The sequence below is a fragment of the Gossypium raimondii genome, chromosome 4 (genome assembly GCF_025698545.1).
Source record: "Gossypium raimondii isolate GPD5lz chromosome 4, ASM2569854v1, whole genome shotgun sequence".
Lineage (NCBI taxonomy): Eukaryota > Viridiplantae > Streptophyta > Magnoliopsida > Malvales > Malvaceae > Gossypium > Gossypium raimondii.
Window position 1 is genome coordinate 34,690,461 of NC_068568.1, and position 72,089 is coordinate 34,762,549.

At 32.7% G+C, this 72,089-nt stretch overlaps 4 protein-coding genes and 1 long non-coding RNA gene across 5 annotated transcripts; 3 read left to right on the forward strand and 2 right to left on the reverse strand.

Annotated features, from left to right (window-relative positions):
- Nucleotides 1-3,796: 3,796 nt before the first annotated feature.
- On the reverse strand, nt 3,797-4,880 carry LOC105780926 (uncharacterized). The gene is made up of 3 exons (XM_052629241.1): nt 4,809-4,880; nt 4,276-4,720; nt 3,797-4,044 (listed from the first exon to the last, which is right to left on the reverse strand). The coding sequence occupies exons 1-3, from the start codon at nt 4,878-4,880 to the stop codon at nt 3,797-3,799; spliced, it is 765 nt and encodes a 254-aa protein (XP_052485201.1).
- Nucleotides 4,881-5,565: 685 nt separating this feature from the next.
- Nucleotides 5,566-6,686, forward strand: LOC128040641 (uncharacterized). Its single transcript, XR_008195447.1, has 2 exons — nt 5,566-5,909; nt 6,047-6,686. It is a non-coding gene; the product is annotated as an uncharacterized LOC128040641 (long non-coding RNA).
- Nucleotides 6,687-23,208: 16,522 nt separating this feature from the next.
- LOC105780036 (succinate dehydrogenase [ubiquinone] iron-sulfur subunit 2, mitochondrial) lies at nt 23,209-25,540 on the forward strand. The gene is made up of 2 exons (XM_012604117.2): nt 23,209-23,956; nt 25,215-25,540. Exons 1-2 carry the CDS (start codon nt 23,274-23,276, stop codon nt 25,384-25,386), a joined length of 855 nt encoding a protein of 284 aa, XP_012459571.1. The 5' UTR covers nt 23,209-23,273; the 3' UTR covers nt 25,387-25,540.
- A 911-nt stretch (nt 25,541-26,451) lies between these two features.
- Nucleotides 26,452-28,240, reverse strand: LOC105780035 (uncharacterized). The gene is made up of 4 exons (XM_012604116.2): nt 27,755-28,240; nt 27,257-27,431; nt 26,787-27,064; nt 26,452-26,696 (listed from the first exon to the last, which is right to left on the reverse strand). The coding sequence occupies exons 1-4, from the start codon at nt 28,187-28,189 to the stop codon at nt 26,580-26,582; spliced, it is 1,005 nt and encodes a 334-aa protein (XP_012459570.1). The 5' UTR covers nt 28,190-28,240; the 3' UTR covers nt 26,452-26,579.
- Nucleotides 28,241-29,139: 899 nt separating this feature from the next.
- LOC105778792 (uncharacterized) lies at nt 29,140-29,988 on the forward strand. The gene has a single exon (XM_012602551.2). It carries the CDS (start codon nt 29,236-29,238, stop codon nt 29,830-29,832), a length of 597 nt encoding a protein of 198 aa, XP_012458005.1. The 5' UTR covers nt 29,140-29,235; the 3' UTR covers nt 29,833-29,988.
- Nucleotides 29,989-72,089: the final 42,101 nt, after the last annotated feature.

Below are 72,089 nucleotides of genomic sequence, written 5' to 3' on the forward strand. Positions count from 1 at the left end.
TGCCAACTAAGTTAGAGAAGATTCATTATGTATTCCATGTGTCTATGTTACGTCGTTACCATTCCGATCCGTCACATGTGATCTCACCGACAGAGGTTGAGATTCAGCCAGACATGACTTATGTTGAAGAACAGGTAAAAATTTAGATAGAGAGATCAAACAACTAAGGAACAAGAGTATTGCACTTGTGAAAGTGTTATGGAATAGGCATGCGGTTGATGAGGCTACACGGGAGTTCGAAGAGGCTATGTGAAAACAGTGCCCAAATCTCTTCACAAGTAATATTTTCGGGGATGAAAATCCCTAAAAGGAGGAGAAATGTAACATCCCGATTTTGGGCCTAGTCAGAACACTGGTTTCAGGACCACAAATCCGATGGGAAAAATTTATTTTTACTATATTTTTATGGCCTACAATTTCACGGAATGATTTCGTGAAAATTTCGTTCAAAAATTTCGACGTTTGGGCACTCAATTTAGTTAAAAGAACTAAATTGTAAAAAGTGCAAAAGTTGAGTTCTACATGTTAGAGTGTCCAATTGTTATGAGTTTTTAAATTGGAGGTCTTTATATGGTAATTAGACCATTGGTTAAGTCATGGACAAAAATGGACATGAGATAAGTGAAATAGGAAATTTTTAAGTTAGGGGCATTTTGGTAATTTGGTAATTAAAATGAATTAACAGGGAAAAGATGGCAAATAGTGCTCATCTTCTTCATTTGGCAGAAATTAGCAAGGGGGAAGCCATAGTTAGGGTTTTCAAGCTTTCAAGCTCCATAGTAAGTGATTCCAGGCCCCGTTTTTAATGTTCTTTACGTTTTTAAAGTCTCGGTAACCTGATTTAGCTTATTCTAGCAATAATTTAACCTAGGGTTTATATTTGGAAAAATACTCATAGGTGAAATGTGTTTATTTTGATGTTTTATGGTAAAATATGAAGTCTTAAATTATGTTAAACGATTTTTGCTAAGCGATTTTAAGTGAAAACGAGTAAAACGACATAATCGGTAAAAATACCTAATGTTTATAAGTGTTAGAGTGGGAATTCGATGTTGCCATAGAAGGGAAAAATGTTCATCATGTTATAAAACATAAGAATATGGGATGAAGTTTAATTTCTGAGCTTTGGGGCAAAAGTGTAAATATGTAAAAGTTTAGGGGGAAATCATAATTTTGCCAAAGTTAGAGTCGAGGGCTGTTTTGATAAATGTGAGTATTAAATAAACTAAATTTTCCATTATAGATCAAGAAAAAAGAAATCCGGGGTTAGACCGAGGAAAGAAAAAGGTTGAAGATTAAGTTGATAGATTTGACCATATTTTGTACCAAGGTAAGTTTACGGTAAATAAATCCAATATTTTAATAATTATTATTAATGCTGCTATTTTCCAGCAATTATGTATTTATTTTATGAAATTATTTAATGTTGACTCAAGTATGAGAAGATAGAGAATTAGTGTTAGAAAGTCTCGTTGAAACATAAGGAATGTATTGGATACAAATGTCATGACATTTGGGTAAAGAGATCCCATGTAAGACCATGTCTAGGACATGACATTGGCATCATTGAGATTATGAGAGGTCCCATGTAAGAACATGTCTAGGACATGGCGTTGGCACCGAGATGAGAGGTCCCCCGTAAGACCATGTATGGGACATGGCATGGGCACTGATATGAGAACTCCCATGTAAGACCATATCTGGGATATGGCATTGGCAGTACAAGAAACATCTCGTCTAAGACCATGTCTGGGAAATGGATTTGGCATGTTCTTATCAGAAAAGAGACCCACGTATCCTTATTATTCCAATGTGGCTCAACGGGCTAGTAAACAAATTATGTTCCATGAAAGTTCAGGTAAAAGCATAAATAGCAAATTCAGGTGAGTTATAAGAGTTAAGAACATATTATGTTATCAATTGAGAACTAACATTTAAACAAGAGAAGAGTAAGCTATAATCATGAGTTATCTAAGTAAACAAGTAAGTGAATGAGTAAGAGAGTAAGTAAAGAGGAAATTAAAGATCATGACATTTGAGTATAATTATTTGTGTCAAATGTTATTATTTATTTGCTTGTAAACTTACAAATCTTTATGCTTACTTCTTTTATTTTCCTTCTTTTATAGTATTGCAAAGCTAATTCGGGGATCTTAAAAACGTCGGAGAGCGCTTACACTATCAACAACAGCAACAACTCGGTATTTTATGATGATCAATGTTTGAGCTATGGCATGTATAGAGACTTAGTCATTTTGAATGTATGTCCTTATGATATTGCTAAAGGATGATGTGTAAATATGTGATAATGTTTAGCTATTAAAATGGCTAAGTAAGAATATGTTTGGTATTATGAATGCCTAGGTGATAGTTTATACCTAGAAATTATGAAAGAGTAAAAATTTGCCATGAAACAGTTTTGGGACAGCAGCAATGACGTGCCATTGAAAAATCACCAAGGATAGTATAAAATGAATTAGAGAGTGAATGATATATAGAACTAAAGCTTATCGAGTCTATTTTCATAGAAATATAACGGCATGGGTAAAGGAATTTTATATTCTAAGATATTTGAATTTTGGTTAGACAGGTTCAGAATGGTTTTTTGAGTCCCCTATTCTGAATTTAGAAAATCATTAAAAATTGTAAAAAGATAATTATGAGTTATAATTTATATGTCTAGATTCTTTAGTGAGTCTATTTCTGTAGAAACAAGTGAGAACACCATATGAAAATCATACAATGAGAAAATTGATTTTTAGTGAATAAAGGTCAAAACCGTTAGGCAGTGAAACATGGGAGAATTTAATGAATAAACTATACTAATTGGCTAAACCAAAAATTCTTAAAATTTTATGGTAAGATAATATATGTGTTTAGTTTGAGGAAAAATTTACGGATCTAAATTTTGAGTTTTGTAACTCAAGTTATAATTAAATTAGTGACTGTTCTGCAGGTGCACAGCATTATGGTGAACAGTGAAATAAATTTTAAAAGCAAATTTTTATGCCCTGAACTAATAAGTTAAGTCAAGTAAAGCCCCATGCTCAACACCGGAAATGGTCTAGGGTAAGGGGTGTTACAAAATAACTTCTTGTGCAATGACAATATTGTCTGTGATGCTCCATCCTGCTAGAAAGCCAGTCTGCTCAGGAGTTATAAGTTTGGGGAAAACCACTTCAAATCGATTAGTAATGACCTTCATAACCAACTTGTAGAGAACATAACACAAACTAATTGGTCAAAAATGAGCGAAACCTTCTAGATTTTAGATTTTAAGGATAAGAACAATAAGCGAGTTGTTCAATTCTGAATCAATGCTTTCACCAGCAAAAATACCCTTAACCCATTTGCAAACGGAGGCGCCTACGTGATCCCACTGACTTTTATGGAAAAAAGGCATGATATCCATCACTTCCTGGAGCCTTCAAAGGTGCCATGTAAAACAGAGCAACTTTGATTTCCTCATCAGAAACTGGATTATTAAGGAGATTAAAATCTCCGTCAGTGATACGCGGGAAAGCATTAAGGGGTAAACCTTTCATCGGACCGGGGTGCTCACCATACAAAGTAGTATAAAAATTAATCGCTTTAATTTTCAATTCCTCATCATCCATAATTCACTCTCCCAAATCATTATTTAATGTGGTGATTTGATTTTGCTTCCTTCTCTTCAAAGTGCGCATGTGAAAAATTTTGGTGTTGCGGTCCCTCAAAACTAACCAGTCACAACGAGCCTTTTGTCACCAAAGTATCTCCTCATAATGCAACACATTTTCCAAATCCCCTCTAATCTCTATCTCAATTTGATTAAGATATGCCAAGTTTCTTCTATCTGCTCAATCTCAATGCTATGAAGGTTTTTAGTCAAAAGCTTCTTACGGGTAGCAATATGACCATACACATCTTTATTCCATCTTTTAACTTGATTAGTAAACTTGGAGTGTACTGTTGACATGTTAGCAGAAACCCTCAAATTCTCTTTAACGAAATCCGAAAACACTAGATGTTCAACCCAACCCGCTAAGAATCTGAACGGATGCCCTTTTGAGGAATGGAAATATGGCATCAAATACATTTTTAATGGCTATGATCAGATTTGAGTCGTGGCAAGTGACTCACCATGGAATTTGGAAAAAAAAGTACACCACGCATTGTTGCAAATAGCCCTATCCAGACGCTCTATAATCCCCTCTCTTTACCAAGTGAATTGCGAACCTCTAAAACTTATATCTTGCAATAGGGTTGAGTCTATAAGCTCGCCAAAAAACAGACATCTTTTCCCTAGAGTCCAACCCCCTCTCCTTTCAGTGGGAGAAAAAATAGTGTTAAAGTCACCAATCGCCATCCATGGAGACCCATCAACTGGAATAGTTCTATGTAAAGCCTCCCATAAAAGTCTCCTTTTACTATAATTAGGGCTACCATACACAAAGGTGACCAGAAAAGGTTGCCTGAAAGAGGTACTAGTAACTTTAACTAACACAAATTTAGAATGATTTTTGAGAACATTCACACAAACAGATTCCTTCCAACAAATCCATATACCACCAGAAAACCTCGTTGCCTCCACACGATGTGAACGATGAAAACCAAGTTTTGCAATAACCGAATCAGCTTTTCCTCCATTGACCCTCGTTTCAATAAGGCTAAGCAAATCTGGTTTATGTTCCCGATTGTATTCACGGAAAACCCGAATAAACTTCAAGCTAGCACAACCCTAACAATTCCAAGAAAAAATAGTAAAATTCATAAATATAAAAAAATTAAAGGTACGAGGACTAACCTTTCAAAGGGCAACAGAAAACTTTACCTCCCTCATCATTAGCAGCGACCTTATCAGTAAAGGTTTCCACTTGTTCACCAATAAGTTTTGCCATAGAATTCATAGCATCTAGAAGTGGGACACGTGAACTTCCAGCAATTTTAAAACGTCCCCCGCGTCCATGAATTGTTTTATTTAGTGTTCTTCCGTTACGCCCACTCCCTTTTTTATTATCCAATCCGTATCCTTTTGGCAAAACATTTAAAATATTAGAGGCCCCTGATCTATTATTTGACCCTGTTGATTTCAACTTGTGATCTGAATTTTCTTTAAAATTTACGGCCGAATGCCGTTTGGGATCCAAAAAATTAGGATTTAAATCCACCACCAATTCAAGAGGACCTGCGAATGTGGGATTGAAGTGTAAAGAGGAGTGTTTATTCTGTAGATCAGATGCGGGACCGAACTGAACAGTGTGCTCCAAGCTCCCTAAATTCCCATATTCGATTTAGCTGTAGAAATTAATTGGGCTCCGTCTAAGTTAGACCCAATATTATCCCCTAAAAGCAGTCTGTCCCGCGTCAGGCCTTCCCCCGTTATTTTCTGTTCATCACCCAAATAAGCCAGACCACTAGTCTGTTCAGCAGGCCCAATAAAACTGCCTTGACCCAATACCTCCTTACCCTTATATCCTTCAACCAGCAACCCAGAACTTGACCCAGGCCTATTCTCTTTTAATTTCTTAATAAATTCTCCTTGTTTAAAAGTAATCTCCTTCAACCCCGAATTTTCAGTCCCCAAATCTACTGGTTGTTTGTCTAGAGAGTTTAACGCCGCGAATCTGGAGCCAGCCAGATTTCCTTCCGCAACTTTCGCCTTCTGATTTCGTTTTCCAGCCTGATTGCGCCTTGATTTGCGCTGGACTACCATCCACGGACCAAAGGCGTCTGCCGCCGCCGCCGCCGGATCTGCTTCCTTGTCCATCGCCTTAGGTGAGTCCTCCTTACCACCGTGTATGTTCCGATCTGTCAAAGAAGAAAAACAAGAGCTTTTTAGATGGCCATAGTTGCCACAAGAAAAACATACCGTGGGAAGAGCTTCGAATTCCACCCGTTGCATCCTGCCGTTGATCGAGACTTGCGAGGTAAGTGGCTTTTCCATATCTATCGACACAGCCATTCTTGCGAATTGTCCCCTTGCTCCACTACCTGTCTTGATATCTAGTTTAACCACTTGTCCGACCAAGTTTACTATCTCCTCTAATATCCGTTTTTTATACAGAAATCCCGGCAGTCCTGGAAAGCGGATCCAAGCCATAACCACGCTAGGAAAAGGTCTCAACGGGTCAAAATCAATCGTCCATGGCTGAACGGTTAGGTAGTGTCCAAACACTATCCAAGGGCCTTGAGTCAGAGCCACTGGAATCGGACAAGGTAATAACCATTCTCGATGTCCATCAGGCGAAAAGGTTGAGAGGGTTTCCAAAGGCTTGAAATGCGATTGAGTAACACTCCGTAGCCTATGTTACGTCCCAACAACTTGACGACAACAGTAGTCTCCATATCTCTAACCAAAATATTCCTTAATCGTTCCGAGAAATCAATGGCGGGGATTCCATTAATGGAGGATTGAAGAATGTCACCATCTTCAATTACAAGGTCCACATCAGAGGTGCCATCACATGATTCAGAACCATTCCTTCCCAAAAGCTTCTCTTTCCAAGAAACTCCTCTCACTGAAATTGTGTCTACCATCATGTTATCCGTTGAATCCCCTCCCACCACTTTAAACCTGACCTTTTTGGTGTTACGCTCCTCATCAGTGCTAATTCCGTCACCAATCCGGTCATCGGACAAAACTTCAGAAACGCTCATTTTTTTTAGCAAATCAAAATCTACAAACACAAGTTTTTTGCCTTTTATACTTTAATTTATTGTTTAATCACCTAATTAACTTAACTAAACTTTAATTAATTAGACCATAATCATAATTAACCAAAGTTAATGGAAATTAACATCATTCTACACTATTTGATGAAGTAAATTGGTTTAATTACCATTTTGAACCTTTAGCTAATTAAAAATCTATAGCGATAAGACTTTTACAATTTAGTACTCGTACCTAAATTAAACAATTAATAAACAAAATTGATGGGTAAAAATTTAATAAAATCATATACCAACCCCTTAATATTCATTTTTAATATTTACAAGTTTGATTTATGAAAATGGGATTCTAAAATCGCCTTTTCTGGCATCATTGAAAATCAAGCTTTTACACACAAAACTATTTTCTGAGGCCATAGGTGAAACCTTTTCTAGGCTAACAAGAACAAACTTGGCTCCGAGTATTGCACTTACAAGTAGAGAAAGAGAGAAAAACGAGCTTTTAACTCAAATGAGAGAGGATGATTTTGATTGAATTGATGAATAACTCCAAATGATTCTAGGCTTTTATAGGCTTTACAATAGCTAAAAATAGTAAGCTCAAAGCTAAAACTAGTAAAACTAAATACAAGAAAAATCCTTAACCATATTTGGTAACCCCTAATTTTTAAGAATAATTTATTTATCAAATATTAAAATATCTAAACACTTATAACCTCTAGTTTAGGATAGCATACTCTTTCAAAAGAATCAAGAGCATTCTTATGATATTCAACAAAAAAAAAGAAGAAGAAGAAGAAGAAGAGAGAGAATATTGTTTGTAATCTTGTGAATTACTGATTTAGGCAATAAAAAGTGTTTGCACCAATAATTTTTTATATTGAACAACACTAATTGAATAAGTTGGAGTCTCTTGGCATAGGATAAGAGCTTGGAGGACCAATGATTAACGTTGTCTGTTATCTTTTTTTTATCAGTTGCACACTATCTTTTCGACTAGTCTTCTTGTTACTACGTACTAAAGGTGCTCCCAAATATCTTACCAGCAGGTCTCTAATCTTAAACTTGGTAAGCCTTTGAATCTCATAAAGATTAGCCTTGCTAAAGGCAGAAGAGACTCACTTTTACTACAATTTAGTTGTTTACTTGACATAAACATGTTCAAGACATCTTGCACTCCCTAGATACAACTCAATTTCCATTTTATGAAGATTATCAAGCCAACGACAAAACTTACATGCGTAAGGCTTTGTTATTATTCCTTGTGTGCCTGGCCATGCATGCATGCAATGCACGACATCTTAGCGTACTCAATGACGACAATAATGTTCCCAATAAGAAATATATATTTTTTATGCATAATAATTTATTTGGCTCTCCAACTTTACAAAAAAAAGTCATTTTAGCTCTTTATTTAATTTTTCACCTTTTTTAGCATTAAACTTACGTTCTTTTTTATCAAATCACCCAAAATAGATGAAAAAATTAATGTTTTTTTAACTTTGTTGACGCGTAAGCATTTAATTTATTTTTAAAATTTTAAAATTCAAAAATATAAAAAATATTTTTAAAATTAAAATTTTAATATAAAAATTATATTTTAATATTTTTAAAATTGAAAAAATTATTAAATGTTAACATGTCATCCACATTTATGTCACATTAGCAAAGCTAACAAACATTAACTTCTCCACCCATTTTAAAGTGATTTGACAAAAAACACAAGTTTAAAAGTCGAAAGAAATAAAAAATTAAATGAAGGGTTACATGATTTTCTTTTGTAAAGTTGAAAAGCCAAAAAAATCATTATGACTTTTTTCTAACAAGTTAAACCTTTCTTCTCTAATACCCCATATATATTCTTAATGTGTTTTCACTTGTTTGTAAATGTTGCTATAATTTGATATATATATATATATATATATATATATATATATATATATATATATATTCAGATCATTGAGCATGGAGGAACCAATAGAAGCAAAGATTTCATGGTTTCCCATGACAGTGAAAAAGGAGATGAAGCAATTATTTGGGCTTTTTTACCCGAATATTATGAAAAAAATTACTTAAATAGTATGTCAGATGGATTATGTATCAAAATGGTACATTGATGCAAGTGGAGGGTGGTGCATAGGCGACACCACCCTAAAAATCTGACATAGTTGATTAAAAAAATCAATAAAAAATCAGATATGCCATCTAAATAGGCGGCACCAAAGAAATACGGGTATACGACGAAAACCCGACCCGCTGACGAATAAGAGTTTATGTGTTCTAATTTTTTTAGATTTTATAATAGGGAATAAGAGTTTATGTGTTTTAAATTTTATTTTATATTTTTTATAAATATTATAATTTAAATTTCTTTTGAATCCTTCTAGAAAAATAATTATATTTTTTTTGACAATAATTTAGTTGGCATGTTATTATATATATTATCTTTTAAACCAATACATTTTACTTATTATCATTTTAAATAATAATAACAATATTCGTATTTATTATTTTGAGATAATTTATGTTATGTTTTTGTTTTTTTTCTTTTGATTGACATGTTATTTTTATTATTTTAATATAAATTTTTTAGTTTTTATGTAGGTAAAAATTAGACCATTGAAATGGAATTTGTGAATGAGACCATTGAGTTGGAATTTGAGTTGGAATTTATAAAATATATTTATTTTGTTAATGTAGTATAGCAAAAAAATATGATACTGGACAAAAGCTGTTGGGTATTTTTGTAATTAAAAGCAATATATAAAATTTAGGTATTTTGATAAATATTTAAAATGCATCAAATTTAGAAATTAATTATCAAATTTTGTTTTGAAATTGCGGTATCGAAATGGGTTCATTGATTAAGAATGATGATCACATATCAAACACAGTTAATAATATGGTAGTATATTGTTATTTGTTATTCACGGGTTCCCTTAAAAAAAGTTCCACGTCATTTACGAAAATAAATTATCCATGTCATTTACGAAACTAAATTATGTTATAATAACCATTTTCTGTAATTTAACAGTGTCAGAGCCTGCACCGCGCATTAAGGGGTCGGGTGAATGGTTTAGGATATCCCCCAGATGAATGACTAATGTCATACTTAGAGTTAGCCGAATTCGGGTCAACAACATTGATCCGGATGTTTGATTTGCTATATGATTTAATATTTGCATTGGTCGAGCGTTGGCGCCTAAAGACCCACACTTTTCATTTGCCATGTGGGGAGTGCACTATCATTCTAGAGGATGTTGCACTGCAACTTGGGCTTCCAATCAATGGGAGTGTCGTAACGAGCGCAAGTACGATATCTGATTCGACTGCCCTTTGTTATAGCCTACTAGGAGTCTCGCCCAATGATGCTAGTCCAAATTTACGGGTTTGAGATTTTCATGGCTGAAAGCCAATTTTGAACATTTATCAATTAATGCCACTGAGCATAAGGTGATATGTGCAACTTGAGTGTACATTATGCATATTATAGGGGGTGTATTGATGCCGGATGCGAACAACAACAGGGTTCATTTGATGTATTTACCCTTATTAACTGACTTGCAGAATGTTTGCTCGTATAGTTGGGGTTCTGCAGTTCTGGCTGTGTTGTATCGTTAGCTTTTTCGGACGACAAAGCCTGATGCTGTAGACATAGGTCGATGACTCATATTGCTGCAATCTTGGGCCCTTTACCAGATGTCATTCTTAGTATCGATTAGTCACCAAGCATACGTATTTCCACTGGTTAACAGGTGAGAAAATTTTACTTTTTATAGAAATTAATTGACTTTTTTTCTAATGATACTATTCTAATGATACTATTCTAACATGTAATTTGTTTTCGTAGATGGAGTACCAATCTAGGTATCGAGAGGTCATATATCGTTCTGATATATCGTCTCATGATTGAATAACATGCCGGAGAAGAGGTAAGCTATTCCAATATTCGCGACATGTAATTACTTTGTATATCTTACTCGAACAGTGTTAAATTTTAACCATGTTATTAATCGTGTAGTTTATCTGGATGTCGTATCGGAGACCGAAAATTACGACTGGTATACCCTCGTCTACCCACATTCATTCACACCTGTAGTGCATTAACACACTCATTATCAATTTCTAGACAGTCAAGTGGCATCATGGTGATCGAGTATTCCGGCAGTTTGGTTGCATCTAGTATATCCCGGATCTGCCAATACAGTTAGGAAAAATCCATGGGATTAACAAGAGAGGAAAACATGAAAATAATTGGGTGGTTGTACACCAGAAGTATATTGCAGTGTTGGATAATCGGATGGCGCAGAAACCTTAGATGGATATTTCTTTCGATTTGCAACCATCGTTAGAGTACATATAATGGTACTCCAGTACAGGGAAACCATATTTACTTGGTGGGCAATCGATTGTAGTCCCCCTATACATGCGTCGACTTAGGGCATACGAGCCCGACCCTAAACCCGAGCTCGAGCCCAACCTTGAACCCGAGCCAAAGCTAGAGCCCGAGCGATCGAATACACATTCTGGGGATAGTTCTTATCATTCGAAGTTGCGAGTCAATAACTATTTCCCAGGTTTGTCAGGACAGGATATCATTCCAAGTTTGATATCTTCAGTCCAGTACCACCATAGTACATCACTCCTTCAAGCCCGTATCTACCGCATTACTCCACTCCTCCTCGCTCGTATCCACCGCAATACTCCACTCCTCCCGGCTCAAGTTCATTGATGGTGTTCAGGGCATATGATTTTTTTTTCATGTTTCACACAGCCCCACCTGTGGTTGAAGAGAATGTTAATCGCCGCGATCACCCGCAACATGAACGTCAACCCTCGTAAAAATATACCCCTAGAACCACACCTTCAAACCATCAATTTTAGGGGTTTCTTGTAATTTAAATATTACAAAGTTTGTACTTTTCTAATTCGAAAAAGTTTATAAATGAAAAAAAAAGATAATATTTGTATTTATTTAATTAGATTAATTGCAATATTAAAACTTGGAACAAACTTTGTGGTCATAAATTAGATACATTACAACATTAAAACTTAGAAAAACTTTGTGACCATAAATTAGATACATTACAACATTAAAACTTGGAACAAACTTTGTGATCATAAATTAGATACATTACAACATTAAAACTTGGAACAAACTTTGTGCTCATAAATTAGATATATTACAACATTAAAACTTGAAACAAACTTTGTAATATAAATTAGATACATTACAACATTAAAACTTGGAACAAACTTTGTGATCATAAATTAGATACATTGCAACATTAAAACGAGGAACAAACTTTGTAATTTAAATTAGGTACATTGGATTACATAAGCTCAGTTCCTACCCGATCGTGACGATTATCCAATATGATAGTTTCGTTGCGGGCATTTACTCCGATTATGGCCAGCTAATCTGCATAATCCATAACACTTACCGTCAAATTTCTCCCTAATGTCCATTTCATTATGAATTTTGGATGATTGAGGATAACCTTTCGGATTCCTACACAACCCTTTGTCTGAGACAAGCTCAAAAGTCGTTGGAGACACCTTCCACGTAGACAGGTCAGGCAGGACAAGGAACTCATTCTTCCAGACACGCAACATATGCTCGAGGGTGTATACATCATCGATAAATTATTCAACATTCAGTGAGACTTTAGCACAAGCTGCCATGACATGCGCACATGGATAATGAAGTGTCTGGAACCTCCTGCAATCGTATCGTCTGCTTCGAATATCAACACCATAGGACCTAGGTGATATACCGGGTCAACGACCGATGGTCTCCGTAACTCGAAACGTTTCAAGACGTCGTAAATATACTTCTACATCCATTGACCTCGCCATCCAATGGTTTGCAACCATTGCATCCCTGACATCTTCGACAAACACGTGTCCCGCTTCCATCTAGTTGACTTGTTGCTGACCCATGCTTGGTATCAAGGTAGCCAACCTTTAGAATGTAGCCGAGAAGACAGATGAAATTGAAAGATGTCACGTTTTCAACAATACGGAGTTAATCCCCTCCGCCAAGTTAGTGGTTATATGACCATAGCGAAAGCCCTCGTCGAAACTTTGAGCCCATTACCACAGCTCCATGGTACCCAACCACTATCGAAAAGATGTGTTCATTTGACCCTCCATGTCACTCTCAAGTCGAGTCATTCTTTACCCAAAAATGTGTGGCTCTAGCTCGTGCGTTGTGTATGTATTAAGAAAATATAAGTTACAATCTCACCCTAAAACATTAAAACATATATTGAAAAGATAAGTTTATCATTTACCCATTTTCACAACTTGTCTCCACCAGTCTGCATTCTTATAATCTCGGTAGATGTTTGCCGCAATGTGTTAGATGTAGTAAACGGATCTTCATGGCACACCAGAACGCTTAATGGCGACAATTAATCATTTCCCTCTATCAGAGATGATGCAAATATTATCGTTGTCAATAACATACCTCCGCAGATTCGTAAGGAAAAATTCTCATGATTCTATGTTCTCCTTATCTACGATGGCAAACACTATTGGGAGCACGTTCTTGTTTCCATCTTAAGTAACCATAAGAAGTAGGATCTGTGTATATTTTCTGTATAGCTAGGTCCCATCTACTTGCACAAACGGCTTGCAGTGGGGAAATGCGCGCACACATGGATCAAATGTCCAGAACATCCGATGAAAAATTCTTTTTCCTGGTTGTAATTGGTCATCCAGATCGTAATAAGGTGGTGTCTGTAACTTAATGACAGTCCCCGGTATGTACTCCTACATAGCGGCTATCCGTCTCTGTAGCTCATTGTACGACGCATCAAAATCCCCGTACAATTGCTCCATTGCCATCTATTTAGCTATCCACGCCTTTCAGTATGATACTCGATACTGAAATCATGCCTGCATTTTAACAATCAGTACCGAAACTTAAATGGTCAACATGTCCTTCACCATTAGCATAATACACGTACAGATAGTTTTGGAATCAAGTTTTCGATGATCTTTTGTCATACGTGTTGACGTGCATGTGTAAGGTCCAACAAATTTTCGTATCTCCCACATCTGTGACTTCTGAATAAATGCGGCTCGTACCTGCCAATTGCAGCTTTCCGTTGACTTTCAACACTTCCCAATATATAATGTTGGTTTAGACACAACGACTTTGTAGTCCATTGATATATTCATTCTATACCGTTTAATATCAAACACGCAATCTTCCTTACTTTCGAATCTCTGGCCCATGAACAACTCCTCAGGATCGGAATCTATGGCCAGCCAGTGAGTAGATAGTATTTCAGGGTACTCCGGAACTCAACTGCGTGCGCCGCGTCGGGGTCTATGAGTGACATGTGTGCTCCAAGATTATTGTGTATCACAATACGTTGAATTTGGTTCCAGACTGAAGACACGTTAATGTTTCCATCGTCATTCACATTTTTGTTGTCAATATCATTCGGAACCTCATCTACATCGGGATCACCATCACTATCAACCTCGTGATCCCAAGGATCACTACTACTGTATCCATCATCACCAACCACATCAATATCGGGTGCAACATTAAGCTCGTTATCAATCCCGCATACAATCGATTAACTATCAATGTACGATATTGGAGCCACCATACACGGTTCTTGAGCTCCATGTTTTTTACCTAACGGATTGAAATATTGAGTTGGCTCCACACTAGCTAACTCAGCAAATAACTAAATTGGTGAATTTTGGTCACTTCGATTCCCATAATAAAGAGCGGTCATTGTCTCCACGTCTTCATCGTCTATAAGTTCTATTTCGGTGAATTTGATGGGATTTATCGAAACTGAAAACTTGTAGAAAAGTTTCGAAATCCTTCTCCCAAACGTCTAACAATTTTTGCACTAATCATTTCCTTCATATCATCGAACGAGACATTTCTATTAAATCTCATTGCTATTTGTTGGCGGTATTCAAATATACATCCAATAGTTATTGTCAAGATTATTCCATTGAAATAAACACATATGAAAAACCGATTATCCATCTTCAATACTCAATCTGTTAAAAAAGAAATAAAAAATTTCGAACAGGAAAAAAATACTTACATAAAAAATTTAATGAATAAAAGGAGACCAAAATTATATCAATATGCAATTTTTTTTCATTCATAAGCTCAGACTTTTTCAGTTCTCATTTTGTACATGAACAACATTTATCTTTACATTTAACAACTTAAATTCATTTCTACGTTTTCTTCCATCTCCGATCCTGTATCTTCCTCTGGGAAATTCTCTATATTAAATTCTGAAATCTCTTCAAATTCATCTTCTACAATCCAATTTGAAAATTCCTCAGGATCTTCTTCCCCTTCAATCTTTATAACAGGTATTGAATTTAAAAATTCTCTTGGTAATTTCCTAACAACTAATTTATCCATCCATGGTATGTTGAACACATTTTGCTTCCTAGTCAAATTTCGCAAACCTACACTTTGTCTCGCTATTTTCCTTGGACCATAAGAGATTATAAACTTCACGAAGTATATAACTAGGTTCAAATAGGTTTGTGGTACCAATGTCTTCCAAAGTTGGTCTAAAATGATTTGATGCTCCCGTTCTATTAATGTCCCTTTAAGGGTTAAGTACTGCACTTTATTATTTCTAATCAGTTCATGACCCTTCCATAACACTTCTTGCATCTTTTGATTTACAGTAATAAGATGTTGAATGATGTCTTCTTCTGGTTTCATTCTGTAATCTTGCAATTCTCTCACCATCTTATCAACTTTCTCCCTTTGTGCTGAAGTTATTATCTCATCAGAAAATATCAGATTTATTGTCATTTCTACCAATATATATGACAAAATATTTGTATTTTGATTTTCAATATTTATCTATATTTTTCTGTTGTTATCACTAGCTAACAATTACTTTATAATAGTTACTAACAAAATAACTTTCAAATATATTAAAAATATTAAAACATAACATTCATTACCTAACAAATCACAATAAACCTTAAACAAATAGTTAACCTAAACACAAAACTTACTAACAAAATAACTTAAAAATTAATATAAATTTACATTTATAATCTAACAAATCACAATAAACAAAATAACTTTAAAACAAAACATAAAAATAACACTAAAAAACTATATAATACTAACAAAATAATTTATTCTCATCATAATATATTCTATTTAAAAGTAAAAATAAAAATACCTTTCCTTTCTTTCGTTTTTCTCCCTCTCTTCTACCTTATGTTCTACTATTTTTTTAACTAAGTTTTATTATTGAGCCGGGTGGTTAAGTGGAAAATTTAATACGCACGCCTATCAGATAGGGGTCACTGGTGTCGCCTATCAGATAGGCACCACACCCCTGCACTGTATCCGTATATAAATACCGGTTTCATACTAGTCTGGTACAAATGTGGTGCCGCCTATCAGGTAGATTGCTGGAAAATATGGACATCACATATATAATAAGAGTAATTACATGTTATTATTTACTATCATGATAGGTTAGCCCAAATTAAAAGCGATCTAATTTGGTTAAGGTTTATTGAAATTTAATTATTAAATAAAGTATGGGTCAAATATGTGTAGATACTCTAGTAATTGAGTTCTAATTAATTTCTAATTAATGATAGGCTAATTAGGAATTAGGGCTAATATGCCAAAGTTATATATATTAGGGTTATAGTCTCCAAATTACACACAAGGCAATTTTTCTAATATCCCATTTTTAGAAAAGAGAGAGTCAACTTCTTAAGATTTCTTGTGTGCTAATTTGGAATATCAAACCCCAAAATTTATAGATTTCAAGAAATTAATGAATTCAGGTACGTTTCCGCATCTGGTTTTGTTCTTGATTTATTCTTGATGATTTGACATGATAGATCCTGGTTTACAGTTTGCAATTTTATTTCAGATTTATTTTACAAATCTAACAAGTGGCATCCGAGCTTTGTCATGTTGAATAATTGAGAATGAATTGATTCTTTATTATTTTTGGATTGATTCATTTTTCTTTTCTAATTTTATGGATTTGATATTTTAATTATATATTATGTTGAATCTTTGAGATTCTTAAAAATTTTGGGTTTTGATTCTTTAAATAAAATTTTAGGATTTTATAAATATAATCTAGTTTAATATTTGCATATGCTATTCGAAAGATGAAGGTTTATTTATTTATTTATAATCAATTGATAAAAATTGATTTGGGAGATTTCTTTCTCTTCTTTTCGCACAATTATTTTATAAATTTTTGTTAAAGTCATTATTAGATTAGAGTTACAGACTTACAAATTTTTCAATTAAAGAATTCCAATTGGGTTGTATAATTGGTTTTGAAAGTTAATTCACTTGATAATCGAATAAATGAATTTGTTAAGATATATATATTTTTCTCATTATTTGTTTTAAATTTTTGTTTGTGATTGAATGTATATGGAATTATCTTCTTTTGTCTTTATTCATGATGAATTATATTCATCATTGAATTCAATTCATATATCTGAATGATTACTTTTGGTTTCGCTATAATTATTTTATATAAGTTTTTGTCCTTATAGAACCTAACTAAAATTAAAATATTTTGGATTTTTTAATATGGTGACTATGAATTTTCATAAGTGGTTGTGCATATGAAGGCTTTTATACAATTTGGGATTCTTTTTATATTTGGTGGTTATGAATTTTTTGTAAGTGTTTGTGCGTATAAAGAAGTTTTATGATAATGTCTTTAGTCTTGAATATAAATTTGAGTTTACATGAAATATGTAAGGCAAGCCAGTATTATTTTTCTATTATTATAATTGTGTGTATATATATTATATGCATATCAATGATTTTGAGGATTAATCCATGTTTATAGTTGACGTGAATAGGTGTTTATAACCATTATTCAATAAGATATTTTTATAGTTTAATTGGTGAAATTAAGTTTTGATGGATATCATTGAAGTTTTTTTATGGTTATATATTCAATTTTATGGGTGCTTTGGTGCAAGATGAATTAATCTTTCACGTTTAATGTTTTGCATCATAGTTGCTATTGAATTTTACCAATTGTGCCACCTATTTTGATTTCTTTTCTTAGTACATAATTGCTTATTTTAAAGATATTAATATTAGTCAATGAATTTCAATTATCTATGCTACCAAGATATAAACATATATATTTTTAGTTTTAAGTTTGGTCGTATAATATTAGGTTTTGGCATCTTATGGTTCCAAATATTTGGTTAAATTATGATGATATGGTTTATTGTATGAATTGTGGGATATACCAATTATTATGATTTTGCTTTTGAGATTTATTGGCTTGAAAATATTTTTCAAGTATTCATGCGAATCTTTGTTTAATCATAAATATAACTTTGGATTTACATGGTATATTCAAGGTACGTTTTTCTATTTGATTATGAATACATGTATATTCGTGAATTGCTTTAGTGTTTTTCTATGCCAAAATTATGAATACATGCGCTTGTTAGTTATTTGACCTTGAACCACTACATTATTTATGTTTGGTTTTGATATATATGATTTTTTTTTTTAAACTGAGTCAAAGATTAAGGTTTTCGTTTTTTTATTGCGCTATTTAGACAACCTTATTTTGGGTTATTTCGAAAACTGTAGTGCAATAAAAAATTTTAGTTTTGACCTTTGACTATTGGGTAAATTTTAAATTTGAATATTAGTATAACTATATATATTTTAAAATTACTTAATTGAAGCAATAAGTCACCAAAGTGATTTTTTTGTATAAATTATTTTGTTTTAAAATATAAAAGTTTGTGTGCATGTAACTTAAGTTATGTTAATATTAATCGCCCAAATGAAGGTTAATAATATTACATGTGCAACTATGGTAATAAACATAAGACGATTATTTGGTTTTATATGTGAGTAATAAATCGGCCCAAAGGAAGTTTATTGTTCGACATGTTCTTATTGTCAATGTTTGATTACTACACCAAGATATCACTTACAAGTTAATAATTTGTCCAAAGATGAAATCTTAATGGAGTGTCGATATCTTGATATGAGGTTGTCCTTTATTCAAATTATTTTGGTTTAAATTTAAAGTCTTATGTAAGGTTATTTTGATTTATTCAACTGTTATTATATTTGTCAACATCAACGTATGTTGTTTTGGGATAAATATATATACATATATATACTATTATCTTTTAATTTGATTGAAAGATGAAATTAAGGAAATATTTTGAAACAAATAAATTCAAATTTTGGCTTTGGGTTTTATTAAGGATGTCTAATATTTTAAATAGATTAGTTGAAGCAAAATGCCGCCAAAGTGATCTCTTTTATGTAGATTAGTTTATATAAAATATCAAGATGATTATATGTTTTTGTGATTTATGCATTTATTAATTGACCCAAAGGTAAGTTAATATTTGGCAGAATTTCAATGACATCTGTGGTGATAAATGTGTGACAATTATAAGGTACTTTATGTGAGCAATATGTTAGTCCAAAGATTAATTCAATGTTTGACATAACTTATTGTCAATGTTTGATTGCTACAATAAGAGTACAGCTTACTATTAATATTACTGTCCAAAGACTTGATATTAATGTTGGGTTTGGTATCTTGAGATGGGATTAGCCATTATCCTGAATTTATTGTTTACTTATGAATATTGATGTGAGCTTATTTTTATTTATTTCTGTTCTATATTCAGCTAATTTATCTTCTACTGCCACAATATTTGCTAATATAAATTCTATACCCATGCTTAATGGGACTAATTTCAATGAAGGGAAAAGACACTTACTTATAGTGTTTGGCTGTATGAACATAGACATTGCACTAAGGGAAGAACAACCCACACCTCTCACTGCGAAAAACACCCCTTATGTTAAAAGGGATTTTGAAAGGTGGAATCGTTCAAATTGCATGAATCTAGTGATCATGAAGCACAACATTTCAAAAGCCTTTAGGGGCACAGAATCTGAAAAGATTACTCAGGCCAAGGTTTCCTTGGCGAAATTGAGAAACGTTTTGCTAAAAACGATAAGGTTGAAATGACATTACTTTTGACTTCTTTGATGTCTATAAAGTATAAGTTTCAAGGAAATTATGAGCTATCTAAGGGTTATGAGTTTTATGATCCTACAATTAGGAATATTTTTTAGACGAAAATTGCAACATTCTTTTAGGATGTTGAGTTTGGAGGAAGAAATAAGGTTAGAGACATTGCTTTTAAGGAGGAATTGAATTTTAACTCAGTTCCTACTTTTACTTTTGATGATGTTTATGTTCCCATACCTATCATTGATTAAGAAGTGAATCTAGAACCTCAATAAGACAATGTTGAACAACTCCCTATTCAAAATTAGATAATTGTTCCAAAAGAACAATCTCAACAACCTCAAGAACGAATGTCATTAAAAAGGTCCACTAGAGAAAGGGTTATAATAGCTTTAGTGGAATATTTTGACCTTAAGAATGAATATTAAGTTAATGATTTCTCAATGGTAACATTGATCATACATTTATATGGTGCAACTAGAAAACTTTGTGTCTGATGATGTAAAGTTAATGATTTGCAAATTAAAGAACTTTATCTATGGGTTTAAGCATGCTTCTCGTTAATAGTATTACAAATTTTACCAAATGATTATCTCATTCCGTTTAGAGATGAATTTTGTCGATAATTGTATATACCATAAGTTTAGTGGGAGTAAGGTTTTATATTTGGTTTTATATTTAATGACATACTGCTTGTCAATAATAAGTATAGTCTAAATCAATGCCCTAAGAATGATTTTGAGATTACAAAAATGCGTAATATTTTTTACATTTTAGCAGTGGGAAGTCTAATGTATGTTCAAGTTTGTATACATTGCAATATTGTCTACATTAACAACCCTGGTTTGGACCATTGGATAACATCTAAGAGGGTTATAAGGTATTTTCAGAGAACAAAAGGTTACATGCTCACATATCGGAGGTCTAATCAGTTAGAGATCATCAGGTATACAGACTCCGATTTAGATGGAATATGGATACAAGATTTTTTCACTAAGGTGCAAATTGTGAAAACAAATTGCAATATTTTATTCCAACAGCAACATGAGCACATCAAAGTCAAAACACATAGACTTTAGTTCCTGGTTGTTAAAGTAAAAGTTCAGAGTGGTTAGGTGCCTATAAAGTATATTAGGACAAACTTCATGATTGCGGATCCTCTTACTAAAGGACCACACTTAAGGTTTTATAAGAGCACACTGCTCATATGGGTGTAATGTCATTTAAGGATTTTTGATTTTAGTAGGAGTTTGTACTTTTAAATGCTTTTATGTTATAGACATATTTTTAGTTATTTCAGTTTATGGATATTAAGTTTATTTTTTGCAGAAATAAGGTTTATTTGGTTTATTCACACTTTGATTTTGGTAAGGTTTGATCTCACTAAGGTTTAAGAAGGACCAGTTGGAAATAGACATGTTTAGATCATATTGCATGTAATTTCCATGCTATACATCCATACTTGATCTATGTCATTTGGTTGTGTTAATATATGTGATCAGGGATGGATTTAGTTACGATATATGTAACGAAAGTCGCTTTGGTTCTATGTTAACATAATTAATAGACGAGATTGTTGGGAATACCTTTTGAATATGATAGTAAAATTTTGAGCTCATAAGATAGTATAATGACATGTAATTATAGAGTAATTAGTATATATATGTGGTCCAAGTGGGAGATTGTTGGAAAATATGGACATCACATATATAAAAAGAGCAATTACATGTTATTATTTACTATCATGATAGGTTAGCCCAAATTAAAAGTGATCTAAATTGGTTAAGGTTTATTGGGCTTTAATTATTAAATAAAGTATAGGTCAAATATGTGTAGATACTCTAGTAATTGAGTTCTAATTAATTTCTAATTAATGATGGGTTAATTAGGAATTAGGGCTAATATGCCAAAGTTATATATATTAGGTTATGGTCCCCAAATTACACACGAGACAAATTTTCTAATATCTCATCTTTAGAAAAGAGAGAGTCAACTTCTCAAGATTTATTGTGTGCTAATTTGGAATATCAAAACCCAAGATCTGTAGATTTCAAGAAATTGATGAATTCAGGTACGTTTTCGCATCTAGTTTTGTTCTTGATTTATTCTTGATGATTTGATATGATAGATTTTAATTTACAGTTCTAAGTTTTATTTCAAATTTATTTTACAAATCTAACAGGCACCACTATTAAAATAATAATTTTTTTAGTCAACTATGTCAGATTTTTTAGGGTGATGCCGCCTATGCAGCACCCTCTATTTGCATCAATATACCATTTTAGTACATAATCCAACTGACATGCTATTTAAGTATTTTATTTATTTTTCATAATATTTAAGTAAAAAAGCCAATTATTTGCAAACCCATAAAAATTTTCCACCCCTAAGTTCTTGTACACAAGGAATGGAAAACGAAGCTATCATTTGCTTAAAACGAAAGAAGAAGTATATGATTGACTATGAAATGTGTTTTATTCTCATAAGTGAAGATCGAATCATCAACTATATAATTAAAAAATAAAGTAAGCAACTATCACACCATACTTCATGATTGATTGACAAAATATTTTTAAAAATAAAAAATAAAAAAGTCAAAATATTAGTCAAACAAAATTAACCTGCCACATCCATATAGGTGATCATACTGCAACAACCTCGTAGTTTTATAAACTTTTTAAAGCTAGAGAGCAATTGAAGCATAATTTTATGATTATTTATATAGTTTACTAAAATGTTTATATTAAATTTTATGTTGTCCTAACCTTTCCTCTTGGAATATATATTTCATAGGGCTATGACTTAAGTTTGGAAAACTGTACGATCTTAAACGATTTCTTTATTTCAAATTTACTTAAGTCAATTTAGCAACTCTCAAGAAAATTCTCTAGGACACAGAAAAATATAGCAGAATCAACTCAAAATGAAAGAGCAACGAGAGAAATGAAAAACCACAAGAAACAAATGTATATAAGATATTCGAGTAAATATTTTCAATATATTTTTTAATTCAAGAATGAGTGAAGTAAAATGGAATTATTACAAATGAGAAAAATACCTATATTTATAGTTGAGTTCTCAAGATCCAACGATGTAAATTTAATTACTTCAACAACCAATATTAATACCCATCTACAAGATGAGAGTCCTACAAATTTTAAACTCTATATATTTTTATCATTTCATATTTATATTAATTACTCTCGTATATCTAATAGACTTTTGATTCACACCACATTACATATACTCCTAAAAAAGAAAAAATTTTAAGCATTTGATTCAACCACATAAATCCATACACTTCTCAATAAACGTCCTCAAATCATGGTCGTCCACGTATCCCATTCTTACTAGAGGGCATGCTGAGGCTCAGCACACGCCCTAGGAAAGGTAGCTCCGATAGAAAAAAGTTATTCCCCATAATACCCCTCTTATCACCAAACCCTCAACTTTTATTTCTAGCCCATTTCCGTCATCTTGTTCAATATAAATCCCCTAAATATTGAAATATTTTTGTTACTTTCTTTTCAACTGTGTTTTCGTGTCTGGTTTTTGTCATATTCTTCTCCTAAAACCATGGCGACCAGTTTGATTCGACGGGCGATGAATATGGCATCACGAGTGTCATCACCAACGGTGGCTCCGGCGTCGAGGATGGTGGTGGTTAGGCCGTACGCTAGCGAAACAGAAGCTCAAAAGGTGGAACCAAAAGCCGCCGCCTCCCCCAACATGAAGACCTTCCAAATCTACCGATGGAATCCAGATAATCCTACCAAACCCCAGCTCCAAGACTACAGAATCGACTTAAAAGAATGCGGGCCTATGGTCCTTGACGCCCTCATCAAGATCAAGAACGAGATCGACCCGTCGCTCACCTTCCGCCGCTCCTGCCGTGAAGGAATCTGCGGCTCTTGTGCAATGAACATCAACGGCTGTAACGGCTTAGCTTGTCTGACCAAGATCGAATCAGGATCGTCGGAGACCACCATAACGCCTTTGCCGCATATGTTCGTGATAAAAGATCTGGTGGTGGATATGACCAACTTTTATAATCAGTATAAGAGTATTGAACCGTGGTTGAAGAGGAAAAACCCGCCGCCGACGGCGGGAAAAGAGATTCCGCAGAGTAAAAAGGATAGAGCTAAGCTAGATGGGATGTATGAGTGTATTTTGTGTGCTTGTTGTAGCACTAGCTGTCCCAGCTATTGGTGGAATCCCGAGTCTTATCTAGGTCCTGCTGCTTTGCTCCATGCAAACAGGTACTAACTATTTAATTTTGGGTTTATCTGTTAATTTGATGTTTCTGAAGGATTTGTGGACTGGGATTGCAATTGATTTGATTGTTTCATAGGAAAAGAGTTAACTTTATCTTGAGTGACTAACAGAGAACACTGAAAGTGAATGCTTTAAGGCTTTTTATTTCTTAAATTGATGCTGTTGGTGATTTTCTTTTTGGCTTATTTCACCATCTATTTGGTTGATAACTGAAAAGAAGGAACTTTTATTTTCTATTTTTGATAGTGAATCTTACAATTCACGTTATTCCCTTCAAAATTGGGGTTCTCTGATTGATTCACTGAAGTTAGTGTTTAGTCTTTTATTGATTATTAAGTAGTTTAAGTTTTAGGACTCTTTTGGGCTCGTGGTTTACTAAGGAGTTTCTTGGTTTATAGTCCGTCTTGTAAAAGGGAATGCTACTTTACCTGACTTGGAAATGCCCGTTGTATAGAGGTGTGTGTTTGAAAGGAGAATGCTCAAACTTTTCTAATTTTTTTTTTCGTATTTGGAAGATCATACTTTCCATGGTAATGGTTAGACATAAGAGTTCAAGGAAAATGAAGAGTTTAGTAGGAAGCAGAAATGAATGAAGATGTTTTTGTTCCTGGGGGGCATAATATGTAGGGTTGATGTGTTAATTCAACATCGGAAGTGATTCTTGATTATAATATTGTTACCTACGTTTTAAGTTCTTGCTAATTGTACTATTTGTTTGAGATTAGGGTCCTTAGTGTCCTTGTTACTTAAGAAAACTCTGATGATTCTTTTCATTTCTAGTAGTCGAATGCCCCATGAATTTTGGTTGCGAAATTGCGAAAGGGATATTTCTCATTAGTAGCTGAATTACAGTATTAGAATGATTCACTTATTAAACTTTTTTTAATCATTACAATAATGAGGGAGGGGGAAGGGATGACATGGTTTGAACCCTTGTTATCTAGGTACCTGACAAGAGCTTTAACCTTTGTTCCAGACAAGTTTTGGCCACTTATTAATTCTTGGTAAACTATCAATTCAACTGATGCTCCCATATTTGATGTCATGTCCATCATGTTCATTCCACTGATTTACATCAAACTTGTAATGGGACATGTCAATCAAAATAAACTAGAGTAGTTTTGTTGCTTGTTGATCTTTTGTTCTTTCCTTGACTAGTTTTGGTAGTTATTACATTCTGATTACTGTCTTTTTTTCTCCTGAGAGTGTGTAAAGTTTGTTAACCATGCATCTTATATGCAGATGGATAAGCGACAGCCGTGATGAATACACAAAGGAGAGATTGGAGGCCATAAATGATGAGTTTAAGCTGTATCGTTGCCATACAATATTGAACTGTGCTCGTGCTTGTCCAAAGGGGCTGAACCCGGGAAAGCAGATCGCACACATCAAGCATCTTGAGCTTACTGCTTGAAGTCTTAATCTCCACAAATAAGATGTTAAAACCAGTCAATCTGGATTTTTTTTTTCTTGTGAGGATTCCTTGAACAATTTGCTTTGATTTAATAATTGTATTCTCCCTCACAATTGTACTTAATCTTGTTGTTCAAGTGCTGATTTTGGTTCAATTGATCCTTATTTTTGTTTGTTGCATTCAATCTAATATAATAACATTCAGATTGGTAGGTTTTATCATGCTGTTTTTGCTAGAGATTTCGGAGTTTTGAGTATCCATCTAATTTTCAACCAACTATAGTAGAAAGCAAAACAAATTATCTGAAGTTACTACCTACACAAACATTGCATTCAATCATTGTGTCTCTTATTATATATGTTCCGAAAGAATAAGAACTTCGCTTGGTTTGGATGATTATAATTTATCATCATAGTTTCGGGATGAATCATTATTATACTCGCAGAAAGTGTATGAAAGTGAACTTTCCATTTTCAAATTCTAACGTAACGAGTTAGGTCCACCATCTATGAGACTTGAGCAGATTATATGTGCCAAAGAGAGAACTTCACCTCCCAAGTATGTTCTACAATGGTGAAGTGGTTAATGATAACATGGATTTTTGCCCTCATCTTTTCTAATGTCGTTCAAGCCAGCAATCGCCTTTCAGTTGGCTTTGAGCCACCAAAGTATGTAACCATTACAGGTGATGTGATAAAACTTGGATCATCCACTTTATTTAGATCATATTTCATGCTAATTTTCTTTCTCAAAAACATGGACTTGACAACGATTTTTCATGCACATCGATGCATAAGACATGAATCCAGCTCTAATATTTCAGTTATCTTGTTCAAACAGGTTGCAACAATGATTGTGATACAGCTTGCTGTAATTGTGACATTGAGAGACAGCCACCGATGTGCACCTATTGCTGCAAAGAAGAGATGTCTGCTACTGCAAAGCAAGATCACAATAATGGATTAAAGTTTTCAAGGCCTTAGGCACACAATCACCTTTCCTTGTATAACACAAATGGGAGTCTTCTATCATTAGAAATACCACAAGTCGATGAAAGGCAGGCACTTAAATTCATTCGTATTCAATTATTAATTTATTTCAATAAAATCATCAATCTTACAACACTTGGTATCACATTAGGAGATACGAATTTATAGTTAAAAAAAAGAAGCTTTCGTAGCCTCGAGGTTTCCTCAATGAAAAAAGTTCTTCCTAGAAAGACCAAGGAACACGGTTGCTGATGAGATTTGTACCTTGAGGTCAGCAATGTCAACGTCATGCCCACCTTCTACTAAACCCCATTTATCCACCTACAAATATATAAGAGAAGTCTCAAGTTACATGATATATACATGCATATGCATGTGTTAGCATAATAGATTTTACTGAAATGAAAAGACCTGCAAATCTTCCTCAAGTCTAATCAACTCGATTGCTTCCTCAATCTGCAATTTACCACGAAAAATTCCTAGAGCAATAACCAATGAATGTGCCGCAGCTGCAAGGGCATCAATTGCTGCCAATTCACAGTCATCTGTCTTCTTCAGAAGGTTTTCAACAGCCTTTGAGAGACCTTCCCCTTGCTTCCCACCAAAGAAGCTAGAGTACACAATAGGCTGAAAGCCAAATTCAGAATTTAACCAAGAAAGTAAAGGATCAACTTTCTCAACTTGCCTTGCTGCAAAAAAAAAAAAAAAAAGAAGAAGAAGCCACAATGCCAGATATTATTGCATTTTGGTGTTCACACTGAATCAATAATATAATCATGAGATGAAACGAAAAGGAATTTGGTTTTCCATCAAGCACATGCCTGATGATTCAGTATCAAAGTACGATATGATACAGTCAAAGTATGATATAACCTACACACCATGAACACCAGCCGTCAAAGTGTTATCCTCTGGTGCACGACAGAACACTAAGTCTTGATCAAATTTCTTCATCAGATGTTCAATGATCTTCGTGCGTGTGAGAGGAACTCTTTCCAGCGCCGTGCAAGCAAGTTTCATCAATGGCATTGTAAAGGGTCTGATTCCATCTGTTTGCTAAAAACAATTAACATCTTCTTAGTTATTAAAAAACTCACGGAACCTCCTTTGTACAATACTTCACAATTGGACCTAAGATGATCAACTAAAACATATAGACTACATCTTTTGGATTCACCCTATCCACATTCTGAAGTTACCATTCATCAAACGACACCCAATTCAGACAAGATTAAGTCATACCACATAACAAAAATCCAAAGACACCCAAAGCAAAGACTAAGCTAGCAACAAACTCAATCTCAAAAGGAAAGCCCCAAGTTTTATAAAACAAAATAAAGAATAACAGTTAATTAGAAAAGAAGAGAAAAATGATCTACCTGATATTCCCATTCAGCAGCAATGGCCTTAGCAAGAGCCAAAGTGGGCAACTTGAGAGGCCTTTTAGAAGGGGTTTTAAGAGTCCTATAATCAAGCATAACAGTCCATCCAACTCCATCATCAGACTCTCTCGTAGTAACTTTCTCATAAAATCTCTTCCCAACTATCGATCCAGTCATGAACGACATCGGCATCGTCACCGACGTCGTCTTTTCGGTGCTCGCATTTGAAGTCGGTGGCTTTATGTATATAGTATTATCGTCTTTCTCTTTGTTGTTATTGGCGTTGTCGAATGTGAAGGAAGAAGAAGATGGACCGTCGGAGGGGTTGCCATGGGCGGTGGCGAGAGAACTGAAATTTAGAGAACGGAGGGCCGAGAGGAAGTTGGGATGTTTAATGGGTTTTAATGCTTTGTTTAAAAGAGAAGCGGCCATCGATTCTTCCGGACTTTTTTCCTGAGAAAATACAGGGGGGGTTCTAGAGCTTTGCTATAGGGTTTTATTCCATTGAAGCAGGGGGGCGAAAAGCCAGAGAAAAACGTTGAATGGGCTTTGAACTGAGGCCTCATTAATTCGTTTATGGGTTCTGAATGGTGGTGGGTAAGTCTGAAAGAGGCCTAAAACTCCCTAGTTTAACTGGGCTAAATTCTAGATATTGGATTGTTTGGGATATTCAATTTCTAAACTTTAATTTGATTAATTTTAGTTTTGTATTTTTTAAATTTGTCAATTTATGTTTTATAGTTTTTGAATTTTAAAATTTTAGACTTGACCAAACGATAACAGTTAAATTTGTTTAGTTAAATACCTTTATCAATATTATATTATACGTATTGTTGTAGATTTAGTATGTATTCTCCTCTGGATCATTCTTAGTCATTATATTTTCTAAATTTCATATTTTCAATCTTAATGCAAATGAAAATCATTAAATCTAATAACTCATTTTTTAGTAATATATAGAAATAGCAAGCTAACATGGTATCTTGTATTACACAATTGATAATAAACTTGTCGCATCAATTTTAGAAATAGTAGAACTTTACTTAATGAATTTAATAGCTACCATTTGGTTAGGACTCAAAATTTAAAATTATAAGAGCACAGACTGAAAATGACTAAATTAAAGTATAGAGACTAAATTCACAACTTTCACATAATATAGGGATTAATAGAAGAATTAAACCAAAAAGGGAATGTTGACTTCTTTTTAATATATATAGAAAAAAAGTCAAAGAAAGCAAATAATTCCAACACCTTGTTTGCCAAGTTTATCAATTTGTTTAATTTATTATATTCAGCTGTCACTGCAATCAATTATTGTTATAAGCTTGTTACACACGTAGCTTCGACCAAATTTTGAAGTCCTTGCTTCCCAAGCTTTGTCCCTTCAAAACCCAAAACATATAAAAAGAGTCACAAACCATGCTTATCCTCATCCATTATCATTCCTTTTAGCCCACAACACTTTCTGACCAAAAATGAAGAGGGAAGGTCGTCAACATGGTATGGTTAGGACGTACAGGGTCCTCCCATCTCCATGGAATCCGAGACCTGAACCCCGGTTCGTTCAACAGGTCAATTCACCTACAACGGCCGGGTTGTTCACCAAAGTTCCGGCGAAGCCTACTAACCATTCCAAGTTTACCGGACGATGCGGTAGGCCTCGGTGCCTAGGGTGTCACATGCACCCGGCTTGTAAGTCCAAGGATAAGGCCAAGGGTACTCATAAGTTTAGGTCAAATGATATGGCCACAAACTATAGGTTGGTCACCTGGAAAGTGGTTGATAGGAGGCCTGGTTTGAATTTTTCAGGGTTTTCAGCAGCAAGGATGTTGGACCATTTATCTAGTGACTATGAAGTTTATGATGATGAAGATGATGATGATGATGATCAATGTCATGTAGTTAATGATGGTTTGAAAGCGAGTTCTCAATCTCAAGAAGAGGTAGAAAATCATGAAGGTAAGATTGAAGATGATGATGAGAAACATGAAGGTGTTGATGTTGATGATATGAAGTTTGTTTTGGATCGTGAATTGGAAGAAGAAGGCTGGTGTTTGGTTGGGGAAATTTGATGATCCATTTCCCATATGTCATTATTATTTTTAAATAATTATGCTTTGTATTTTAATATTTTATCCAGTGTTGTGGGTTGGACCAAAATTTATTAATCAAGGGCTTCCTTTTCACAACCATTTGAAAGATTAATAAAGGATCAAAAGTTTGGTTTATTTTTTATTCATACATGCAAGTTATAATTTGTCAACCTCAGCTAGTCTCTACCAAAAGTACAGAATAATTCTTCTATATAAATGCTAATGGTTTTGATCTGTACTTGTCTGAAAGGTTCAAAACAAATAAAAGGATATAAGAAATAAGATTCCTAGCTCTTTTTTTTTCCCCTTCTTTTGATAAGGGATAGGGGCAAGGGCTATTTAGAAATAGGAATTCTCTCACTTATGATTCAATATATAAATTCCTTATGAATAAATAAGAATGACAGCAGTTTTTTTTCACACGTACTAGACATGGTCAAACTTTTTATTCCTAGAGTTCTCTGCCTTCTCTCTAGGGGGAAAAAAAGTAAGCCTCCTTTCAGTGGAGGCCATGGCCTTGTATTCAGCCTCAGCAGAAGAGCGGCTGACAGTAGGCTGTTTTTTGGATTTCCAGCAAATAAGGTAATCACCAAGATATGTAAAAGCCAGTAATGCACAGCACATGAGCGCAATCTGCTTATACCTAATATAAATTTTTATTAATCAAATCATAAAATTAAAATTAAATGCGAAAACGTACTTAATTTTATTGATTTCTTGAAATTTTTGATCTTATGATTTTAATCTTTCAAATTATACCTATGTGTAATTTGAGAAGCATAATGTTAAAATATAACTTTTGCATAACCCTAATTTCTAATTAGCCCATCATCAATTAGAAATTAGTTACTAAAATATCTACACATATTTGGGTTAATCTTTTATAATAGTAAATAATGACATATAAATACTATTATTATATATGTGATGTCTATATTTTCCAACAATCTCCCACTTGGACCACATATATATTAATTACTCTATAATTATATGTCATTATATAACCTTTTGAACTCAAAACTTTAATATCATATACAAAAGTTATTCCAAACAATTCGTCCATTAATTATGTTAACATAGGACCAATGCGACTTTCGTTACATATATCGTAACTAAATCCATCATTGATCACGTATATTAACATAACCAAATGACATAAATCAAGTATGGATGTGTAGCATGAAAATTACATGCAATGTGAATCAAACATGCTTATTTCTAATTGGTCCTCCTTAACCTTAGTGAGAGCAAACCTTACCAAAATCAGAGTGTGAATAAACCAAATAAACTTTATTTCTGCAGAAAATAACCTTAAGTTGAAATAACCAAAAATTTATCTATAACAAAAAAGTATTTAAAATTACAAACTCCCATTATAACTGATTATTCCGAAATAACATTACACCTATATGAGCAGTGTGCTCTTATAAAACCTTGGGTGTAGTCTTTTAGTAAGCGGGTCCACAATCATGGAATTTGCTTCAATATGCTTTATAGACACCTAACCACTCTGAACTTTTACTTTAATAACTGGGAACTTAAAGTCTATGTGCTTTGACTTTGATGTGCTCCTGTTGTTATTGGAATAAAGGACTAACAAGTATTGTCACAATTTGCACCCTAGTGACAAAATTTTACATCAATATTCCATCAAAATCGGAGTCTATATACCTGATGATCTCTAACTTATCAGACCTCAAATATGTAAGCATGTAATATTTTTTTCTAAAGATACCTCATAACCCTCTTAGCTATTATCCAATGGTCCATAGCAGGTTGCTTAAATGTTTGTGTAACATCTCACTCGGTGAAATCCTAGTGTTCAAATACTATTTATTGGAGTACGGTGTTTAGAGCAAGATCTGAGTGGGTAAGGTATTAATTGTGACTAAGCATGTAAGTCTGTGAGTACGCCTTTGGGCAAAATCTGTCTTGGGCGAGCTTGGTGGTTTGGCGGACTCCCTTGTAGAGTATACGCCACCCCAGTTGTTAGACAATTATGTTAAGTCTTTAGTTAAAGAACTATTTATTATTTTATTATATTATTACTCCGATTGAACAATTTAGTTAGACAAATGAGAATTGGTTAGAATAGAACTAAGTTATTGTAGTCGATAAGACTCATATTTATGATGAGAGAGAAAGTGCTTAGTCATAGAAATTGAGGGAGTTTAGTGGGATAATCAGACTTATCCACTAAACCCAGCTTCTGTGTATAGTTGTGTAAAGTTAGTATAGGCTTCTTGAATAAGTTTTACATTTTCTCTTGCACACATATTTTCTTCTCAAACTTTTTCTGCCCTTTTCTCTCGAAAAACCTTAAACCAGAAGCCTGCTTGAAGATTTAGGTTCGTTGTATTCAACCAACTATTTTGTTGTTTTAGCACCTGATAAATATCAATGAACCTTAGGTTATTTCATGGCTATTTACGCGACTTTTAAGCTACACGCTTTAGCGTCAGTTTTGAGTGTAAGGAAGGAAACTTCCTAAATCTGGGTTTTGTGATGATGTTACTTACAAGTTTGTTTAGTTTAGTTTAGTTTTCTAGTATACAGTCTGATAAGTTTAATTATTTATATTATAGCTTAAGACTCTCCTGAAGGTTCTTATGATAAAGGCAAGAGTCTTGCTGTTTGAACTTTTTGCACTTTCTGGTGAGTTCTTTCTTACTCCATGTGTGTGTAATGCCCTTGTTTATGTTTGATTTGAGGTAAGTACACATATTCTATGAAGATAAAATATTTGTGCAAGAGTGATGGATGCTTGTTGTTATTAGTCTGGTTTGGCTTGTCTGTGTTGAAGATGTAAGAACCTTTTTTCGTGTTTAAGCCACTACTCCTTGCTTTCTGAAATAAACAATGTGATCTGAAATATGAAAATGAACTCATGGCATCGTCTTCAATGAAATGAGAAATGAACTGGCAGATTGCAATACATGAAAATGGTTATGTAGCCTATGGTAGGGCAAGTGTTATTACAAATTAGATTGACAAATCGTGACAAAGAAAAATGAATGAACGAATGATATGGCTCTGAATTTGGACTAGGGTTTGTGTCTAACATGAAGAAGGCGGTTTGTATGATTGCATGGACGTAGAGTGCACGCCAAAGGAATAATGTCTAGTATATAGTCTGTCTGTGTTTGGTATTCGCCAACTGGAGAACTTTGTGACCGTGTTGAGTTGGAAATATTTACTTGCATTATATGTGACAATTGTAATGTTTTCCTCTGGAACTCACTAAGTTCTTTGAATTTACTTTGTTACCTTTCCTTATTAGGCCTGCTGATGAAGTAAAGGAATCTCTGAGGACTACGGCAGAGGACTATTGTCACCGCGAGACTTCTTATATTTTGTAGGATGCATGACATGGGGTGGTGTTAATACATTAACTATAACATCCTCAAAACCCCCTTGGTAGAAAATAATATAAGATAGATTCTGAGTGAAAAAAGACGTAAAGATAATAAAGGATAAGGGATGTTAGAGAAAAATGAAATAAGAAATTCAATTAAGAAAATTATAATTTGAAATCTTATTATTAGAAATAATGAAAAAACGATGATGTATTAGTTTAATAATACAACTAAAGTGATGTGTTAAGTTTATTAAACTGTTAAAGTTTACTATGACCATCAAATAAAGGTGAGAGAGAGTATTTAACTTCAAATAGAAATTAGTAAGTTAGAATATCCTATACTTGTATTGAAGGTCATGGAGTGGTATAGTAAGTTATACATTAGTGATGTAATGCAAATTAAGTGAAGTGTATATTGTGGTTAAATAATGAAATTTCAAGATTTATGTAAAAATTAGAAGGATATATAAAAGTTATAGATAATTGATAGATTGAAAATATATACAAGAACACATGAATTTGTGAAGAAATGAAAGAAAAAAATTATATTAATTAGAAGGATAAGTAAAATATATGTTCACGAGACCGAAGAATTTAGAAGCAAGTGCATCGTTGGGATGAAGAAATTTTAGAGATATGATCACAAGGATGAAGGATATCAAGGCAATAAAAGGAAGTAAAGAAATAATAAAATTTATAATTACTCAAATTATGAAAATTGTGGGAAAAAAATTTATTTAGGGAAGAATGTTTGTAATGCCCTAAGATCATCATCTTAAATTTTATAAAGTGATATATTTAGAAAGTGTATAATTGAATTATTGAGTACATGAAATAAAGTATATCAATGTCGAGAGGAAGGTATTGGATAATGGAGAAGGTCCAATAATAAATAATGAAATAAAATAAAATATAGAGTATTATATTGTGAGATATAAATTTGAGGTACTGGCTAAATTGTGAAAAGGTGAAAAGTGATGAGGTTACAGTGTGAATATTCAAAAGTTGAGAGGTCAAAGCGTAAATCTAAAAAGTTGAAAGACTAAAAGTGAAATTAACTAAAAATCTAAAAAGTTGAAAGACTAAAAGTGAAAAGGACATAAATGGAAATATAAAATTTGACCAAGGGCAAAATGATCATTTAGCAAAATAATAATAAATAAATTATTTTAAAAAAATTACCAAAATGCCATTGGATATATGGATGAATTATGACCATTAGATTTGCTTAGCCTTGAAGTATAAAATATTGGTCATTGGATTGTAATCATGATGTTGGTGATATTTTAAATAATATATTAATAATAAATAAGTTAGATATTTTATAACATTTTAATAATAAAATGATATTATAAAAGGGAGGAAAGATGAAGAATTTTCTTCATCCTCCTCTCCCCAACATGAATGGCAAATGAATGAGAAAAAATATTTCCTTCTTTTACAATTTGGTCATTGGTTATTCAATTTCAATATTTCACTCCAAAATCATGAGAATTTCCATGAGCATCAAAAAGGAAAATGGAAGTATATATCTTAGAGAGTATGTTCATCAACTTAGAAGCAAGAAACAAGTAGATGGAAGTAAAGAAAAATAAATGAAAAGAGAAGGGCAGTAATGAAGTTAAGAAAGAAATGGAAGAGAAGCAAAAGAGAAGAAATTTTTGTCAACAGAGATAAGTTTTCAAACTAACCTTAATTGTATTTCAGTGAGTTGAGTTAAATATATTGTGAATGAAAAGTATAATATGTGTGTATTTTAATTTATACATTAGAGATAGAAAATATTGATGAAGTATGACATGATTTATAATTATGACAAGTATTAAGGTAAAGAAATGAATATGCTATCAACATATAAATATAAGTGATTCATTTGGATAGTAACTAAAAGTATAATAAATATACGTGGTTAGATGACGAGTTAGTGCAAATGAACCATGGGAAAGAAAATGTTTCTACTAAAATAGTTTTTGGACAAGTAGAAGTAACTAAACTTTGAAAATTCACCAAAAATTGTAGAATTAAAATTAGAGTTGAATAAAATATATAATTAAATACTATTGAGGCTAGTTTTTCATAGAGGAAATGGTGTAAGCAATGGAATTTTAGATTATGATATATGATAATTTTTGTGAGACAAAGTTAGAATGATTTTGGGTTCCCCTGTTCTAACTTTGAAAAATCATTATAAATTGTAAAAATAATGTTTAGAATATTAAATTCATATTAATAAAAGCTTAACGAGTCTATCTTCAAAGGAAATAAACTTCAAATTAGTACAAGACTTATGCTGAAAGTTAATAAATTTTTAATGAAGAAGAGTCAGAGCTGCCAAGCAGCAGAACAGTGGTGGGTTTAAAGAATAAACTGTATTAATTTACCTAAGTATAAATTCTGACATTTTTATAGTACAAATTTCATTGAGTTTAGTTTTAGAAACAAAAAGCAGATATTAATTTTGAATTCTGTGGATCAAGATATAAATAATTTAGTGATTGCTACTCTAGTGGGCGATCTTGCTAAAAATATGTAATTAGTGAAAACATAATTAATGTTGCATATAAGCATGCTATACTAGAAGTTGTAAATACTCATATAAATATATTTATACACTTATAGGATGTGGAATGGAGAGGAGGAGGAGGAAAAATAATAAAAGAGCGTAATATTAAAAAATTGTTATAAATAATTGAATTGCTAATATACAAGAGAACTGTAAATGAATTGATGGAAAATTAAGTGAATAATTGTTTTATGATGATTTAATGGACTTATTTGTAAAAAAAAAAAAGATGGACAAAATAGGGTGCATGTCGCGACGTTGAACATACTACGTCGCGGAGCTCGAGTTAGTGAGTGATGTCGTAACGGGGAACCCCAACGTCGCAACAATGACTTGAGGTTTTGAAAACTTTGTAATTTAGTCCCGATTCAATTATAAACTATTATGAGTGCCATCAGAAGTTCGAATTGAATTAAAATAGATTTTTAAATTATGTTCTAAACTCTATTTATTGTAGGTTTGGATGGACGGCGCGTTTACCTGCGGTTAGTGTAAAAACAGCAGTGGCGGTGAGATTAGATACTGTAACGATACTGTAGCGTGAGACAAAAAGTAAGCTAAACGCACCGCACCGCACCTAATCGCCCATCCAAACCCACCCTTAGTCTTAGTAGTGAGATATAAAATGATTGAATGAATCGAATTTAACAAAAGTTGCTTCGGCAATGAATGTAACATTCCGGTGCTCGGTCCCAAGCGGGCTGGGTATTGGGGTGTTACATTAACATTTGAAGAATTTATTTTGTATCTAAACTCATGATCATGAACCTATGGCTCTAATGAAAATTCAATGAAATGTTTATGGTTTTCAAAGGGTACTATCTTATTTATTCTTGAATGATAAATAATTTATATTTTATACTAATTTAAACTGTAGTTTAAATTGGTTTATGCCAGATACGATTTTAAAGATAACGATTTTAAGGTAGTGACGTGTCATTTCTAGATCCTCCTTAAGGGTCGGGTTTGGAGTGTTATACCTGCCTAACATCCCAACAATGTACACAATATCTGGATGCGTACATACTTGAGCATACATTAGACTCCTAACAGTTGATGCATATGAAATCTTTTGCATTTTCTGAATTTCAAGGTTACTCTTAAAGCATTGAGTAAGATTAAATTTGTCTCCTATAGCAACAAGGGTGTCACTTGGTCTACAACCTTGCATGCCAAACCTTTTGAGTACTTTATCGATATATCTCTTTTGTGACAATCCAAGAATACTCCAAAATCTGTCTCAATGTATATGAATTCCTAAAATAAAAAAGACGTCCCTAAGATCTTTCATCTCAAAATGCTTAAATAAAAACCTATTGGTTTCGTGCAATAAGCTTATATCATTTGTGGCAAGCAAAATGTCATCGACATATAGAACCAGGAATATATACTTACTCTTACTGAATTTGTGATACACACAATCATCAACAATATTCATCTCAAAATAGAACGAGACAATTACTTGATTAAACTTGTGATATTATTGACGGGAAGCTTGTTTGAGTCCATGATGGATTTTGTTAATTTACAAATCATATTTTCTAGGTCCCTCGACTTAAAGTTTTCTAGTTGTGCCATATAAATTGTTTCTTTAATGTCGCCATTGAAAAAAGAGAACTTAACATCCATCTAATGTAACTCAAAATCAAGATGAGCAACAAGCGTCATGATTGTCTTGAAAGAGTTTTTCGATGAAACTAGAGAGAAAATCTCTGTAAAATCAATGTCTTTTATCTGAGTATATCCTTTAGCTACAAGATGCGCCTTACCTCTCCATATTACCATTTGTATCCCTTTTGGTTTTTCAATATCCATTTACAACCAATTGGTTTTGCACCTTTAGGTAATGACACAAGTTTCCAAATTTTATTATCTTATATAGACTTATACTATTCTTACATGACATCAATCCACTTTTGAGAATTAGAACTTTTCATGGTCTGATGAAAGTTGATTGGATAATTTTTCATCATTCCATTGTCATCCTCATGTTCGTGGAGAAATACAACATAATCATCTGAAATAACATTTCTCCTCTCTCTCGTGGACCTCCTTAATGACACTTGCTCTTAAGGTTGTTGAGTTTGTTCTTCTGGAACAATTACCTCATCTTAAATAGGGATTTGTTCAACATTGTCTTGTTAAGATTCTGGATTCACTTCTTGATAAATGGTAGGTATGAAAACTTGAACATCGTCAAAAGTAATAGCAGAAACTGAGTTAGAACTCAATTCCTCCTCAAAAGCAACGTCTCTAACCTTATTTCTCCCTCCAAACTCAATATCCTAAAAAATGTTGTAGTTCATGTCTTAAATGTAACAGCCCGGTTTAGACCCTAGCCGAAACAGTGGTTTCGAGACCACAAATTCGAGTCAGAATAATACTTTAATATTATTTTCTATGTTACAGCATGATAGGTGATATGTGTGAAAATTTTATCATTTATGTGCTTAATTCGATAAAAGGACTAAATAGTGTAAAGTGTAAAAGTAGCATGCTATAAGTTAAGAGTGTCCAATTGTTATGGTTTATTTAATGAAAGGTCCTTATGATGATATTAGACCATGGATAGTGGGAATGGACATAAATGGGCTTATATTAAATGATTTTCATGTTAATTCGTTAAGGATAAAATGGTAATTGATGTTTTAATGTTTATTAAATTAAAACAAAACATGAAATAGTGGCATTTGGTGTTCATTTTGCCGAAAATTCAAAGGAAGAAAAGAAAGAAAAAGCTAGCTAGGTTTCGGCTAGAAATTTTCTTAATTAAGGTATGTGTTTTGATTCATTTTTGGTGATTTTTATATTTTTGTGATTGTTGCTCAATAATCTATCAAGCCCATGCCTCAATTTTAAAATTTGATTATGGTTTTGAAATGTGTCATTGATGATTTTGTAAGTTTTGTAATGATAATTGATGAAATATTATGGATATGTGATAAATAAATATGTTTTGTATTTGGATTTTGATGAATTTGAGCATTATGGGTTAAATTGTGAAAATGAGAAATTGAGGAGTTAGATGTGAAATAAATGAAGAATATGGGTTGCTAGGGACTCAATAAAAATTCGGCCAAGCATGAGTACAAAGAAATTATGTGTATTTTGTGTATTTATGAATTAGGGACTAAAATGTCCAAAGGTGAAAATATGAGTACTAATTTTAAAAAAACAATGTCTAACTATGTGTTTATGGATTTATGTGGATAAAATGTGAGATTGAATAAGTGAATTTAAATGTATATAGATCAAGAAAGGAGAAATTCGAATCTAGATCGAGGCAAGAACAAAGTACTCGATTAATTGACTAATCTCGTCGTTGCTACATCCGAGGTAAGTTCGAATCTAATGCATACGGTTTTAAATTATATTTGAATGAGATGAAATGAATAGAAATGGGATTGAGAAATTAAAAATGTGAAATGTGAATCGAATATATGCGGCACTAAATGTGCGAATATTATATATATATGGCTACCAAAATGGCACTGAATGTGCGAGACTAAAGCCGCGTTGGCTGAATAATTGGCACTAAGTGTGCGATACTTAGCCAAATTTTGGTTTAACGTAAAGGCACTAAGTGTGCGATATATTATAGCTTTGGCGAATTTGTTGGCACTAAGTGTGCGATGTCATTGAACGAGGAAGTGGTAAATGATATGTATGAGATGGTACAGGTATATTCGTAACCTATGTGGTTGATGTTGTTATGTATGAAATAGAAACAAGAGTATAAGAATGGATGAACATGGTTGAATAAGTTGGGAATGAGTAGAAATAAATATATTTGTATGTGATTTAAAAGAAATGGTATGAAATGAGTAAAAGTTATGAATAAGATTGAGTAGTAATTTGAGTTGAACTATGTGTTAGCAATTATGCCATAATAGTATTTTTTTTATAATGAGTTAAATGTATTATATTATGAACTTACTAAGCTCTGAGCTTACTGTGTGAAGTTTTCTTTGTTTTATAGTGTTATAAAGCTAGCTCGGATCCGGGGATCGTCAAAGACTTAATCACAATATCGGACATCTATTTTGGTATTTTTTTTTGAAATGTAAATACTAAAGTATGGCATGTATAGACTAGAGGTCTTGGAATTTTTTTTTGAAAGGTGAAAATCTTGTCATGTGATATGGCATGATATTAAATGTGATTATGGTTTAATTATGATATGTAATTGGTGTTGAGATTTGGTATGTTTCTATGTATATTCGGCCTAATGAGAAATGGTCATTTTGGTATGTTGATGATTATGTATTTGGCTTTATGAAATGACTTGTTACTGTTGTGATTTAATGTTTGTATAATCATACATTACGGCCCATTTTGGTATATAATTGCTTAAGAAATGCCTTGGTGTGATTGGATTTGGAATGATGAATTGGTTGATTATATGGTATATATATATATAACATGGTTAATAAGGTATGTGATTTTGGTATATGTTTTGGATAGTTGAATCATGGTAATTTGAGACGACGTTTCGAATTGACATATAAGTTATGTGATGAGCACGAATGTAACCATATATAAATGACCAATTGAATAACTTTTGAAGTTGGAAAAAAAATGACATGTATTGACCTCGTGATGATTTAATAGGTATAAGTAACTTTGGTAATTGATATATATGCATTTGATATGTAATAAGCTTTGTGTTTTGGCTTAAATTTGGCATATGCGATAGTATGAAATTATATAAGTATATGAGTTAAGGAATTTGGTCTATAATTGTTATATGATTTTATTGAAATTGAGATAATGATTATAGATGAATGAATGGTTCTGGCAAGTGAATTTGGTACACTTTGGTATGGATAATAAGCATAATTTCGGTTGGTGGTAATAGAGATTGAATGTCTACGATGTGTTAATGATTGAATGATGTATGTGAAATAATTGTATAATGATGTGTATTGATTGGTAATGTCTCGTAACCCTAATCCAGCAACGGACTCGGATTAGGAGTGTTACATTAAAAATATTCCTAATTGTGGGATCATAAAACTTATAGCCCATAGATCACTTAGAATAACTAATAAAGTAGTTGCTCATTGTTTTGGAGTCCAATTTCTTTTCATGTGGCTTATAAGGCCTTACCTCAACTTGATATCCCTAAATGTGAAAGCGTTTTAGATTAGGGTTTCAACCGATCCAAAGCTCATAAGGTGTTTTTGTAACTACTTTAATAGGTACTCTATTCATAATGTAAGTTGTTATCTTTAGAGGCACTGGCCAAATGAGCACTTTCAAGCTTATTATGTTTCAACCTTTCTTCCTCTTACATACAATGAGAAATGAGATCATTTAGAGTCCATTTCTCCTTTTGACAGATGTAGCTAATTTAAATTGATTAAATTGTGCAGGAAGCGATACCAAAACCATAAAAACAAGCAATTCCTCAAAAAGTTCCATCTTAAGTACCTTAAATCTTGAAGCAACATGGAACATCTCCATAATGTATTCCCTCACGTTTCCTTGACCCTTATACTTTACAAACATCAAAGAAGTCAGAAGCGATGTCATCTCAACGTTATTGTTTTTGACAAAATGTTTCACAATTTCGTCAAAAAAACCCTTGGCCTCAGTAATCTCTTCAGATTATGTACCCCTTAAGGCTTCTAGAATATTATGCTCATGATCATAGACTCATGCGATTTGAACGATCTCACCTCTCAAAATTCCTTCTAGCATCAGGGGTGTTTGCCGCAATAAGAGGTGCAGGTTGTTCTTCCCTTAGTGCAAGGTCTACGTCCATACAGTCAAGCTCTATAAGTAAGTGCCTTTTCTATTCCTTGAAATTAGTCCCATTAAGCATGGGTATAAAATTTATATTAGCAGATATTGTGGCAGTAGAAAATGAATTAGCTAAATATAGAACAAAATAGATGAAAACAAGCTCACATCAATATTCAGAAATAAACAATAAATCAAAATAGCGGCTAATCTCTTCTCAATATACCAAACACAACATTAATATCAAGTTTTTAGACAATAATATTAATAAGAAGTGATACTCTTGTTGTAACAATCAAACATTGACAATAAATTATGTCAAAAATGAATCAATCTTTGGATTAACTTATTTCTCACATAAAGTATCTTATAATTGTCACACGCTTATCACCACAGATGTCGTTGGAATTCATCAAATATTAATTATCTTTGGGTCAATAAATAATCGCATAAATAAAAACATATAATCATCTTGACATTTTAAAAATAAACTAATCTATGCAAAAAGGTAACTTTGGTAGCATTTTGTTTCAACTAATCTATTTAAAATATTAGATATCTTTAATTAAAATTCAAAGCCAAAATCAATTTATTTGTTTCAAAATATTTCTCTTAATTTCATCTTTCAATCAAATTGAAAGATAATAGTATATATATGTATACATATTTATCCCAAAATAACATACAGTGATGTTGGCAAGTATAATAATAGTTGAATAAATCAAAACAATCTCACATAAGGCTTCAAATTTAAACTACAATAATTTGAATAAAGGTAAACTTTGAGATATAGACACTCCATTAACATTTCATCTTTGGACAAAATTATTAACTTGCAAGTGATATCTTGTTGTAGTAATCAAACATTAAGAATAAAATATATCAAATAATAAATCTTCCTTTGGGCGATTTATTACTCACATGTAAAACCAAATAATCGTCACATGTTTATTACTACGATTGCACATGTAATTTTGTTAAATATTAACTTTCCTTTGGGCTAATCGATATTAACATAACTTAAGTTACATGCACACAACCTTTCATAATATTAAAATAAAATATTTTTACAACAGATGTCACTTTAACAACTTATTATTTTAATTAATTTATTTTAAAAATTTAAATATACCAAAATTTAAATTTAAATTTAAAATTTTCTATAATAATTAAAAATCAAAACTAAAATTTCTAATACACTACAATTTTCAAAGTAACTCAAAATAAAATTATTTGGAACAATTAAAATATCTGCATTTATCATAATTGACATATATTCCATTATATAGCGTACAAGTACAGTTCGTAACATGGCCATTATCAAGCCATTAAAATTTAGGTAAACTGTGTTGTTTTAAGTTTTATATATATTTTTGTTTGTTTTTCTATTGTTTAATAAATCTTCAGTTTTAGAATTTTTTGTATGCTCTTGTAGTGCAACTTTTAGTTTTACTTATGCATGTAATCTTAGTTTTATAAGTGATTTTAGGGATGGTTTTATTGTCATCCTCTATAATTTGGTGAATGCTTGATTCTTTTGCCAATTTTTGCTTGCTGATTTGGACCATCCGGGGCTGATTTTCTTATCGTGTTGAGTGTTTACAATTACTTCAGATATGTCGTGCTTGAGTTATGATAAAACCAATTGTCAACGTGTTATAATGTTCTATTGATACTGAGGCTAAAACTTTTAATGTGTTAATAGAGCTTGTCCTTTACCATCTACGACAAGTATTTGTTATTTTTTTCCCTGAATTGTATGGTTCCATTCATCAAATGAATTAATGAATTTACCTTTAAAAAAATATGAGACCAAACCTCCTCCAATAATTGATTCAATAAACTTAGAACTCTTAAAAATAATAATTACCGTGAAAAAACTATAAATCCTCGCAACAAAGACAATAATTGTCTAGGTTATTTATTAATCGTAACTTTAATCTCATAATATAATTAAAACTTAACTCCAAAAATGAGAAACAAAATTTGACCAAAACATTTAATTACAAATGTATGCCAATATAATTGTACGGAAAAATCAATTGCACAAATCATGATATATATACATGTATTATAATATTACCATAACCAAAATATTCCTCTCCAAGAACATGTATACATTAAGTAAAAATAAAAAAAACCAAAGCAATTCTTATGAATTGCACCAAAGTAATTCATATCAAACCAATTCTTTGAATCACATACATATATTGAATTCAATCATCTTCAATTCTAAACTACATGGAATCCAATCGAAAATTATCAAAATCAATGAGAATTGAAATCACCAAAATTAAAAATTGAAAAACCAAACCCTAAGGGCACGTTTGGTTCGCTGTATTGGAATAGAGACGTAATAACAAATCAATTGTTTGGTTGAATGTAATGGAATAGAGGCGTAATAATATTCTTGTGTTTGGTTGAATGGAATGGAGGTGTAATAGCATAAGGGAAAAAACTAAAATGACTAGAATACCCTTAGCAGAAATTTGTTTAGATAAATGATTATTGTTATTGTTATTAAATTTTAATAAGATTATTAATATCAGTAATAAATAATTTAATCATATTTTAACATAATTATTATTAAATATATTTTAATTAAAATATATAATTTAATAAAATTCTTAATACTCAATATTCTTATATGAATTTACTCAAATCATAATACATGATACTATAAAATATATTTTAACATAATTATTATTAAATATATTTTAATTAAAATATATAATTTAATAAAATTCTTAATACTCAATATTCTTATATGAATTTACTCAAATCATAATATATGATACTATAAAATATAATTTATGATAATTATTATTAAATATATTTTAATTAAAATATATGATTTAATAAAATTCTTAATAATCAATATTCTTATATGAATTTACTAAAATCATAATATATGATACTATAAAATATAATTTGAAATAATTATTATTAAATATATTTTAATTAAAATATATGATTTAATAAAATTCTTAATAATCAATATTCTTATATGAATTTACTAAAATCATAATATATGATAGTATAAAATATAATTTGAAATAATAATTATTAAATATATTTTAATTAAAATATATGATTTAATAAAATTTAAAATAATTATTAGTAATAAATTTTCTTATATGAATTTGTATAATTTAATATAATTATTATTAAATACAATTTAATAATAATAAATAATTTCATAAAAATTTTCTTATATGAATTTATATAATTTAAAATAATTAATATTAAATATAATTTAATAATGATATATAATTTCATAAAATTCTTGATAATAAATTTTCTTATATGAATTTATATAATTTAAAATAATTAATATTAAATATAATTTAATAATGATATATAATTTCATAAAATTCTTAATAATAAATATTCTTATATGAATTTACTAAAATCATAATATAACTTGAGAATTATATTCTGCATAAACATAATTAACTTATATTAAGAAAATGTTAGATGAAAATAAAATTCTACATCATAATCCATATGTTATATAGTTTTACAACATCAAAAAGTTTGAACATTGATTTTTAATGGTCAGAAAGAAATCTTCTGACCCATTCCAATCGCGCAGCAGAAGGTAAGCTAAAGAAAACGAGCATTTGAGTTGTATGATCTGGAATTTTACTCAAAGCTCGATACCGTTCATTGACGGTTAAACCTTCAATTTCCCATAAGGTTGAATATAAATTTGTAGCTTTCTCTTGGATGATCTGGAATTCTTCTAACTTCTGCTGAACTACCACATTGAAGGCAATACTCCTACTGATTTGATCGCCAATGGCCCGCATGTTTTCGGCCAATAAAGTGGCAGCCTCATTAAATGAAGAAGACATATTATCACGAGCATCAGATTTCTTCTTTTTCTTGTTTGAAGATGAGGAACCCCCTTGGTCTCTATCTCCTCGCGGCTCCGTAGCAGAAACATCCATGTCATCCAAAGAGACGTCAGCTTCGCAGTCATAGAATGAGTTTCTCTCTTCATTCATATCTGTAGTAGGTACATCCTCAGCATTTATTTCTTCAAGAACATCAGCAGCTGTTTGAGCATCTTTCCCAGTCGCTCGATCTCTTGCGTATATGGCAGTAAGCTGGTCGTAGTAAGGGAAAGTACGATGGCAGTCGCTCGATGTCTGAATGAGGATTTGGTTTAATAATGAAATTGAAGTTTTAAAAGTTTTATAACATTTTAAATTTAAATTTCATTTCGTATAAATATATATAACTGTTTTTTGTAAATTTAATCTCATTTACATGTACAAATAATTATTAAAATGTACTATTGTATTTGCAATTATGATTGGAAAAGAAACAATAATTACACTTTTTTCGATATTTTGTGCTAAAGTTGAATTTATGGGGAGAAAAGTAGGTTTGATATTTAAATTGACTTAATTTCACTTTCAACTTCTTCTAAATCTTGCTATTGACATGTGTTATAGTTAAAATTGTTAATGTGATATTTTAAAATTTTAAAAATTCACTTCATAATTATATAAAATAATATTATAATGAATTGAATTAAACAAAATTTTTTTAATATTATTATCAATTTTAAAATTAACGTTAGCATTTAATCGCTTAAAGTATCTAGGCTAATATTGATGTACCAAATTATATTAAAATTAAAATATAAATATTTAATCTTAAATTTGAACATTATATAAGCATCGAAATTGAAATTTGATTGTTTTGCATAATTTAAAAACAAAGAGCTTATTAACTAAAAAATCCTTGTAAAATAATTCAATAATTATTTGAGTCTTTAATAGAAAACAACATAATTAATCCTTAATTGAATATAAATAATAGCTCAAGTAACTCGTTTACAGCATTTGATTTCAAAATCTAAATCATAATAGAACTATATCCTACTATACTTGCAATTTCCAGTTTCATCTTCTACTCACTAACAAATCAAGAACAATTTCCAGCAGACTATCAAAACAATTTCCAGAACAAATCAAGAACAATATCAAAACAAATGCAACAATTTCCAGTTTCATCTTCTACTCACTAACAAATCAAGAACAATTTCTAGCAGACTATCAAAACAATTTCCAGAACAAATCAAGAACAATATCAAAACAAATGCAACAATTTCCAGTTTCATTGAAAACAGCAGACAATTTCCATTGCAACAATATCAAAAAACTGTCTGAATTGAAAATACCAGACAAATTCCATTGCTCACTGTATCAATATGAATATTTAGCAGAAAAAATGAAAATTGCGAACACAAACAGATAATCAAGACATAAAGCAAATAAAAACACATTAAAGGAAAAATAATACAGCATAACAAATAATATACTATTAAAAAATATCATCTCAAAACAGAAGGAAAATCAGAGTGAAACCACATGTAAATGAAGAAACAATCAAGAGATAGAAAAATTATATCTAACAACAACTATTCAAGGGGAGCAAATGATATCAATAGAGATGTCTCGCTCACGAATATGATTCCTCAATTCATATCAGAAATCTTGGACCTCATGGTACTAACAATCCTTACATACAAAGCATCCCTATTGCATTATATTAATCATTTTAGCAAAGCCAACAGACAGATCAAATTCCATTTAAGTTCTAACAAAGGAAATCATTGAAAATAGCACTTAACATGGAAGTAAAGATGAAATAGAGCAGGGGAAGTCTTTTTCTCACCAGAGGCACCAAGAATAATTATTGAGGTAATCTTAATACTTGAGTAGCATCTGAGCCTAATCTTGTTTTTATTTATTTATAAATATTCTTTCAATATTTTTAACCTTAACTTACTACTTAAAACACAAACCCAAAATTTTATTGTTTAACTATAAAAAAAATTATATATGAAACGAATGAGGTCAAACTTGAGCTCGGGTATGTATATCATGTAAACAAACTCAAACAAGCCGTGCTCACATAATTTGATTTTACCTCAAGCTCAAGCTTCTAGAATCATATACTTGATCAAGCTTGAATTGAGTTTTAAGTAGCTTCAGATAGATCTCAAGCTTATCACTGTTCAATATCGGTTCAGCTTGATTGCAACCCTAGTTTGTGGTTAGTGTTACATGAAGCAGGCTCATTATTCCTGTTATCTAGTAATCACCTGTTGAAACTATTTTCTGTAAATGGATTGATGGTAACTAGTTGGCATTTTTAAATCGGGAGGGTAATGAATCCTAACAGTGTATGCTAAACTTGATTTTTTTGGGATAAACTTTGCTTTTCTTATTTATACAAAGGAAACAACAAAAGCTGCTACAGCAATACAAACATGCAATCGGGGAAAACTAACCTTCCAATCGAACATGCAATACAAACAAAACCATAAATACCTATGGAAAACTAACCTGTAATGAGCAAACCGGGGACGAGTGCGATGAAGAAGTGTTGGAACAAAGAACTTATAATGAGAAAAGGGAAATCGATTAAGTGAATAGTGTAATAATCGATGAAGAAAAGGAAGAGTGCGATGAAATGAAACCATAACCAGCAAATAAATAAACCAAACAAATAATGAAAAAAAATCATAACCAGCAAGAAACCCTATGTCGATTTACCAAGAAACTAACACAATGAACTGAAACAATCGCACCAAAAACTATATAAAAAATTGCAATAACACCCATTAAAAATGCATGCAGAGAGGAAAGATGCCAAGATGGAAGTCGGGATCGGCTGGAGATTACTCACTTGCCGCTTCAAAGCGTCTGGAGTCTGAGACAGTGGAGTCGGCGAAAGATGCCAAGATGGAAGTCGGGATCGGCTGGAGGTTTGGTTCGTTGGCAGCTTCTGTCGATGTTGGGAGGGAGAGGGTGGGTGGAGATCGATTTCAGCTTGGGAGGGTAAAAGAGAGACTGATTAGGTAATCCTTACTTTTGGAAGGGATTACAAATTGGCGCTGCATAAGGGAAAATGTCGAATCAGTCTGCAGCGTAATAGGCCCGTATGAGGGTAATACAGCGAACCAAACAGGGTAATCAGTGGGGCCACGGATTAGGGGTGTAATGGCTAATCCATTACACCCAACCAAACATGGTGTAAAATTTTAACATAAATCCAAAAGATTTAATATGTGCATGATCGAAAACACTTAATCCAAATATCAAATCCATAAAATTTGAAAAACGAATGAACCCAAAAATAATAGAGAATCAATTCGTTCTCAATAATTAAACATGACAAGACTTTGATACCACTTGATAGAACCACAAAAACAAGATTTGATATAAAATTTTATTAACCAGGATCTATCATGTCAAATCATCAAGAACAAAAATAAATGTAAAAGCATACTCGAATCCACTGATTTCTTGGAATCTTTGATCTTGTGGTTTTGATCTTCTAAATTAGTACAAAGTAATTCAGAAAAAATGACTCTCTATTTTCTAAAGATGGGATATTAGAAAAGTTATGTATGTGGGATTTTAACCCTAATATATAACTTTTGAACATTAACCCTCATTTCTAATCAGTCCATCATCAATTAGAAATTAGTTACTAGAGTATCTACACATATTTGACCCATACTTTATTTAATTACTAAAGTCCAATAAACCTTAACCAAGTTAGATCACTTTTAATTTGGACTAATTTTTATGATAGTAAATAATAACATATAATTATTATTATTATATATGTGATGCCCATATTTTCCAACATCTACATCAATAAAACCACACAATTATAAAGTAGGAGAAGAAAAAAAAAGAGTCCAAGTCCAAGTCCAAGTCTTGGCAATTGATTGAGATAAGAAAGGAAACAGTGAGTTGCCTAAAAAGGAGTAGTCTTAGAGTAGAAACAAACTGACTCAAGTAGTGCAGCTTGGGGTATGTGAGATACCATAATCTAGTCGAAAGTCACCAAAATCTTTAGTTAACTTGTTTGAAATGTTTTTGAAGAAAATTACATACCATGGCCATGAAACTTTCCGGTAAGAACAATATCATTAACATGTACAGTGAGACAAGTAAAGCCATGACCGAAGCCTTTTGTGAAAAAGGGTAGTTTCAAAAGTAGATTATTGAAAACCAAGTTGCAAAACCACATTCGAGAAAGCATCAAACCACTGTCTCGAGGCTTGCTTGAGACCATAAAGGGATCTATGTAAGCAATGTGCAAGGCACCAAAACCTGATTGTTTTGTTTGAAATCCTAAAAGCAACTCCATGTAAACTTCATCATCTAATGTTCCATTTAAAAAAAGCATTATTGACATCTAAGTGAATGAGATGCCATAAATCACAGTAGCAAAAGCTAAAAACACTTTGAATGAGACCATTTTAGACAGGAGAGCAAAAGTCATTATGTAATCGAAACCCCTTTTGTAAAGCGCAAATTATTTTAAATTTTGGTACCATTGATTTTCAAGAATTTTATCTTTATTCTGATTTGAAAATTTTGATTTTCTCTAATGTTATTCGCATTTGAACATTTATAATGTAATATGTTAACATTTCAAGTTATTTTTAGAGTTATGGTTTCAATTAGGTAAAAGTTGAGATTAGAGACAAAATGATAATTTTTATCCTTTGAACGTTTTGGTCATTTAACATATATTTTCATTAAAATATTAATGTTTATGAGTGTATGTAGTGATGAAATGATGAACTGACTATTTATAACCCATTTTATAATGAAAATGTATAATGACCCCATTTCCCTCCGTTACCAGTCGATCACCATAAAAAAAGAGAAGAAAATCTTTTTTTTCTTTTCTTTACCATTTCCCACTCATTTCTTTTCAAATTTTCATCATTTTCTTTTGATTTTCTTGAAAACTCACTTGATTTAAACCCAATTGAGCCACTCTTATCATTATACTTATTACCCGCTCATCTAAAATTCATGATTTTAGCATGAGAAGTTGAGCTAGTAAGAGAAAGTGTGATCAAGATAAGATCTTATGGTACCTCAACATCTCATCATCTCATTTTATGTTTATAAGCTCTCATTTGGTTGTTGAGCTATTAATATGACTATTTAATCCTAGTTCCATATTTTGTTAATATGTATTTATTGTATTTTTTATGGTTGGTGAAGAGAAATAACATGTTAAAAGAGGATTTAGCAATGAAAAAGAGAACGTGGTGGAGTGAATTAGGTCATAGAAGGAGCCCTTTATTCTATTTTGTAGTTTGAATGTAAATTTATATGGAACTTATTATACTTTCTTGTTTAACGTATGAGTTAACATGTTATAATGAAATAAAATGCTTAATTATATTAGAAACATGGTACATTGAAAACTTTTTTCTTTCTAATGCTAAATTGATATTTGGTGGAGACATATAATGCTTTTAAATAAGGTTGGAAGACGAATATAATGATCTATGTGAGATGAGTACTCATCAAATGATTATTTTAGGCTATATTTTACTTACATTTTCTTAGTTTCTTGAGTATTTTTATATATTTTAGATTCATTTTAGTTTATTTGACTTTTGCATGTTTGTATTGTAAATACTACGTGTTTTTAGTGTTTTTCACGCATTTAGTTTCAACAAAATACTCCATGTGGGATTTGCAAGTAAAATAAGTTTGGGAAGAAGATGTCAATACATGAAACTATAAGATTAAATGCACTAATCCTAAAGTTGATCCAAAATGATGAGTGATAGTATAATGCTTAAAGATTCAAAATTTATAATTCAGACACATGCAAAACTTCCAACCGGAACACTTCTTAGTGTTTCGATCATTTCTCGAGCTCCAAGACTCTATTTTGGGTGTGATTTATATTGTCGAAAAGGGAATTTGAAGATCTATTCAAATATTGGAACATTAATTCCAAAATGTATCAAGAATAAATCAAAAAAAATAAAGAGAAATTTACAAGTTTCAAATTGATGGACAATTTTGACACATTTTCATTTTTGGATCATATCTCCTAACATACTTGGAGCTTGGAGCTGAAGTTTCTACAATGAATGTACAAGATGCAGATCTTCAGTCAACTTTCTTAGACGTTTCCCACTGGGAGACATTAACTTGGACAAAAGAAGTAATCAATCAACATAGGAAAAATGTCTCCAAAAGATGACAAAGAAGTGAGCCTAGAAATTTTTTACTAGCAAGTCTTTTGCATTGTCATTTTTCTCTTCATAAACCTCTATAAAAAGCCTTTGTTTTAGAATAAGAGGCATCTTAAAGTTGAGATCAAGATCATTTTCTTGTTAAGTGTAACCTCCCAAATCCGGCCTAGACGTTATGGTCGAATCGGGAAGGCCACATTGAACACCTCAGTGTCGAACTTACCCTAATAATAGTTAAAAACTTTCAAGTACTTTTTTATTATAAAACATTGGTTTCTATTGTTAGTTTTGGAAAACGTCCATTTACTTAGTCCAACCATGCTTAGGTCAAATTGGTGAATTAGGTGAGTGTTTGTGAAACCTTACTAACCGTGTTGCCTTTGAAAAATCATTTTGTTATATTCTTAGCAGCAGAAATGTACCATTACTAGTCAAATTATTAATTTAAACATATATCATGCATAGTCCATTTCAACATATTTATAAAAACCATGTATCTATACCAAATATATGTGTCATGCATGCATGAAAAACCCCAAAATCCCGAACAGTCCCAAACCACAGTTTAATGAAACTTTACAATCCAAAACTAAATAATAATAAAATAACCTAAAAATATAATTAACTTAAAATAATATGACGAAGTAAAGTCTGAAGTTCGCAGTATGTCTGGATGTCAATTCCGATCCTAAGTTCAATCATTACCTAAGAAGTTGAGATAATGGGGTGAGCTTAACAAGTTTAGTGTGAATCTAAATGAGTATTAAGTATTCATACAGGCAATGTAACACCCCTAACCTGTATCCGTCTTCGGACTAGGGTTAAGAGGCATTACCGAACAATTCACTTTATTATACAAACATTTCATATAAATTGATCATGTATCATCATATGACATTCATTCATAATCACATTGTCCCTTAAATAGGTCTACAAGTTCTAAAACATGTTTTTAAGAAGGTTTGAGACTAAACTGGTTTCACATAAAAATTTCTGAAACTTTAAGAATTTTCTAAGTAACAGACGTCTCACGCCCGTGTGAACAGTCGCGTGGACGAATATAGGTCATTTGCAAGGCCAATTTGCCAACCATAAGGGTCAACCCTACACAAGCACATTCCAATTATAAGGCCATCTACATATCAAACCTCACATTATAAACAAGCCAAATCTCATGGCTCAATACATTTCAAACATATAGGCACCAATAGCCAAATTACTTATACACTTAACAAACCAACTAGCCTATACATGCCACATAACCAAAATTACAAACCTTTTAAATACCGAAACCATAGCTGGATAGTGTGATGAGATCTCCGATGATTTCCAACCCAAGCGAGCCTTCGAAACACTATAAACATAGAAAAATAACACAAAATAAGCTATAAAGCTTAGTAAGTTGATATGTAAATAATAAGCAATCTGTTAACCTGGTTTTACCAATCCTCACAACATGTTCTCAAGATAATACAATCAAAATTGCACATAGTTCCACTATTTACTCATGTTCACATCAAGCTGTCTACTCGAGTCATAGTCACTAAATTATTTATATCTTGCACTACGAAACTCCAAATTAAGATCCGCTTGATTTTCTCGCAATTACTCACATATCTTCTTACCATAAAATTTTTAGAATATTTGGTTTAGCCAATAATTACACTTAATTCTTCAAAGTCGTCCTTGTTCTGCTGTTTGACAATTCTGACCCTTCTTCTCTAAAAATTAATTATCTCTTAGTACGAGATTCAGATGATATTCCTGTTTGTTTTTTCTTGAAAATAAACTCATTAAGAATTTTAATCATATAAATTCTAACACATAATTCTTTTATACAATTTTAATGATTTTCCAAATTCGAATAGGGATTCTAAAATCATTCGACCTTATCTCACAAAATTCAAATATCTCATAATACAAGATTCTTTTACTTACACCGTTTCTTGTATGTGAAACTAGACTCAATAAGCTTTAATTTAATCTCTTATTAAATATCTAATACGATTTCCAAAATTTTAGTGATTTTTCAAAGTTATACAAATGTTGTTGTCCAAAACTATTTTATTGCAAATTTTACTCTTTCATGATTTCTTTCATACATTTTATAAAATTTCATTTCCAATTCCATACGTCCTCATAACACATATCATATTTCATCTATATAATTCACATAGATCATATTTCATTTCATTCTCAATCATATAATCATTTACATAGCTAACCTTAGCTTTCACAAGTTTAATAATATAATTCTCATATAACATTCAATTCATACTTCCATACAGCCAAATGAGCACATTTTGGTATACAACATATTTAAACACATACCTTTCTCATTTCATATACATGATATGGTGTGAACTCACTAATTCACTTTCATTCGATTCTCACATAGGTTCTGTACGTACCTGTCTTGCTTAACTCGATCGTACTTTCATTCTCAACTTTCACTTACTTGTTAATTACTGTCACGAATACCTTGCTTTCGTTGTACCATCACTTATAACCATGTTTTATCCGCTTTTCCCATTGAACCATTTGGAATACTAAAGGATACTCGGGGATCTCGTACACATAGTATCGTAACCATGCCATATCCCAGCTATAGTCTTACATGTAATCTCGTATCGATGCCAATAGCCCAGCCATGGTCTTACACGAAATCACATACCGATGCTAATGTACCAGACATGGTCTTACATGAATTCTCATATCGTTGCCCTATCCTAGATATGGTTTTACACGTGATCTCGGTAACCTTAATGTCATGACATTTTTATCCTATCTATTCCTAAGGTTCAACCGGGACTTTTACTTTGTCGAATCTCCGTCGAACATTTCCAAATAATTGTAATCACAATTAAATTCAATATTTAAGCATTCACCATAATTATCTCAATTAAGAATTTAAACATGTATAATTTAATTCTTATTAAACATACGAACTTACCTCATACGCTGAAATGACAAATTAGGTCGACTAATCCGATACTTTGTTTTCCCCCGTTCTAGATCCAAATCTCATTTATCTCGATCTATATAATATCAAAATTTACTTATTTAATCATCATTTCATTCAATTTAGCATAATTTACACATTTTGGCAAATTACATTTTCCCCTATTATTTCACATTTTTGCAATTTAGTCCTTATCACATAAAATCACAATTTCATGAAATTAAACACAAACTCAAGCTAGCCAAATTTTCCATATCTTACAATCAGCCCATATTTTCAATTTATTTCACATTTTAACCATTAAATTTCCACATTTCACAATTTAGTCCAAAATTGACATTTTTCTCAAAAATCACTTTATAAAAGATGAAAATCTAACATCAAATATTCATAATCTATCATAAATCATCAATTTAATCAAGCATTCAACAATGGAAACATGTTAAATCTTTAACAATTTCGAATTCAGAGGCACGAGCTAGCTAGATTACGAAGCAACGATCTCAAAAACATAAAAATCATTAAAAACGGGTTAAGAATTCATACCTAATTGAAGGGATTAGGGTTGCCGAATGTTGAACATAAAAATGGCTGCTTCCTCTTTAAGTTTCGACTAAAAATGGTGAAAAGATGATGATGTTTTGTTTTTATTTTATTTAACTTATCATTAATTACTTATTTACCCTTTTACCTTTTAAAAACATTAATAATAACACCAATTTCTACTCTACTATCATCCACTATCTCATAAATGGGATATTTACTACATAAGGACCTTCAATTTTAAGTTCTATAGGTATTTGATACCTTTACCTTATAGAACACAACTTTTACGCTTTACGCGATTTAGTCCTTTTTACCGAATTAAACACTTAAATGGTAAAATTTTTTTACGAAAATTTCACACAATAATTTTATCATGTTTTAAACCATAATAAATAATAAAATAAATAATTTGAGTTCGGATTTGTGGTCCCAAAACCACTGTTCTTATTTAGCTAAAATTGGGCCATTACAGGCAATTTCATAGAGGTACCAATAGCACAATCAAACATTAACAATAATAATTTTCAAATGCACATGATCGTGAAAAATGCACATGTGAGATCCTACCCATACCATTCGCTACACACCACGAGTTCCCCAGAACCCGTCCACCAAAATCCAACGTATGTGAGCAATGCTATATGTGGTAAAACCACCAATAATCAATAATGTAGTGAAACTGCCAAATAAATAATGCGATATAATCGTCAATCCCCTCGGTACTCCAAATGCAATGCACTGACTAAAAATATGTGCGGACTTATTATGCCGCCGGTACTCCACGGAACTCCTCCGTCAACCATAAAATCTCATCCCAATACACATGCAATATGTCATACAAATTCATAGACAATCACATTTCAATACTTTTTACATTTATTCGACATGCTCAACATGTCTTCAATAATCACATATTTTCAAAGAAAGGAAACAGTGTTCCAATTTTCAATTTACCATTAAGATGGTATCTATCAATATCGTTCAATTCACATACTTTACGAATTTCATTGTGCACCAATAGCAACCTCACGTATATATATCATAGTAAATATTTCATGCATTTAAATCATGCATAAAACTAATATCTCAACTGTCGAAACCATTTTCATATTCGAAAAAACGAATGGGGATCGACTTTGAAAATAAAATGGGAGTCGCCACCGATCCTTTATTGGGGTAAGGTGTGATCGGATCACCTTGAAAATAATTTTAGGTCTGCGAGATTTGAGAAAATAGGTCTGGGAGTCGGTTAAGCACGAGGAAGGGTTAGCACCCTCGTAACGCCCAAAATTGGTACCGAATTGATTGTTTAATGTCTTAGTGTCGATATTTTGAAAAGATTTTAAAATGCGATCCTTTAAAATGAAAATTCGAATAAAATGAATTGGATGATAAGACTCACTTATTTCGAGGAGATAAATTGCCACACTCAGTAAGTTAGAGTGCGTCAGTTCAATCTTCGAAATTAGGTTTGTCCCTTTTTTAAATTTTAAAAAAATCATGTATTTTGAGAAGGATATCTGATTATTTGTCCCTTTATTTTCATTTATTAGAAAAACCCTCGTCTCGAGAAAACAACATGTCATATCCAATGCGTTAGGACACAACGTGTCGAATTCCCGAGAATGAGCTTTTTATTTATGTTTTAATTAGAAGGGACATTCTCGATTATTTAGATTCGACGAGGAAAATTGGAACCCAATACGTTAGGGCTCAATTCTTTCAAAGATTCCAAATACCGAACTTTGCGTTATCTTGAAAGTTTTTGAATAAATTGGTTTTGATACTTAAACCATATTAAACACGACTTTTTGAACGAATAAAGCACAATAGAATAACAATGCACGACGTGAGGCGATAATTCATAAACCACAATATATGTAAATAAACACTAATAATAAATGAATACCAATAAACAAATACCATACGCATAAAGACAATAATTTCACATCACATGTAAATATCAACATTAACATTTAAAAGCTAATAATAATAAAAACTAAGAAACAAGCGAATTAATACAAACACCAACCCAATGTACAAGTCCTAAATAACTAAAAAATATGAAAGAAAGGAAATTATATATTAAAATAAATTTAAAATAAATAATATATAAATGAAAATTTGAAATAAATTAAAAATACGGTTAAAGATAAATACTACATAAAATAATAGTGTCCAAATAAATTTTAAAGTAAGTATTATGTAAAAATAAATCAAAGCACATTAAATAATATATATATGTACGTATATTTATAATAACAATACATAATGAAGATTAAACAATAATACGCAATAAATTTTGAAACAATTGTATAATACTCTAAAACGGTTATTTATAATACCAATAGAATATAATGAAATGGGATCTTGATATATGATAATATAAAACTTAAAATATTAATACATAATAAAAATGTACATATACAAAGAGATAGATAAACATGTAATTAGTACAAATGATATCATTGGCTATTACAAAATAATTTAAAAAATAATAAGAGCATTTAATTTGTAGTATAAAAAAATAGTATATATAGAAGAGCTAACTTGAAACTAAAACAGAAAGTCGAAGTGCAATGCAATAAAATGAAATGAAAGGGACTGAATTGAAAATCATTTAAAATAAGAAGGACTAGAATAGAAATTAAACGCACAAATCCTATCTGGCAATCAAGTCAGATTATTGGAAACAGCATCACTTGACTAAGGACTAGGATGAAATCACAACTAAATGCGCGGTACAAATTAAAAAAGGAAAGAAAACTGAATTGAAACAACTCCCAAATGAAGGACTCATAGTGCAAATAGACCATAGGCCACAAACGCACAGATCCTTCCCTCGGGTTGGGTCACCGTGCGGATCTAAACCTCCAAACGACGCCATTTCAAAGACATCGTATTGGCTCAAACGATGGCGTTTTATCCCCTTGCTTAAAGGCTAACAAAACCCTAATGCCTCCGCACCGTTCTGCCGATGACCGATCGGAAAAGGCCTCCGAACCCTTGCTCATGCTCCAATTGCGACGGAGAGAACAGGGATTCGGCCTCAAGGTAACTCCTTTCACTAATTTTACTTTCTCTTTCATTTTACACTAGCTATAAAGAAAAGAATAAAAGGAAAATAGGAAAAAACGAAGATAAACTAAAAAAACCTTGCAAAAATTCGTTTTCTTTGAATCCTTTTTTGTTTTCTGTATTCAATCTGTGTAAAAAAGGGGAAGAAGAAGCCCCTTTACAAAAAATGAATTGGCTTTTTATAGCCAAAGCGAAAAGAAAAGAAAATACATAATAAAAACAAAAATCTCCTCTACTCTCTGTTCTTTTTTTCTTTTTCTTTTTTGCTATTTTTTCTATTTTTCTTCTCGTTTTGTTGCTTGTTTTCGTTTGTTTGTTGCACAAGTATGGTCGTACGAGGTGTGCGTGGCTGGGGTGACGGGCGCGGAGCGTATAGAGGCTCGTCACACGCGGATGGCTTGGCTGCGGCGCCTGGGTCTTCTAGGGTTGCCTGCTGCTGATTTGTTTTTCTGTTTTGGGTTGTATGATAGCTGTGTTTAGGTTTGAGCTGGGTTAATTTGGGTTAAAACAGGTTGGGCCACGTTGGGCCTGTGTATTTAGACATTAAACTGGAAACTTTATTTGATTTTTATTTTAATTTAGTTTTAAAATGCCAGGGAAAATTTGGGTTATTACAGCTGCCCCTCTTTGCTCATTATTGTGTAATGGGAATGAAGCAAAGAGTAAGAAAGCCAAATTTGCCTGGTCATACGGGATTTTGGTGTTCCTCTTCAAGTAGCCTCATTCCATCCTACTACATCTTCAGAGGTATAGGAATTGGTGCCTCGATCCACTACACTGTAATATCAGGAAGATAATTTTGTAACTCCTAACTTTTGGAAAGTAAGATTCGCCATTGTGGCTTTAATCTTTTTAACTGTAATGTCGAAGAAGCAAGATTCACTGATGTGGCTTTAATCTGTTCCACTGCATCGCCTGGGGGATAAGATTACTAGGTTCAATCTGCTCTGCTGTAATCTCAGGGAGATAAGATTTCTGGCTTCAATCTGATGTGATCTACTATATTGTAACTTCAGAGAGATAAGATCCTTTATTTTAATCTGCTCCATTGTAATCTCCAGGAGATAGGATTACTAGCTTCAATCTGCTCCGCTGTAATCTCAAGGAGATAAGACCTGTTATCTTTAACCAGCTCCACTGCAACCGATGGAGGCAAGGCTTTGTTTTCGATCTGCTTCGCTGTTAATGCAAGAAGGCAAGATCTGCTATCTTTAACCAGCTCCACTGCAACCGATGGAGGTAAGGCTTTATTTTCGATCTACTTCGCTGTTAATGCAGGAAGGCAAGATCTGCTATCTTTAACCAGCTCCACTGCAACCGATGGAGGCAAGGCTTTGTTTTAAATCTGTTTTGTTGTTAATGCAGGAAGGCAAGATCTGCTATCTTTAACCAGCTCCACTGCAACCGATGGAGGCAAGGCTTTGTTTTTGATCTGCTTTGTTGTCAATGCGGGAAGGCAAGATCTGCTATCTTTAACCAGCTCCACTGCAACCGATGGAGGCAAGGCTTTGTTTTTGATCTGCTTTGTTGTCAATGCGGGAAGGCAAGATCTGCTATCTTTAACCAGCTCCACTGCAACCGATGGAGGCAAGGCTTTGTTTTCGATCTTCACTGATCTGTTCTCTGGGGAACATGACTTGTATAATGAACCTAATTCACCTAATGATTAGGATGGCATGATCAGAATGAATCAAATGCTCCTAACTAGACATGTGTGAATGGTGTTTGCATGAATGCAGAATTTTATTTTTCCGAGAACGATCCCGCTTAGGTTGTCATTACTCGAAGTTTATTAAGGCTTTGTCACTGAAGTGCTATAACACCTTCCTTCTCGACTGGCGTTTTTTGAAGAAACACTTAGTTAGGTTGCCCCCACTGTAAACCTCAAAGTTTAATCCATTGGGGAGCAAAATTTGTACCATCATTCTCCCACTGTAATCCAAGGGTAGAAATATGTGGCTTTTCCTCAATCCTTCCTTATTACAATTTAAGGATACATGATCCGAATCGTTCTAGTTTCTTTCACCATTCCCAAGGTGTCGTACCAAAGACTTATACGCAAATGAAGGCTCTCTTTTCCGAGGTAACCTCCTCCTCTTGCCTGGTGATCGTCGCTTTCTTTCTTATTCAAACTTTGTCATTAACCCGACATCTTGTCATTCTGCTCAATCAATGCATTTGACAACAAAATCCAAAGAGAAAATCCAAATTTAGACTCTTCCTTCTCCGATTTCCAACCTTTACCTGGTGCGTTCTAAACAATAGTCCCTTTTCAGGCTCCTATATTATTTAGAAACTTTTCAGAGTAATATGCAAAACTTTCTTTGTGAAAGTTTTATTAGTCCACTAATCATTATTCCAATGCAACATGTTTGCAAAAAAAAAAGGTCATAACAATGGATAAGAATAAAGTTGGTTCTGAGCATAGCTCGAAAGAAAAAATTATCGAAAATAGTAAAGAAGGATGACAAAGGAATTAATTGGGAATGTATATCTTGGAAAAGAAAAAGGTATTCCAAGAACAACAAATAATATGAGAATTGGGTGCCCCAGATATCGCAGCTTGAATCTGTACAAACTTTCTGAAGACCATTCTGAGTTTGACATGTGTTTAAGAGATCTACAGTGCTTTGTCGATGCCCCAAGATATTGCCTACTTTTTCCTATTGATTCAGGTATAACAAGATTACCACATGCCCCATTCTGATCAATATTTGAGCCGCCCTTTTCATGTTTTCAACTCAAATCCCCTTTGGCCTAAGGTTCCCTTTGCGGGTTTTCCCCTTAGCCTCTCCTTTTTTCATTTTTCATTTTCAATTTTCATTTTTCATTCTCATTTTTCATTTTTTTGACTCAGAGTGCCCTTTGCGGGTTTTCAACTTGGTCCTTTCTTCTTCTTTAAACGAAGTATTTCTTGACTGGATCCGAGTTTACAGGATTTGGTGAGTTTTACCATCTATCCTACTCAAGATCAGAGCTTCTCCGGAAAAGGCCTTTGGCATCCATTTTCCTCTAAAATCCTTTTATGGAGGAAGGATCTTTTCAACATCCAACCTTCTCGTGGAATTCTCTGAGACGACCCTATTTATTATGGGCTCGTATCATTTGTTTCTGGTATATCCGACCCTAATGAATAGCTTTTAACCTTTTTCCTAGGTTCAACTGATCACATCACGATTGGATCCATTCTGCTTCATCCAAATCTAGCTCAACTAATACCTAGAGAGAGGATTTCAATAGGTAAAACTACCTAAATCCCGCAAACCAAAGAGAGGTATTGCCCCAGTACAGATGTTCGACAAGCAAGGAAGGCAAATGGTAATTTCTCATGCCGGTCATTGCAAGTCTCAGTCATTTTCCTTCAATTTTCTTCATCTCTAGGCAATTTGGTGACGAATCGTGGTGTCTGATTTTGACTTGATTTCAGACCTCAGCAGTCGTGCTATTGTCCAAGTTCAATACCATCTTCTTTGGAATTCTATATAAGCATATGATGACATTGGCGTATGAAGCGGCCTCTAATGATCTCAAAAATGAAGCAATGCCCATTAGAAGTCTTTGATAATGGTGATGTCCATGCCCCATTTTGCTCGAAGTTTGAGTCGCCCTTTTTGGGTTTTCAACTCAAAACCACCTTTGGTCACAAAACGCCCTTTGCTGGTTGTCGCATTGACCTCTCCTTTTCTTTTTTCTTTTCCTTTTTTTTCTTCTCTCTTTTTTCATTTTCATTTTGACCTTGATTTTTGATTTTTATTTTCTTCTTTTTGTTTTGATTTGAAATTTTTTTGCTCCTTTTTTTTGAATTGGATCTGAACTCTTGGGATTAGGCAAGTCCTTGTTATCCCTTTCGAAGAATCTTCTCTGATATCGAATTTCCTTTATAGAGCCTTTTGGGGCGAAACTACGACTGGAAGCTTTTGATCTTCCTCTTCTATTAGGATAAAATCCAACAACATCTTGAAGGGATAGAAACTCGACTTCAAACAGGCAAAGCTATGCTGGATCGACGAAAAAGGCATTGCCCCGGCAAATAATTTCACCGTTCATACTGCAAATTTCTGCCATCGCGCTGCTGTGCAGATTTCATTATTAGCGGTTAGCCCGGGCATATCCTGGTATGACCATACAAAGACATCTTTGAACTCTAGAGGTAACTCAACAAGGTCTTGCTTCGCCTTTGCAATCAGGTCAATTCTAATATTCACCAAGCCCACAATTCCTAATGATTCATTGTGAGGCAGGATCTGTCTATCCTCTCGTGCTACCATCATCAACAAGTCAGAAGATAGGTTACAATCCATGTCATTTTCAAAGTCACGAAATCCTTCTAAACACATGCCTTGCTCAAAAGGAAAATCTGGGTCTGTAGCAGAGTCATTCACGTAATTGATATCTGGGAACCCATAATAAGTACCGAAGAATGTACAAAAGAATGTATAAATTCATGAATAATTATTTGTATCATATGATTATGAATGAATGAATGAATAATAATTTGTACCATATGATTATGAACGAATGAATAATGAATGAATAATAATTTGGAAGAAAATCCAAAAGAATGAAAGAATCTGGAATTGTTTGTAAAGAATGAAAGTATTGGCTCAGTAATAATTGCAAAGATGTATTTCATTAAAATAATAACATTCAGACATGAGCCTATTTCACAAAGGAAATTTCTATCATTTTTAGGCTAAAAACAACAAAAATGTTCTGAACATTACTTTAAAAAGCTCTAGAGACTATAGGGTTTTCTTCCACAGTCAAATTGCTTAGAAAACTTCCACGTTTATAAGCGCGGATATCTAACAAGGTCCCTTCTTTAGTTGCTTGTGCATTGCATTCACTCCATTTATCAATTATGATTGGGTAACGGATTTTCTACACTGCAGTCATCAAACTTGACAACACCCATGTTAATGAGCCTTTCAACAAGCTTTTTAAAGATGGTGCAATTTTCTATCGAATGTCTCCCAATTCCCGCATGATAATCACACTGTGCATTCGCATCATACCACTTGGGGTACGGAGGTTGCAGGGGCTTTGAGTAGAAAGGGGCAACAATGTGCGCATCGAATAAGCGTTGATACAGCTCCTTATACAACATCAGAATTGGTGTGAACTGGAGCTTCTTAGTACTTGGTTTCACTCCAGATTCTTGTCTCAGTGCACCTTGTTGACTAGCGACCCCTTTATCTGGATGACTTACTGACCTTGAGTAACCTATGTCATTCATCTCATCTTCTTTTCTCCTTGAGACTGATTTTTTTGTTACTCTCTCCACCCTCTATTCTTCCATTTCTGATGGCGTTTTCGATCATTTCACCATTCATGATTATATCTGAGAAACTCTTTGAAGCACTTCCCAACATGTGAGTGATGAACGGGGCCTTCAATGTGTTGATAAAGAGCATCATAGTTTCTTTCTCTAGGAGTGGCAGATGGACTTGGACTGCAACCTCTCTCCACCTCTGTGCATACTGTCTAAAGCTTTCATTCGATTTCTTTTCCAAATTTTGCAAGGTGATTCTATCAGGGGTCATATCTGTTACATGCCCGTATTGTTTCATGAATGCCTGTGCTAGGTCCTTCCATGAACCAATCTCGGTACGGCTCAACTGATTGTACCATTTCGACGCTGCTCCAATGAGGCTATCCTGAAAACAATGTATTAATAGCTTATCATTGTTAATATACCCAGTCATTCTCCTACAGAACATGGTGATATGGGCTTCTGGGCAACTGGTTTCACTATATTTCTCAAATTCAGGCATCTTAAACTTGTGAGGTGGTACTAAGTCTAGAACCAAGCTCAGATCTTTTGCATCGATTCCATGGTGACTATCGGCGCTTTCCAGGGCTTTGAATTTTTCCTCCAACCATTTACACCTATCCCCCCATTGTTTCGACAGTTCGACGTTTGCCTTCTCTTTTTCAGCCATTTCATCGAAATCAGGAATAACAAGATTCACTGGGTTATCTCTAGGATTAGAACCTGATCCAGCCTAAAAGTTCATCGGCATTGAAACATCAGTTTGAAACCGCTGAGGCTCAATTGAAACAGAGGATCAGCGCGGAGGCACCTCGGTCTGAATCTGCGCATGCAGAGGCGTAAGGCTAGAGGATAGATAGGTCTATCCTTGTCTTCTCCTTCATCATTTACCATAGGGCCTTTCCCCTTATTTATTCCTTTTAGTAATTGCGTCAGCTCAGTCATCATGTCCTTTTGAGACTCCCGCATCTTTTCTGTCATGTCCTGTTGAATTTTTTCCAATTGCTCCTTCATTTATTTCTGTAGCTGATCTTGCATTTCTTTTTGCATTTGCTCCAATTTCTCTAATCATTGATCCATTTCCTTAGTTTTGTGACGAGTACCATAAGGATGTTTGGTTGGTTGGTTTTCCAGATTAGCTGAAATAAATTTACTCGTTTAGACTTTTTCAATGGATTTTAATGCATACGATGCAGATGTCTGAAATGCATGCCTAAAGAGACGTTGATTCTGATTCAATTACATTTAGGAAACTTTTCTAGAAAGAAAATTCCTTTACATAAAGTGGAGGCATGTACGGCTTCACCCTTATATTTCAAGAGACAATATCAATCTTTTTCTTCATCCGCACGTTTGAGGTAATCTCGCCAATAGATGCCATTGCTAGCTCCTTTTCTTTATCTTGGTCGCGATCCATCATCTACTCGTCCTCATAAGGCTCGTCCGCTTCTTTAAGGGGTTGGAACGTTGAAGGCTCTTAGACGATCGCCTTGAATCCTCAGGCCACGAAGCAAGGTCACAAACTCTTCCATAAGTTTTTCAGAATATATTAAGGTAGCCATATTGTTTACTACTTTATCAAGGAATCCGTATTCCATGACAAGCTTTCTAATTTAGTAATTGGACTTGAATCAATATCTCTTTCCTAAGATGCAAATGCAATGCAATCACAATCAAAACACAACAAAAGGGGTTAGTACAAAACAAAAGTAAACAAGGAAAACAAAAAGTACCGAATCAGGTAACCACTAGGGATTTGGAGTGGCTCTACCTAGGTTAAGTTCCTAAGTCCATTATATGAGGTTTGGTTCTAAAGTCAAGGTACCCGAACCAACTGATTCCTCGATCCTTACCCATTATAGGTTCATACAGACCGAGTTCGGTTCAGGGGAATACATTTCCCTATGGCTGCACGGAGATGAAAATCTCACGAAGACATAGGTACGGATGTATCCCGAAAGTGATTCACTATCCTGCACGGAGGTGAAAACCTCACGAAGGAGTAGCTTCTCACTTCCACTTAAAAGGACAAGACTAAACAGTCTTATGCAATATGATGCCAAAATATACGACTCAATTTACAATAATCATGCAAGCAAGTGAAAAGAAAAGATCGTAATTTTTCAAATCAAATCTCGATAATAAGACAGAAAACAATCAATTTTACGGCCTGACTCTCTAAAGTCCCCAGTGGAGTCGCCAGCTGTCGAAACCATTTTCATATTTGAAAAAACGAATGGGGATCGACTTTGAAAATAAAATGGGAGTCACCACTGATCCTTTATTGGGGTAAGGTGTGATCGGATCACCTTGAAAATAATTTTAGGTCTGCGAGATTTGAGAAAATAGGTCTGGGAGTCGGTTACGCACGAGGAAGGGTTAGCACCCTCGTAACGCCCAAAATTGGTACCGAATCTATTGTTTAATGTCTTAGTGTCGATATTTTGAAAAGATTTTAAAATGCGATCCTTTAAAATGAAAATTCGAATAAAATGAATTGGATGATAAGACTCACTTATTTCGAGGAGATAAATTGCCACACTCAGTAAGTTAGAGTGCGTCAGTTCAATATTCGAAATTAGGTTTGTCCCTTTTTTAAATTTTAAAAAAATCATGTATTTTGAGAAGGATATCTGATTATTTGGGTCAAATGAGAAAATCAAAACCCAGTAAGTTAGGGCTCGATTTCGTGAAATTCTCAAATATCGAATATTGCCTTTATTTTCATTTATTAGAAAAACCCTCGTCTCGAGAAAACAACATGTCATATCCAATGCGTTAGGACACAACGTGTCGAATTCCCGAGAATGAGCTTTTTATTTATGTTTTAATTAGAAGGGACATTCTCGATTATTTAGATTCGACGAGGAAAATTGGAACCCAATACGTTAGGGCTCAATTCTTTCGAAGATTCCAAATACCGAACTTTACGTTATCTTGAAAGTTTTTGAATAAATTGGTTTTGATACCTAAACCATATTAAACACGACTTTTTGAATGAATAAAGCACAATGGAATAACAATGCACGACGTGAGGCGATAATTCATAAACCACAATATATGTTAATAAACACAAATAATAAATGAATACCAATAAACAAATACCATACGCATAAAGACAATAATTTCACATCACATGTAAATATCAACATTAACATTTAAAAGCTAATAATAATAAAAACTAAGAAACAAGAGAATTAATACAAACACCAAGCCAATGTACAAGTCTGAAATAACTAAAAAATATGAAAGAAAGGAAATTATATATTAAAATAAATAATATATAAATGAAAATTTGAAATAAATTAAAAATACTCATTAAAGATAAATACTACATAAAATAATAGTGTCCAAATAAATTTTAAAGTAAGTATTATGTAAAAATAAATCAAAGCACATTAAATAATAAATATATATGTACGTATATTTATAATAAATACATATTGAAGATTAAACAATAATACGCAATAAATTTTGAAAAAATGTATAATACTCTAAAACGGTTATTTATAATACCAATAGAATATAATGAAATGGGATCTTGATATATGATAATATAAAACTTAAAATATTAATACATAATAAAAATGTACATATACAAAGAGATAGATAAACGTGTAATTAGTACAAATGATATCATTGACTATTACAAAATAATTTAAAAATAATAAGAGCATTTAATTTGTAGTATCAAAAATACTATATATAGAAAAGCTAACTTGAAACTAAAACAGAAAGTCGAAGTGCAAATATGCAATAAAATGAAATGAAAGGGACTGAATTGAAACTCATTTAAAATAAGAAGGACTAGAATAGAAATTAAACGCACAAATCCTATCTGGCAATCAAGTCAGATTATTGGAAACGGCGTCACTTGACTAAGGACTAGGATGAAATCACAACTAAATGCGCGGTACAAATTAAAAAAGGAAAGAAAACTGAATCGAAACAACTCCTTAATGAAGAAGGACTCATAGTGCAAATAGACCATAGGGCACAAACGCGCGGATCCTTCCCTCAGGTTGGGTCACCGTGCGGATCTAAACCTCCAAACGACGCCGTTTCGAAGCCATCATATTGGCTCAAACGATGGCGTTTTATCCCCTTGCTTAAAGGCTAACAAAACCCTAATAACCATAACTTTTTCACTTAAAAAATCAAATCAAACACTCTCCGCGCCGTTCTGCCGATGACCGATCGGAAAAGGCCTCCGAACCCTCGCTCATGCTCCGATTGCGACGGAGAGAACAGGGATTCGGCCTCAAGGTAACTCCTTTCACTAATTTTACTTTCTCTTTTATTTTACACTAGCTATAAACAAAAGAATAAAAGGAAAATAGGAAAAAGCGGAGATAAACTAAAATAACCTTGCGAAACTTCATTTTCTTTGAATCCTTTTTTGTTTTCTGTATTCAATCTGTGTAAAAAAGGGGAAGAAGAAGCCCCTTTACAGAAAATGAATCGGCTTTTTATAGCCAAAGCGAAAAGAAAAGAAAATACATAATAATAAAAAAATCTCCTCTACTCTCTGTTCTTTTTTTCTTTTTTTTTTGCTATTTTTTGCTATTTTTCTTCTCGTTTTGCTGCTTGTTTTCATTTGTTTGCTGCACAGGTACGGTCGTACGAGGCGTGCGTGGCTGGGGTAACGTGGCGCAGAGCGTATGGAGGCTCGTCACACATGGATGGCTTGGCTGCGGCACCTGGGTCTTCTAGGGTTGCCTGCTGCTGATTTTTTTTTCTGTTTTGGGTTGTATGATAGCTGGGTTTAGGTTTGAGCTGGGTTAATTTGGGTTAAAACGGGTTGGGCCACGTTGGGCCTGTGTATTTAGACATTAAACTGGACACTTTATTTGATTTTTATTTTAATTTATTTTTAAAATTCCAGGGCAAATTTGGGTTATTACATCAACATTTCATACCATTCCGTCTAACATTCTCATATCACATAATATAACTATGCATAACAATCTTAGTTATACATTCATACAGACAAACTAGCAATTTTGCCAACACATCAATCTTTTAAGGCTCGAAATGTACCTAGTTCGGCCACTCGCAAAACTAATATTTTGGCTACTATGCTAAACCAATCAACAAGCTAATTATCAAATATAACATAACATTTATCATTATCAAACAATTTTTACAAGTTTAGGACCCACACTATCCTAAACCAAAATTCAGTATAAATTAAATCAATTCACCACTTAACCAACTCCCAATTACCCTCTTATGGGTTCAAACCAATTATCAAATTAATAACTATTTTACGAATTCAACTAGTTTGATTCCTTACCTTGTATCGATGTGAATCGTACGTACGATCGTTCTTTGGTTTTATGGTTGATTCGAGGCATTTGGGTTAGCATCTAATTCCATAATATACTGGAAAATCAGTAGCTAATAATTATTTAATTCTTTCATTTAATCAATCCATAACATTTACCCTACAACTATGTCGAAACAATAATTAATTTTACACTTAACCGCACTTACGCTTCCCGATTTGTGAGTTTCGAATGCCCAAACAATCAAGAATGTTTTTTCCCTAATTGACATGGGTTTAATAGATGATTAGAAGGCTTAAAGAAATCAAATTAAGGCTGGAATTAATTGGGCAAGATTCAAGAAACAAAATAGCCCCCTATTCTACACATATGCGCACGCACCACCGCCCATAGTGGCCGAGATTGGGGAGGAATTTAAAAATGATATGAAACCTAATTAAAATCTGGAAAAATACATTTAAAAACATTTAAAATCCCCTAAATTTCAGATCTGAAAATTTAAGTTTTCAATGGACAAGATTAATTAAGAAATTGAAGAGAGAAGAGACCTTACACAAGCTAGTCGAGAGAAACGACAATGGCACTTTCTAGGCGATGTTTGGGATCGATCTTGAAGTTCAAAATTTTAGGTTTAGGGCTAATTTAATTGAGGTAAAATTGCAGCAATATAGCAAAGGAGACGGTTGGAATGACGGAAATGTGCAAATGTACACAATCGCAACAAGTAATAAAGTGACAAGTAAATGTCGAGTTATCGTACCCACAGAGACTGTGAAAAGAATTATTTATGAATGCTATTTAAAACACTTTGGTGAAGAAAAATACTTTGTTTGAAGAGGGTGATTAAAAATTAAGATTTTAAACTAAGTAAACTAAATAAATAAATCTCAAATGCACGATTTCAAAATACGATTTTAATCAAGATGACATAATTGTGTTAGATTAATTACATTTCTTAACCTAGAATTATTAAACTCATGTTTATATTGTTACGAATAAGTTCACGGAAACTCGGTAATTTGCTAACTTATGAACATACTCACCTACCAAAATCCATTTATCTCTTGACTATATCCCTATGTCAATTCAACCAATTAAACAAATCTTAATAGGCAAATATGTTATTGCACATACATACTTATTAAATCGAAATAATCTCTTGTACATATCCCTATGTCAATTCAAACAATTAACTCGATTTAATAAGCACATAAAAGACTATGTGAGGTAACAAAGTATCCTTACCTTGAAACAGTTTAATCACAATAATCTTGCAAGTTATGCAAGGCAAATGTATCTTCTGATACGGTTGCTAATCTAACCCTCAGCTACCTTAGATGATTAAACATGCACTGATTAAATATGGTGTCCATTAATTACAATTTTAATTCATTTAAATAATTAATTTATTAGTTACCTAACAATTGTAATGCAAGAATAACTTAGTCATGATTTTACTTAATCAAGCATCTTACCGAGGCCTATAAAAACATAAACAGAATTTTAATAATTTTAACAAACGAAATGCAATCAACCTAACACGAATTAAATTCAAGCTAAATTGATTAAATTAGCCATTCCAGCAACATAAATATTCATAGATATGTTTAGCATAACAACAACAGAAATTAAAGAGATAGGGAACAAGAATCAAATCCGATATTTTTCCATGGCTTGACTAGTTGCTACGTTCTTCCTTCTCCGTTGTCCTCGTCGACCAAGGTTGCTACGAACACTTAATTGCTGCTCCAAATAGCTGATGAATGCCCCTTTCCCAAGAGGAGAAATCGGCAAGAGAGCAAGAAAATTTTGGAATGGAAAAGAGGAGAGAAAGTGGAGAGAAGAGAGGGAAGATGTGAATGCTTGAGGTGTGTTTCTAAAATGACCAGCCTAAGGGGGTTCTTATAGCTGAGGAGGGCTGCTAAAAATAGCTAAAATTATCAGCCAAAGAGCCCTCCCTTGGCCTGCCACACATGTGGCAAGGTTGATAGTTTCAACTTTGTTAATTTAGGCTTGGGGCAAATCTATAAAGCCACTAATTGTGGAGGGGTTTGAATGCAACTTGAACAAGTCTTCAAGAGCCTCTTTGCAAGCTTAAATAATCAGCTAATAAGCTGATTTGGGTCAGCTCTTGGGACGATTTTTGGGCTGTCCATTTCTTGGTCGGTTCGATTCGGTTCACTCAGTTCAGTTCAACTCGACCATTTTTTTCATAATTAATTAATAATAATTTATTAACCTAAATTAAATTGGATATAAATTAAAATTAATTATATTATGAATTAATACATATAATTTTGGACCCTCTTAGGCTGAAATTTAGTTCGCCTCGATACTTCAAATTGCTTCTCGATTTTGCGCTTCTAGCAGTGTCTATTGAGCCATTTTTCGCCCTTTGTGCAAACCTGTTGAAAATAACCAAAATTCATCAAAAATAATTATAAAATTAACTAAAATTCAACATGTTCATATTTTAAGTGCACTTTAATTATTTTTTAAAAATTAATTATTTTTCGACAAGAATTTTATTGAAACTGTATGATTTTAAGTGAAAAAGGGTATATAAAAATGTGTAAATTTCCGTGTTTCCAATGGTGCACAATCTTGATGCAAAAAGAAGAAGAAGAAGATGGTAAAAGGGGAGGTGTAGGCAATGACAACAATGGAGGAAAAAGGGAAAAGAAAAAAAATAGAGATGAAGAGAGGGAGAGGGGCTTAGGGGGTTAGGGATGGCTAAGGTAGAAGAAAATGGGTTAAAAGGATGATTATTTTAATTAAAGGTTGCATGTATATCTAGGTTTACTAAGCTTGGATGCCAACACATAAAAAAGCAAGGGAATTTGCAAAAAAAAATTAATTTATTTTGTAAAAGTTAAGGACTTGAACTTAGGACCTCCATCTAACCCTTAAACTTTCACATTTAATGACTAACCATTGGGTCAATTCTCTGTTTTTGATATATTTCTAAATTTTATGGAGCTAAATTTGGGATGTTACATTAAGTTTTTGTTTATTTCTTTATTCGTGTAAAATCTAAAGTTTCTTATATCTAATATGTATTTTACATCTAAGTTTGAGTTGTTTAATTTTGTTATGTTATTCTAAGATTTAAATATTGAGGTTAAAGGGTGAAACTTTTGGCAAATATTAAGGTAAATTCCATACTAATCATTTGAGCTAAAATTAATTATCAATCACTTGTTATAATCATACTTGTAAAGTAAGATCATTTACTTGTTGTAGACATATAAAATTTACATAATAAATATTTGAATTTTTTTATAAGTTTTGAAGTCATCAAGTGATTATAATACCACATGTTATATATTTTTTAGTGAACTTAAATATTTGAACTCTCATATTGCACTATCCTTTG

Bases quoted from the DNA above. Each gene is read 5' to 3' on its own strand.
- LOC105780926 (XM_052629241.1), bottom strand. From the start codon at position 4,880: ATGGCAAAACTTATTGGTGAACAAGTGGAAACCTTTACTGATAAGGTC. The intron at 4,721-4,808 runs GTTTTCTGTTGC...TGGAATTGTTAG, and splicing joins CTAATGATGAGGGAGGTAAA to GGTTGTGCTAGCTTGAAGTT. The intron at 4,045-4,275 runs GTCTGTTTTTTG...ATTCCTCAAAAG, and splicing joins TTGGACTCTAGGGAAAAGAT to GGCATCCGTTCAGATTCTTA.
- LOC105780035 (XM_012604116.2), bottom strand. From the start codon at position 28,189: ATGGCCGCTTCTCTTTTAAACAAAGCATTAAAACCCATTAAACATCCC. The intron at 27,065-27,256 runs GTGTGTAGGTTA...TTTTTTTTGCAG, and splicing joins TTTGACGGCTGGTGTTCATG to CAAGGCAAGTTGAGAAAGTT. The intron at 26,697-26,786 runs GTCTTTTCATTT...ATATATTTGTAG, and splicing joins GACTTGAGGAAGATTTGCAG to GTGGATAAATGGGGTTTAGT.
- LOC105780036 (XM_012604117.2), top strand. From the start codon at position 23,274: ATGGCGACCAGTTTGATTCGACGGGCGATGAATATGGCATCACGAGTG. The intron at 23,957-25,214 runs GTACTAACTATT...TCTTATATGCAG, and splicing joins GCTTTGCTCCATGCAAACAG to ATGGATAAGCGACAGCCGTG.
- LOC105778792 (XM_012602551.2), top strand. From the start codon at position 29,236: ATGAAGAGGGAAGGTCGTCAACATGGTATGGTTAGGACGTACAGGGTC.